Source organism: Xenopus laevis, chromosome 9_10L (assembly GCF_017654675.1).
Source record: "Xenopus laevis strain J_2021 chromosome 9_10L, Xenopus_laevis_v10.1, whole genome shotgun sequence".
Lineage (NCBI taxonomy): Eukaryota > Metazoa > Chordata > Amphibia > Anura > Pipidae > Xenopus > Xenopus laevis.
This window is the reverse complement of record NC_054387.1, coordinates 49,500,310-49,564,352: the sequence shown is the minus strand read 5'-3', so window position 1 is coordinate 49,564,352 and position 64,043 is coordinate 49,500,310. Positions and strand designations below refer to the sequence as shown.

Here is a 64,043-nt window from a genome sequence, read left to right as displayed (position 1 = left end):
CAGTTGGTTGACCCCGGTAACCAGGGTGGCGAACTCATTATCTGACATATAACTCAGGCTGCTGATTTTGAGGTGCCAGGGAGAGAAACATTCCTTTTCCGAAAAATGCCTTTCCCACTGAAACCTGCCCTGTCTTGTTGTGTAAACTGCACCATGGCTTTACAGTTGCCAAATTCTATTCAGACATCCCAGCATAGAAAATTTCAATGGACCTTGTTCCTCGGGGGAATTCCAACCCTATTCACTATATAGTGATTGATTGTGAGCGTATTTCTTTTACTTACACTTACTTATTATATAATAATAACGATTATTATTAGAAGACTGCATACCTCTAAAAGACCAGGCAAACCATTTCCACTGCTTGCAGACATTGTCCCTGGTGCTTTCAGACTGTTTCCTTTGCACAAGTACTCAAACACTGCCCCTTCTTCCTTCTCTCATAACAACTAGCTGCACCAGTTTCATTTATAGTAAAATGAATGTACCGATAAGCACAAGGCTGTAGGTGCATCAAGGCGAGAGAGAAGTTTGCTAATCCCTTTAGTTAATACTTGACCTGTTTTTCTCCTCAAGGCCGAAACTAGTGGTAAGCTGAAGAGGCACGTGCCTAGGGTGCAACAATCAGGGCAGGGGGGGCACTAGGTCTATACCTCAAAAGTCAACTAAATCTAGTCTGGCCCTTGTGCCCCCCTTGCCCGCAAGTCATTTAATGCACTCCCCGTCAGCAAATCATGCGTGCACTCGCTTCTTTATGCATGCATGGGGTGGGGGATGGAGGTGCCTGCGCAGCAATATCAATGTGCCATTGTTTTTGCAGTGGCTAGAAGAGAGGCTATAATTGTTTACCTTCTTAAAATCCCAGGTTGATTTGCAGTCGTGGCGCCAGTTTAATATATGAATTAGAGTATTTTTAATCTAATTGGTGCCACCTTAAAATCTGAGCTAAAGTACTCGCAATCTAATTGGTGCCCCTTAATGTCTTAGCTAGAGAACTTGCAATCTAATTGTTGCCCCTTAATGTCTTAGCTAGAGAACTTACAGTCTAATTCGTGCCGCCTTAAAATCCAAGCTGGAAAACTAGCATTTAATGGGAGTATGCTTACAACCTGTATTAGTGGACATGTGTTCTTATTGGTTCACACACAGCATCTAGCATTTACATTTTGGTGGATGCTTAAAATATCTTCTGTATATATGTAATTGATGGCTGCGCACTTATAATCTAAGGAAGAGAGCTTGCAATGCAATTTAATTCTTGTATGATAAGTTTATATATATCTGAGTTGTCGCACTTGCTTAAAAACAATTCTTCTAGAGTTTATACTACGTGGTATTGAATTTAGAGTCTAAGGGGCAAATTCACTAAAGGACGAAGTGCCTAAAGCCAGTGTAATTCGCTAGCGTAGCACATTTTCGTTAATTCGCTGATTCACTAACGGACACTGGCGTAAATTCGCTAGTGTTACTTCGCACCCTTATGCCTGGCGAATTTGCGCAACGGACGTAACTACGCAAATTCACTGACGCGCGCATTTTTCTGAACGCTACCTTTTACGCCAGACTTCCTTCGCCACCTCAGACCAGGCGAAGTGCAATAGAGTAGATAGGGATTGCTTCAAAAAAAGTTAAACATTTTTCTAAGTCCCAAAAAACGCTGGCGTTTTTTCTATTTTTATGGGTGAAAAAGATCGAAAAAAATTTTGGGGCTCCCCTCCTTCCCCCCTACATTTCCTAACTCATGGCACCTTAACTATACAGTGGGCACATGTGAAGGGCAAAATAAACATTTTATTTGCTGTTTTGAAGGTTTCCCAGGCTTGTGGAGTGATGCTACATATCCCTCCATTGTAACTTCAATTTTGCGCCGTATGCAAATTAAGCATCGCTAGCGTAAGTTCGCTTTGCTTGGCGAATTAACGCTAGTGCAACTTCGCAACCTTACGCTTCCCCTGAGTGCAACTTCGGATTTTAGTGAATTTACGTAGCGCTGGCGAAAATACACCTGGCAAAGTGCGGCGAAGCGGATGCTGGCGCAACTACAAATCTTAGTGAATTTGCCCCTAAGTAGTGTAATATGTAGTAGTGCATGTAATTTGAGACAAAGAGCTGGCTATTTAATCAGTGCATGTGTACAGTTAAGGGGAGGGAGGCGAGAAATGTAACTGGTTTATACGAATGTTGTTTTCCATCTATTAAACCAAATAAATGTTTATACATGGAAAAATAGGTGAATGTGACCGATACATTTATTCACCTTATTCCTCTGTGTCTTATGTTATTGTTTTAGGTTGCAGTGCTCTGCCTGTCCACACGGTTGTACCACAGCTCTTCTAGAATACTGTTGATAACATCCATAGCAGACACACTGAAGTGTTACTGTATAGGACTCAGCCCACAGGTACAGGAGTTTCTGTAATTGTCTCCTTTATAAATAAGGAACTGTGACCGCATTCTCAGCAAAACACTTCTTAATTAATAATAATTCTTCTCCTGTTTATTTTCTCTTTAACATACAGAAAATTGAGCATGGCTTATTGTGTGCAAAAAACGCTCACTATACATTATATGATATCTGTATTCACAAGAATGGCTGGAAGCTGCCATACTGCTTTCCCTTACAATGAATGTTTTTGTTCATTTCTCGGAGACCAATGTTTGGTTTGGCTCCTATTTATCTGATAAACTTAGACAAATATGGAACCATTAGGTAACAGTCACCCTGCTAAAATTCCAGGGGTACCCAGCGCACAAATAAGCACTCACCCCAAATCTCACCCTAACTGACCTTCAGGCTGGGTCCCCTTAGCTCATAACAAGGTTACAGACATATAGAAACATTGGGGTAACAGTCACTCTGCTATAGTTCCAGGGGTACCCAGGGCACAAATAAGCACTCACCCCAAATCTCACCCTAACTGACCTTCAGACTGGGCCCCTTAGCTCATAACAAGGTTACAGATGTATAGAAACATTGGGGTAACAGTCACCCTGCTATAGTTCCAGGGGTAACCAGGGCACAAATAAACACTCACCCCAAATCTCACCCTAAATGGCCTTCAGGCTGGGCCCCCTTATCTCATAACAAGGTTACAGATATATAGAAACATTGGGGTAACAGACACCCTGCTATAGTTCCAGGGATACCCAGGGAACATGCCTTTTGCTAGAATTTAGCTTTAAATTATCTGCTATGGGATATATTTCTGACATTGCAGAAGATTTCAAAAAGTTGAATTCCTCCAAGTGACTTTGCAATTCCAGGTGATTAAAGGATAAATCTTTAGGGTGACATGCCTGTTGTGAAGTGAGAAGCCAGCATGTCATCTCTGGAGGCAGAACTACAGTGCTGGAAGGAGGGAAATTTGTCAAATGCAGAAGATCTAATTTATTTCCTAACCGTCTCCCTTTCAAGGGTTACATTTTGGGCTCCAGCATTGAATGGGCCCCATATAACTAAGGCTGTGTAACGATGCTGCCAGTCCTTACAGTCAGTCCTGATCTGAAGTGTCAGTGTTTTATCAATTAATGCACATACCAACATTATATGTTATTGTAATTCAACTGTTATTGGGGTAATCACTATACATTTTGGGACCCACTCCTGCCACTCGTTAGGTGCATTGGTGCACCCTGAATACATTCATCCTATGGAAGCCAGTCTCCATAATAGTTATTATTTTGACAAAATCTCCCTGGTTTTCGCATTGACCTAAGACCATTGATCTAAGATCTCAACTCTGTTGTAAGCAGAGCCGGGCCAAGCTAGTATGGCACCCTAGGCAAGGGTTCCAATCAGCGCCCCCTCCTAGCATTTCCCACCTTACCATTATGTTTTTTTAATATAAGAAAATGCATTATTGAATGAAACTTTTAATTTATATAAATATGTAGGGGCAAATTCATCATGGGTCGAATATTGAGGGTTAATTAACCCTCGATATTCGACTGGGAATTAAAATCCTTTGACTTCGAATATCGAAGTCGAAGGATTTTAGCGCAAATCGTTTAGATCGAACGATCGAAGGAATAATCCTTCGATCGAACTATTAAATCCTTCGAATCGCACGATTCGAAGGATTTTAATCCAACGATCGAAGGATTATCCTTTGACCAAAAAAATTTAGGAAAGCCTATGGGGAAGGTCCCCATAGGCTAACATTGAGTTCGGTAGGTTTTAGATGGCGAACTAGGGGGTCGAAGTTTTTTCTTAAAGAGACAGTACTTCGACAATCGAATAGTCGAACGATTTTTAGTTCGATTCCTTCGATTCGAAGTCGAAGGTCGAAGTAGCCCAAAAAACAATTCGAAGTTTTTTTACTTCGAATCTTTCACTCGAAGTTAATGAATTGGCCCCATAACGTTTACAAAAATAAGGTACACCAAAAAAGAAACATTTTTTAACCTGGTAAACAAACAAACAAAGTGCAAATGAAGGGTTCACTTAACTCCAATACTGGAATGCTTTTACATTTAACACAACTCCTATGAGAAAAGTGCAATATATGTCTGAGCTGAAACCTCCTCAGCAATGAGGTAGCCCTTCCACTACTAACATGCCCACTTTTGAGGTACAGTAGCTTACTTAATATGAATATGAGGCTGCAAAATTTTCAGCCAATCCTTTTGCCACTATTTATACATTAAACTGTGCAAATATGAAAAGTGGCTGTGGCAAAAAGACCAAAAATATTAAACTTACAATTGTAAACACATTTAACTTTCAAGTAATAAATACAATAAAATAATAAATATTGGGGTGGGCGTGGCATGGCAGCCTAAGAGAGCAGACGTGTGCAGATAGAGCTCCACTGGTAACTCATTCTGATATTACCCTGATATCCTCGACTGGGCCAATTGTCGCCTGGGATATTGTTGGCATTGCCATCCTGTACCACCGGAGCTGATGGGAGGCAAAAGCGGTCCACGCAACAAGACCGAAATCGCACAAAAACTCAGTGCGTACGCGAGAGAGCAGAAGCAAGATGGCGGTGAGGAGCCGGCGCGGCCTACCACACCTAAAGAGCAATCACAAGCCTCGCAGCAGCCTGCACCAGATTTGCCGCTTACTCAGGTACTCACGGCGATAGCGGAATGCCAGGCAACCCTGATGGCCACGTTTACCAACAAAATAGACGAGTTGCGCACAGAGTTCTCCATACTGCGTCAAGACACTCAAAACATCAGAGAACGCACGGCGGAGGCAGAATCCCGCATCAGCATTCTGGAAGACTCCTGTGCCCCACTGCGGGAGGAAGTTTCACAACTTCGTACCCAAATTAAACAAGCAGTCGCACACATGTAGGACTTGGAGAACCGGCACAGGCGCAACAATGTGAGAGTGGTGGGCCTACCGGAAGGAGTCGAGGGCCAAGATCCTGAGGCATTCTTTACGGAATGGCTGAAACAGCACTTGGGTGAGTCCACCTTCTCCTCCTTTCTGGTGGTTGAAAGAGCCCATAGGGTCCCAAGGAAGCCGGCACCACCGGGGGCCCCCCCGCGCCCTTTCCTGGCCAAATTATTGAATTATAAGGACCGTGATGCAGCCCTAGCGGCGGCGAGGCGCATTGGTGATATACAATACCAAGGCAAAAAAATCTCACTCTACCCAGACTTTTCTACTGGAATACAGAAAAAGAGGGCAACTTTTGTTGGCGCTAAGAAGCGACTCAGAGATAATAACGTTCCATATGCAATGCTTTACCCTGCCAAGCTACGGATACAGGCAGATGGGAAAAACCTCTTTTTCACTGAGCCACAAGAAATAAACGACTGGATGGATGGGAAAGGCCTGAAATAGGGGTGCCACCCTCATGATCGTATTGCTGCGGTATGTTACGCTTTTGGCTTGCTCGGAGTGGGGTCTCTTGTCTCTTTTGTTCCCCACACAGTAACCACTCAGATGCCTTTTCTCGTATGGCTTTGGTCTTATTCAGCCCAGGAGGATATCCCGGAAGGAGCCAGGACATGTCTGTTCCCATAGGGAAGGTTTGGCCTGCCTATAGGATATATTGAAGGGAATATATATTGTTAAAGTTAAGGGTAGTATCTCTATTTTGATGATACCGGGAGGGATTGGGTTACTTTTGGGGTGTTTCGTTAGATTGTTTTACTATGTTTTTTTATTGAATGTAATTGCCATATGTACTCTTACTGCCATAGCTTCCACTGACAGGTGTCTGACAAGGAGGATTGTAATTTCACTGGTGACTGAGACTTGGTTGCACTTCTGTCCTCCCGAACTTCCCAATAGGTTCCCTGGTGTTGACTGCTCCCCCACTTTAACATGGAAGGGCGACTTAAGCTAACTTCATGGAACGTGAGGGGTCTCAGTGACAGAATAAAGAGGACAGTTATACTCAAATATCTTAAATATCACAACACTGACGTAGCCCTGTTGCAAGAGACCCACCTCACTGGTAGCAAAATTATGTCCCTTAGGAAGCCATGGGTAGCTCATCACTATCATGCTCACTACTCCTCCTATTCGTCTGGCGTAGCTATTCTGATACGAAAGGGAATCCCGTTTACGTTTGAGGCAGTGCAGTCAGACCGAAAGGGTCGCTATCTTGTTCTGCATTGTATCTTAGCACACTGTCCAATTACTATAGTCTGTATTTATAACCCACCCCCATTTGACATAGGATTACTCAATCAAATTGCAGCCAAGATACAGAGCCCTGACCCCAGACCTATCATTCTCGCGGGCGACTTTAACGCAGTGCCTGACACACGGCTTGATTGCCACCCCCCTGAAAGGAGACGGGCCTCTGGGCTACAGGCGTGGTCTGAGGCTCTGGGTCTGACCTCTGGAGGTGGAAGCACCCTAGAGACACACAATACTCTTGTTATACCCCGGCTAAATCAGCTATGTCTCGGATTGATCTTATTTACTCCACTGCTGATCTTCTGGGCAGGGTCGTGGGAGCAGATTTTCTCCCCCGACCCTGCTCAGACCACTCACCCATACAGATTACACTTCAGCTGGGCCGACCCCCCTCACAGAGTCAGTGGAGATTGGGAGGGCGCTGGGTTGCAACTCCAGCCCTACAGGCAGAATTTCCCATACATCATGCTGAATTTTGGCTTCATAACACAACTGAATGTAACTCGAACATAACGTGGGATGCATACAAAGCATACACTAGAGGTGCATACATTTCGATGATCAAGACATACCGGACTAGGTATAGGCATAATATAGGGGTGGCAGAGACGGATCTTGCTCAAGCGGAACAAGCTCATGCGAATAGCCCCACACCAGCTACACAAGCTCGCTTAGACACGACTCAACGTAACCTTAGACTTCTACTATGCTTCTACTTCTATGCCACTAAGAGATATTTCACTAACAGAGCACATCAGATGTATGAACACGGAGATACCAACGCACGACACATAGCTTTCCTGACTAAAGAGCTGCGAAATTAGACAATACCTACACCTAGTTACTCTCCCCGCTTTAGACGCTGACCAACCTATAGATCTTAATGCTGACTTTACTCTAGAGGAAATAGAGGATGTCATCACCTCATTTCCGAATATGAAAGCCCCTGGCCCTGACGGGTTGCCCGCAGAATGGTACAAAACCCATATTAAACTGTTAGCCCCAAAACTATTGGACCTGCTCCACTCTGCCTCACGCTCACAAAGTCTCCCACCCTCATTCTACCAGGCGACGATAACGCTGATTCTTAAACAGGATAAGGACCCATCACAGTCTAGCTCCTATAGACCCATATCACTTCTTAACATGGATGCGAAAATACTCACCAAATTGCTGGCTAACCGCCTTCAGCGGGTAATCAATCACCTTATACACCCAGACCAGGCGGGATTCATCCCCAATAGATCCACCTATACTAATGTTAGACGCCTGTACCACAATCTATCCATCACACATGACAACTCCAACATGAGGGCGATAGCCTCTCTGGACACAGAAAAGGCTTTCGATACTGTGGAATGGGCATATCTTTTCGAGGTGTTATCTAAATTTGGCTTGGGTGCTAACTTTATTTCCTGGGTTAAAATTATTTATGACTCTCCCCAGGCCTCGGTGCTGGCTAATGGGCTACTATCCAAACCCTTTCGTCTAGCTCGGGGTACTAGACAGGGGTGCCCCCTTTCCCCCTTATTGTTCGCAATGGCAGTTGAACCCCTTGCTGCCATGATAAGGGATGACCCCCGGGTACAGGGGCTCCGAGTGGGCAATAGAGAAGAGAAGATATCCCTTTATGCGGATGACACTTTGATTTACCTAGCGGATACCAATCACTCCCTTGATAATGTCTTACAATTGGTGAAGCAATTTGGGGAGTACTCCGGTTTACGTGTTAACTGGAATAAGTCCAGCATCTTTCCTATAGACCCTAACCCGTGCCCCAGAATAGACCTGCCACTGAAATGGGTTACGGAAATGAAGTATCTTGGCATAACGGTCTCCCTTGACAAATCTAGCTATACTAGGTTAAACTTGCAGCCTATTTTAGCGACTCTCAAAGCCAGAATCCCTACGTGGGCGATGTTGCCCCTGTCCTTGGTGGGCCGTGTGAATCTCATTAAAATGTTATGTCTGCCTAAATTGCTTTATGTGTTAGCTAATGCTCCAACCTATGTACCTCTCTGCTGGTTCAATGACATTGACAAGCTGCTTCAGAAACTACTGTGGCCCAATTCTAAACCGAGACTGGCAAGGGCAATTATGCAGGCATCATGGAACCAAGGTGGTTTGGCACTACCTAATTTTAGGAACTATAATCTAGCGGCACAACTATCCAATTTGCATCAATGGTGGCACCCCAATCTGGACAATCGCGCGTTGACCCTTGAGAGGCACATCATGGGCTCCGAAGATGGACTACAAACTCTTCCCTTTGCCGGCCCCAGGCCAGGTCATGACTTACCTGATACGACCCTATCCACTTTCAAATGCTGGCAGATTGTGTCAAAGAAGGCATATCTAAACACCGATCAATGGTCCCCAGCAATGCCATTATGGCACAACAAACTACTGGGTCAATTTCTCCAGATCCCTGATCCGAGCATTTGGGCGAATAAAGGAGTTACAGAACTTCGCCATATTCTTATTGGGAATGCACTTAAAACATTTGAACGGCTCAAAAGTGACTTTGACTTGCCAAATCACTATTTATTTAGATATCTGCAGCTTAAGCATGCCTTTTCGTCACAATTCCCTGGCAACACGGTGCACCTTAGAGAGCCTCGAATAGAGAAACTTCTCAAGCTGGAGGGGCTCCGTCACCTGACCTCTAATCTCTATGGAGGTCTGATGGACTTAATGCCGGATCCACTGGCTAGAGTTAAATCTCAATGGGCTCAGGACCTGGGAGAATTTCCACAGGAGGCTTGGTCGGATATTCTCAGTCAAGTGAGAGACATTTCAATACCTGCCAGGGACCGGCTTATTCAAATAAAGTTTCTTAACCGCATTTACTACACGCCTGTGAGATTGGCGAGAATCTTTCCAAATTCAACGGACACCTGCTTCAGAGGCTGTTCGGAGGAGGGCACTTACTTTCACATGTTTTGGCAATGCTCTCATATACAGAAGTACTGGAAAGATGTTTGGGACTTTTTGCATATCCACTTGGGCCTTCCACATGTTGCCACGCCGACGCTAAGTCTTTTGGGTCTTACAGAGGACCTGCCATTAAACACCAGGAACAGACTTTTACTCCTCCAACTCTTATTTTTTGCCAAGAAACTCATTCTCCTCCACTGGAAGGACACTCAGGCCCCCCGGATCGGGGAGTGGAAGCAGCTTGTCAATTCTAATTTGCCACATATAAAGGCAGTATATATCTCTAGAAATTGCCCGACTAAATTTGATCTGATTTGGGGCACATGGATGGCGTTAGATAATTTGGTTCATACTTGAGCTAGATAATGGTGATTAGTAGGTCCGAGGCTGGACTGATGTTCTAACTGTGATGTTTGAGGCTCTGGCGTGGGTTCTGAAAGTGCTGAAAGCAATGTCACCTTGCACTTGTTTCTCCTATCTCCTCTATATTACTGACGGACATCGACCATGAGTAATCCTACCTAGGTAATCAGTGGAAGCGTAATTATGGCAATTTAGTTTATGTATTTTCCTTTTATGTGTGTAATTAAACTTTATTTTCTTGTTTGTTGGAAATAAATAAACAGAACTTGAAAAAAAAATAATAAATATTGTAAAACATTTAGAAGTAGTAGTAAATTAAAATGCAATGATCTATAACATCATCAAAGTCTATTTTCTTTGCAATGTCTTGCTCAATTGAAAGGATGCTTAGGTTTGAAAGCCTCCATTGTTGAACGTAAATCATTTTTAATACTTTTTAGCTTGCTAAAACTTCTTTCGCATGAGGCTACAGTTACAGGCAAAGTCAGAAATATGCGAAGTGCAGTATCAATGTTTGGAAAGCAGTCTGCGAGTGAATAGTCCTGAATCATCTGACACAGGTCTAGAGGACTTTGTATCTGGCAATATGGCTTCCACTTGATGTTTAAAGCTCTCCATCTCTGAGCACAATTCAGGAGCATCCAAATCCTTGCTGTACTTTAAAGCAAGATCAGAGGCAGCTTTTTGTAATTGTGGCAATTCTAATGTGACAAGGGCAGGGTAAGAAAGACACTCAAAATCCACTGAGGTGTCCAGTAGTATTTTTGATTTCCATGTCAAGTCAGATATAAGAACATCAAAAGTTTGGTTAAGGCTGATTCTAAAGTTATCTTAAACTACGAGGATTGCTGCTTCATCAGCTGATTCATATGAAGCTCTGGCTTTCCCTTTTCTTTTCGACTTTTGAAAAATGTCGCTGGAATATCAAGTTTTTCTTGAAGGTATATTTCATCAGCACTGATGCCTCGCATTTTTTGGAATGTTCTTCTTAGACCATCAATCATTTTTGAAGCTTGCGAGGCTTGGTTAACTGTATGAACATGGCCTAAAATCTTATTCCATACAAATAAAGTGCAGAGAAAATGATTATCAACTTGTAAAAGAAGAGATTGTGCTGTAGACACAGAATCAGAGTTTGAAGAGTTTTCTCTATCTGACAATGCCTCACACACACTTCCCGGCCATATTTGCTGCATTATCATAGCCTTGGCCTCTTGCATCCTTGATATCAATGCCATCGGCTTGTAACTTATTTAACATTTCTGAAGCTAAGCCACTCCCAGTTTTCTCTTTGGTGTGGATGAAGTCTATAAAGCTTTCTTCAACGGTCACCTTCCCTTCAACAACACTGACATAACGTATGATTTCACTCATTTGCTCTTGATGGGATACATGTAGGGGCAGATTTATCAAGGGTCGAATTTCGAAGTAGAAAAAGCTTCGAATTCGACCATTGAGTTGAATCCTTCGAATCGTTTCATTCATCGGTCGAACGATTTTTTTTTTGCCCGCAAATAGCCAACAAGGCTAACATAGCACTTCGGCAGGTTTAATTTGGCGAAGTGTTGAAATGTAAGTTTTTTTAAAGAGACAGTACTTCGATCATCGAATGGTAGAATATTCAAACTATTTTACTTCAAATCAAATTCGAAGTCATAGTATCCTATTCGATGGTCGAAGTATCCAAAAAATTACTTCGAATTTCAAATTTTATTAATTCGGAAATTCCCTCTAATTCACTTTGACCCTTGATAAATGTGCCCCCTGGTGTACAGTCAAAGATCACGGAGTAATACTTAGCTTCTTTTATTTTGCCAAAAATCTTAGATCGTACTCTCTTCCCGAGGATACTGATAAACTCATTTTGAATCTTATGTGAGAAGTAATTAGTAGAACGTTTTTGGTGCGTTTCAATCTTTTCTTTAAGTGATATGTTATGGTGGCTTATTACTTCTACAATATCTAGAAATATGCCAGCATGTGGGCTACCAATAACATCCGTTGAGCCTCTTAATGCCAAGTTGTTCCTTGCACAGAATAAGATGGCATCTAAAATGCACTTTAAAACATTACGCCACTTCTGCTTTTCAGTCATGATCATTTTTTCTGGTTCACTATCAATGAACTTTCCTTCTTTCATTCTTTTTTCCATGAGTTTCCACTCTGAATAGTTGTTGCGATGCTCTGCAGAATTTTCGTGAGCTGGAATGCGTGGGTTCAAATTCTTCCAGTCAGTAAATCCTTTTTTTGGGTTGATCAGTGAAAAGGTGTGTTTGCCAAACAAAATAGATGGAAAACAAAACCATGCATTTGATGTTTTGGAGATCTACCAAACAGTACCTCAAAAGTGGATAACTGGTGCGGACCCCTGGGGGTGTGCCTCATGGATGATAATGCAAGTGGCAGTGCTTGTACCCAGGTCAGGTGTGTCTGTTCACATAGTTTGCCTAACTTAGCTTTCAATGTGCCATTGGCTCTTTCAACCTTGGCTGAAGATTGTGGGTGGTAAGGGGTGTGTAGATGTTGTTGTATCTGTAACTTCTTTAACACTTCTACAAATATTTCCCCTCTAAAGTGGCTCCCTCTATCTGACTCAATTGTTTCAGGCAGTCCATAGCGGCAGACAATCCCTGTTATCAGTTTCTTAGCTGTGATTGATGCTGTGGCTTTCGTTACTGGCCATGCTTCAATCCACCCTGAAAACATGTCTACATGGACCAACACATATTCATACGTATTACATTTGGCTAACTGGATATAATCTATCTGTAACCTCTGGAATGGGTACAGTAGTTTTACCAAATGTTTTTGAGGTGGTTTTTCTTCCTTACCTGAGTTATATTTGGCACAGATAACACATTTCTTCCAAAATTCTATAGCGTGTTGCGCAAATCCAGGAGCAAACCAAAGCTTGTTTACCATAGCTATCATTCCCCCTTTGGAAACATGGGATGGGAGGCGCGTGGTATCTGCTAACAAAGGAAATAAAATGGGAGGAGCACACAATAGACCATCCCCATGTTTCCAAACACCATTTTTCATCTTACACCCTTTGGCTTTCCATTTGGCATGTATTTGTGTGCCAGCCTGTTGTTGAAGCGCATTAAGAACATCCATATTGACTGGTGCTGGTGGGCAGTCAGTGGTCCTTACAGTTAATCTTACCTTCTGCCAATTCACAGGCCTTTATAAGGGCAAGTAATTCAGCACTTTGAGCAGAGTGTTCTTTAGGGTTAATAGACTCTGAGTGTAAGACCTCTGAGTTAGTGACAACAGCAAACTCTGCACCAAACCCCCCTTCTGGATGTTGTAACCTGGAACCATCTACAAACAGGTTAAGATCAGCATTTGGTATAGGTTCATATAGTACTAAGTTTGGAGGTGTGTAGAATTGATTTATTACCTGTGCGCAGTCATGTTCCAGGCTACTTTCACTATCCCCCTGGTGCTCTGTAGGCAACAGTGTTGCTGGGTTCAATACATTGCACCTGAGGAGAGTGGGACCAGCAGACTTCATATTTTGTAAGCCTGGCTGCTTACAGTTGAGTGTGCTTGATTATATAATAATCTATGTGATCCAGAGAAGGTAAACCCAGCATTTTCGGTAAAGTGTTCCCCTTTGGAACTAGGCTTGGAAATGCTCACGCTCCCCCCCTTTATCCAAAAGAATCTAAGTTGTGGATTAGGAGTGGCTAGAATTTACAGACAGGGTAACCCCTCTTTTGATCTCTCCAAATATTCCAGAACAGACAAATCCCATAAGAAGTGCCAAAGTCAATAGCAATGCATACAACCACGGGCTACACTTTATATCCAATGTTAGACAGTACTTATCAATATCATTTGACAATGAGAAGTTAGTCATATAGCTTTTAATGACAGGAATATTGAGTAAGAGTGAGATACGGTTGAGTGAAAAGATAAAGTTGTACAGGACGTACAAGGGTTAGAGGGATGAGATAAGTAAGAACATACAAGGATTAATGAGAGATTCAGGGAGAGGGGCGTGATAAGAACATACAAGGGTTAACCAGAGATTTAGAGGTTTAGAACCAACTTTCATAGGTTATTTTAGCAACTTAGATAGTGTTAGGGACATGCAATTTACACGGTCTAAACAATATCCAGCATTTATAAAGTCATATAGCAAACAGACAACTTATACGTTCAAAAAGACATGTACAAACAAACTTACAATTGACCTATCCAAGGTTCTGGACGTGTGCTACTCTTGCCGATACAGCCAAAGAAGGCATGAAATTGATAGTGAGAGCTTTATAAGAGACAAAGCATGTCTCACCTGTTCTGGCGCCTTTAGGTCTCAGTATCCATTTCACCTCCTCCTGGTTTGGCTGCTCCGCAATTTCCTCACTCCCGGGTTATTTCGGCACCAAGCTGTTAAGGAGAAACTGTTGGATAGGCCAAGTTTGATTGAAGATACGTTTATTCACGTGAAGAGAGTATATACACACTGCTGTGACAAAGCAGTGTAACAGCGGTACTCTAAAAATTCAGCACACAGGCACACACATATATATGGTTAACAAAGGCTCAAAAGTCATGTAGGCTTCGTTATCTAAAAATGCACACAAAGGGTGGAGGGGTCCACACAGCAAATGAAAAAGCAGCTTCTCTGTTACATTACACAATATGCTAAGGCAGCAAGTACACTGGGCCCCTCTATAAGCAAAGTTCGGCATGACTCATCCATAATGGTCTTTTATCAGAAAAACAACTTAAGCATCTTGCAAAACTCCATAATATCAAACGGTATGAACAAAATGGAGTAGAGAAACAAAATGGATCGTGTTTCTCTTCCACACCCCAAGGCAGCCCCCCATCTGTACCAGCAGCAGCCATCATGGCCCCAAGGCACCCCTCCATCTGTACCAGCAGCCAACCCAGACATGGCCCCCCAAGGCAGCTCCCCATCTGTACCTGTGCCAGCAGCCCAGACATGGCCCTTAAGGCAACCCCCCATCTGTACCTGTGCCAGCAGCCCAGACATGGCCCTTAAGGCAGCCCCCCATCTGGACCTGTGCCAGCAGCAAGAACAAGAAACTTCAAGTTCAATTACAGCCAGCAGCAGGGCCCCAGCCAGCAGTACAGAGTCAGACAGCATGCAGTCTTCAGATCTTCAGTCAGCAGGTCCTGTCTGCGCAACCGAACCGTTCCTTTTTACTGAGTGACGTGAAGTCATGTGCCGCGGCCCAATGCACACTAGTACGCCAACGCATCACAGTTGTTTGGAAGGCAGGTGGGCTCCACCAAGTGACTCCTGCTTGCTTTAATACTAGGGAGGAATGGATTAAACAAGCCCCAGGGGGTTGGGGGCATGCAATTTTTTTTTTTTACAATCATGCATTTATACTAAAGGCCATCATGGAAACTAAATTTTAATAATGAAAAATAAAAATTTCCCCCTGAGAAGTGCGCGCCCCCCCCTCCCCGTTATTGCGCTCTAGGCGGCTCCCTACCCCTTGTTCCAGCCCTGGCCCCTGATTTAGTGCTTAGTTTCCAAACAGCAATTTGTTTCCCATTATCCATACCCTCACTACTGTAAATGTTAAAATTATCTTTTCCTTGGCTGCCAACCCTCACGTTTTCTCCCTCTTTCAAGTTAATTGGCGTGTGCCAATCTGTAAGCTTGGAAAGGGTTGGCAGAGAAGCCAACCACAGCATGTGATTGTTTGCAGCACAAAAACTTGGCACATCCATCTGCCTTTTATTAGTACAGGAGGGAGTGGGGCTGAACTGGGGAGTGTACAGTGGTGGGTACTGTTTCCGCAGGGACCTTATGATGCATACATCCCTTCCCTTGTCTTTTAACAACTCCTCAAAGTTGTATTGTTTTATTACCCTTTATTATCAACTGTGCACACACAAAGAGCATCAACACACCTGGTGCTGACCTGAAATCATGTGATTGAAATGAAATATGAAATACTTGTAACCTACATCTGCAATGATATCATAAGTTACTATTTCTTTATTGGTGGAATAATATATTTAATAGTAATAGCTGTTTGTGTTTTATTAGGAATGAATATGGATAATACATTTCTACCCCAGGCATAGCATAAAGTCAAGCACACTGGTATTTTCTATTACCTTAGACACATGCCAGGGTAATGGACTTAATTATATACATAGCATAGACAGGGAATACAGTTTTCCCAACTGAAAGAAAATGTAATTCCAAGCAAAATGAATCTTCTCCATGGTTTAAACATTATTCGTGAATATCATTTCTATTGAAACCAGTGTCTGTCTCTTTCTATTCTCATTTTTGAAGTAATGTAGCAGACGCTACAGAAGAAGATTTCTTTCGGTCAAAACTTATTAGTACAGAGAAAAAGGAAATCATTTTTAAAAATTAGAAGTATATGGTTAAAATGGAATTTGTTGTCTTTTTTGTCTTTTGTTTTATCTTTTTTTTGTTGTAATTTGGAGCTTTGTAGATAACAGATTTCCAGATAAGAGTCTCCTACACATGTACCTTCTATTCTCTTTTTGTTTACTTCATTTTATTCAACTGTTGTCTTATTCACGTGCTTTTTTTTTATTTCTCTCCTTTTTCTGCCATCCTTGTTTCATCCTTTTTCTACTAGTTTTTTCCCCCTCTTACTTTATATGCTCTACATGAATCCTTATCCATGTTCCATATCATGATTTTCTGTTGTCTCGTTATATACCTCGTCTACTTCTGCATTGTATAATCTTATTCCTCAATTTCCACCCTACCATCTTGCTCTCCTTTTCCTGTTTTTTCTCTACTTCTTCTACTCTAATCTCACACTTTCTAGTGTTATTTTCCCCTTTTTCCCAAGTTATTCTATTCCTCCTTGGTCTCCCCTCCTTGTTTCTACCTTTTCCATTCTCATTTTTTCTTAGTTTCCAGCCTCTGTTCTCTAATGTCAATCCTCTTTTGCTCTTTTCATTTCTTTTCTAGCCTCACTTACATTGTTTTTATAAGCTTCAAGCTTTTGCCTCTTCTTTTGGTTCTCCTTCTTACTCACATCCCAGTCCACATTCTGTTCTACTCCCTATTTGTCTTGAATTCTTCTCCATCATTGTCTCCACTTTTATTTGTATTATCTTTCTGTTGTCCTGCTCTACATTCCCCTTCTCCACCTCTTCCTCTTCTGCTCCCCATGACCTCAGACAGTGGCCTTGTATTTAACGGAACAGTAACACCAAAAATGCCCTGTCCAGTACAATGGTGTTTTATTGGGCTTGTTTATATAAACTATAGTGATGTTTCTGAAGCAAACACAACAGTTATGCATGAGACATACAGTGGTGTGGAAAACTATTTGCCCCCTTCCTGATTTCTTATTCTTTTGCATGTTTTTCACACAAAATGTTTCTGATCATCAAACACATTTAACTATTAATCAAAGATTAGTCAAAGATAACACAAGTAAACACAAAATGCAGTTTTTAAATGAGGGTTTTTATTATTTAGGGAGAAAAGAAATCCAAACCTGTGTGAAAAAGTAATTGCCCCCTGAACCTAATAACTGGTTGGGCCACCCTTAGCAGCAATAACTGCAATCAAGCGTTTGCGATAACTTGCAGCGAGTCTTTTACAGTGCTCTGGAGGAATTTTGGCCCACTCATCTTTGCAGAATTGTTGTAATTCAGCTTTATTTGAGGGTTTTCTAGCATGAACCGCCTTTTTAAGGTCATGCCACAACATCTCAATAGGATTCAGGTCAGGACTTTGACTAGGCCACTCCAAAGTCTTCATTTTGTTTTTCTTCAGCCATTCAGAGGTGGATTTGCTGGTGTGTTTTGGGTCATTGTCCTGCTGCAGCACACAAGATCGCTTCAGCTTGAGTTGACGAACAGATGGCCGGACATTCTCCTTCAGGATTTTTTGGTAGACAGTAGAATTCATGGTTCCATCTATCACAGCAAGTCTTCCAGGTCCTGAAGCAGCAAAACAACCCCAGACCATCACACTACCACCACCATATTTTACTGTTGGTATGATGTTCTTTTTCTGAAATGCTGTGTTACTTTTACGCCAGATGTAACGGGACGCGCACCTTCCAAAAAGTTCAACTTTTGTCTCGTTGGTCCACAAGGTATTTTCCCAAAAGTCTTGGCAATCATTGAGATGTTTTTTAGCAAAATTGAGACGAGCCTTAATGTTCTTTTTGCTTAAAAGTGGTTTGCGCCTTGGAAATCTGCCATGCAGGTCATTTTTGCCCAGTCTCTTTCTTATGGTGGAGTCGTGAACACTGACCTTAATTGAGGCAAGTGAGGCCTGCAGTTCTTTAGATGTTGTCCTGGGGTCTTTTGTGGCCTCTCGGATGAGTTTTCTCTGCGCTCTTGGGGTAATTTTGGTCGGCCGGCCACTCCTGGGAAGGTTCACCACCAGGGATGGGCGAATTTGACCCGTTTCACTTCTTGTTCCATGTTTTTGCCATTTGTGGATAATGGCTCTCACTGTGGTTCGCTGGAGTCCCAAAGCTTTAGAAATGGCTTTATAACCTTTGAAATTGAACTCAGGTGTGATAAACCACAGTTAAGTTATTTTTTAACAAGGGGGGCAATCACTTTTTCACACAGGCCCATGTAGATTTGGAGTTTTTTTTCTCCCTTAATAACGTAAACCTTCATTTAAAAACTGCATTTTGTGTTCAATTATGTTATCTTTGACTAATAGTTAACGGTTTTTGATGAGCAGAAACATTTAAGTGTGACAAACATGCAAAAGAATAAACAAAGGCTAATGGCATGCTTATGTTTGCAGCTTTCTCTTAGGAAAATTCTGCCAATGAAAATTACTTTCCCTGCTGAAGGCCCTTCACATTTAGTAGGTTTAGAGGCATGATGCCTGTGTTAACTGGTTCTGCTAGTAGGGCAGCCATTAGCGATGGGCGAATTTCTCCCATTTCGCTTCGCCATAAAAATTGCGAATTTCCCGCGAAACGGTGAAAAATTTGTGAAAATATTTTCGCCGGCGTCAAAATGTTTTTGACGCCAGTGACAATTCTGACGCCAGCAATAATTCAGACGCTGGCAACAATTCTGACGTCCGTTAAAGTTAATGGGCGCCTAGAATTGTCGCCGGCCTCAGAATTTAATAATGTTCACGCTTGGTGTGTTTTATTTTTAAACCGCTTTATTAAAAGTTATATTTTAAAAAATGGTGTTGGATCAAAAGTGCAATAATTAATTATTTAAATTAGCTTTGGCGGTCTGAACTGGGTTGCTGGGAGTTGTGGTACAGGCATTCAGGCTATCTGGAGCCCTGACCCTCACTCCAATTGTTCTTTATAGTTTGATACATTGTATTCAACCTTGCAGGTCAGCCAAGCATAGTATACTGTTACAACGTGGACAACTTTCCACAATATCCTGTTATTCACTTGAGTTTATTCTCTTTCTGAGGCATTCAACGTCAGAAAAACGAATTGTGGCAGGCTTTTTATCCAACCCTTCTAATTTTAACAATTGGTGGGAGAAAGCTGAACAATTATTTAATGATGAAAGTGGAGGACCTGCTAAAGAGAGGATCAAATTAAACCCTGCTGCTCATTTAAATAACACAGGGTTTTGTGACAAATGGTGTAGTATCTTAACAAAGTGTTCTTTGGAGTTAATGGAATTAATTAAATCAGAAGAAGAAGGGCACAAACAGGGGCAGGTTAAGGGACAGACAGAGATGGGGTTACCGACTAAACAGGTAACAAGCAGTGACTCACTACAGATATTAAGGGGCCCATTTACTTAGCTCGAGTGAAGGAATAGAATAAAAAAAACTTCGGATTTCGAATGGTTTTTTTGGCTACTTCGACCATCAAATTGGCTACTCAGACCTACGACTCGAACGATTCGAACTAAAAATCGTTCGACTATTCGACCATTCGATAGTCGAAGTACTGTCTCTTTAAAAAAAACTTAGACCCCCTACTTTGCCAACAAAACCTACCGAAGTGCAATGTTAGCCTATGGGGAAGGTCCCCATAGGCTTTCTAATGTTTTTTTGGTCGAAGGAAAATCGTTCGATCGATGGATTAAAATCCTTCGAATCGAACTATTTGAGGTAAATCCTTTGACTTTGATATTCGAAGTCGAAGGATTTACATTCGGCAGTCGAATATCGAGGGTTAATTAACCCTCGATATTCAAACCTATGTAAATCTGCCCCCTAATCTGTCACAATGTGTTTTAAATGAACAACAAACTTGGTCACACTTTTTTCATTAAAATAGTCAGAGAAATTCGGACTTTGATAAATAAGGCCCTTAGAGTTTAATTTCTTCTTTAATTTTTTTTTTTTTTGAAACATTACATTTTCTTGTAAAAAGGCCTCATTTATTGTTTTTTCCATATTGTAAAACAAGATCAAAATTACCATTTAGTATAGTAGAAAATATTTTTTTTTAAATACTCATTTTTTTTTTACTCTTGCCTTAATTTCAGTTTGTATAAAATCATCAAAACTACAATATTGTAATTTAAAAAAATAATCTATTTAGAATATGTCCTTAGTGGTATCAAAAGTTTAACTGTTTAAATTTTTTTTAAAATGTAAAATAACATTTTCCTATATTTTTCTACTTTTGCTCTGTTTATTGATTTCAGCAGCTTGTATAAAAACATCAGAAGTAAACTTTTAAAATTAAAAAAAAACAAGAATTTATTCACAGAATATGACAAAAGTATAAAAACAAAAATCACATACAAAAATCTTAATTTGCTAAAACACAAATGTAAGTATTTTGCTATAACAAGATTGTGTTAAACAGTATTAAAAAAAAGGTATAATATACAATATATACATCTTGGGCTTCTTCCTTGCAAGAAGAGGCATAATTATTACCCATAATCAATGCCAGAAATCGTTTTCTTAACCTTCTTATTTAATGCAGAAGCTGGAGATTATTCGGTTATCCACAGTCTAGCTGGTTTAAAATATATTTTTGACTGTAATAATTTTGCAGATCCAAAAGCATACACACACTTTTCTATTTCTAAGGCACATGTATACATTTGCTTGTAGAGAGCTCTGATTTCATTGTGAGGACATCTGCTTTTGGTATTCCATGGCTATGACCAAGACGTGAGACCCCTGCTGCTTTGTTCTCTGGGCAAAGATTTCCAAGTGGTTGAGTTATTATAAGGTGGTTTATAAAGCTTTCTGCTAGGGCAGAACACAAGTTACAATAGATACCAGATGATAGAATGATGATGACCTCCTAATGATGATGACCTCCTAATGATGGTGACCTCCTAATGCTGGCTCCGGTGCTGTCACTTTTTGATCTTCTCAGACTTTCTCTAACATTGTTTGCATACTTTCATTCATGTGTGTTTGTCCTGTCCTCCTCCGCTTCTGCAAACATAAGACTTAACAGTTTAGCAACTTGATGAGCAATACTTTGTACTTCAGCCAATGTTAAAGGGCATGTAAAGGCAAAAAAATAAAATCCTATTTTTACTTTCTTTAATGAAAAAGAAACCTATCTCCAATATACTTTAATTAAAAAATGTGTATCATTTTTTTATAAGAAACCTGAGTGTACTTCATTTACTGCTGTGGATAGGAATTGTCAGAAGGTCCCTAACTGCTCTGCAAGGAAACAGTCATACTTATGAACAGCAGTGGGAGCCCCCACCTTACTTCCCAGCCATGCAGAACTAAAGCAGCTTTGTTTGTTTCCCTGTAGAGCAGTCGGCGACTGTGTAGAGATTTGTATTGGATTTTATTTTTGCCTTTACATCCCCTTTTCTATTTCCAACTCCAACTGCAGGGACAAAGATCATGGAGTCAGATTTAAACAGATAAACTGGGATTCTCTCTGGAAGATTATTCTGCTGCAGCCACTGATTCTGCAGTTGGAGAAAGTTTGTATTAAACAATATAAAAACTATAAAATCCACATTAGATTACATGACAGTGCAGTCTGCCTATTCTGATTATGAATCAGTCTTGCTGTATCGGCTTCTGGCAGATATTATTTGACTTGTGCTGTTTTGATAATTTATGAGGATCCCTTGTTAGACCACAGGGCAGTTTTCCACTTTGCCTCAGTCCACGTCCAATGATGTTACTGACGTGTAACCAATTGGTCAGATGTTCCAACCAGGTATGTTTTTTAGCACAACACAACTTTTTCAATGTTGCCCCAATTTTTTTGAAAAGTGTCGCTGGCATCAAATTCAAAATGAGCATTCATTTCTCAGAAAACAATAACATCTCTCAGGAGCTTACTTCTGAAAAAAACTCAAAACATCTAAAATTTGATCGAATGTTAACGACCCGAAAACTCGAATCGACTTCGAACGCAATTCGAATCGAGTTTTTCTCAGAAAAAAAAAACGAATGTCAGAAAGGCTATTAACATCTTTCAGTGGGTCAACAGTAGTGATGGGCGAATTTGCGCCGTTCCGCTTCGCTGAAAAATTCACGAATTTCGCGCGAAATTCGAGAAACGGCGAAAACTGCGTGAATTTTCGCGGGCGTTTCGCGAATTTAGTCGCTGGCGGTGAATCCCGCAAATTCGCCACGAATTCGCGCCTGGCGAATAAATTCGCCCATCACTAGTCAACAGACCGTGGTTTTAAACTCGAAATTGTGAGTTCTGAGTTCGAAAATTCAAATTTACCATTCCAACCTCAGCAAATCTGCCCTGTATTGCACGGCTAAACATTTTTTTGAAAATTCAGCCAGGCACTTGGATTTGGCTTGCTGAAAAGGCAGAATCGGTATAATCGAATATAAAGATCGACATTTGACATTAATAATAGCTCACCATATAGATGTAAAGGGCAATGACAGTGGCAGCCGCCACTATGATCAGAGGCAAATACCATATCCTGGGTGAGTCTGTAGAGAAAAAAAAAGTAATGTAATTGAGTGAAACTGTGCCGTTTCTTATTTATAAACAAAATTGGCTAATGTAGACAACTATAGCATGTCACTATAACAACAGACTGCTTCCCAAAATACTTTTTTACCATATGATTTTTAACCGCCATAATATATCCTAATATATTCTTCTGAGCATGTACATTTTTTTCCTATAAAGGCTCCCATAGGCCACCCCTTGAAGCTGCTGTCCTAGGCCCAGGCTCTATAAGGCATATATAGAAAACTGGGGCTTGAGGACATGCACAGTGTCGGACATGCACTGTCCCGTGTGCTCCCTTCCTTGTGTTCCACGCCAGCGCGCATGTGCAGACGGTGCTGGTGCGCATTAGCAGACGGCGCGGTTCTCCTTTTTTTTTTTTTAAATACCACGATTGGGGGTCTGGCCCGGCGGGGGCCCATGAAGGGTCGGACCCACCGGGTTTTTTCCTGGTTTCCCGCCGGGCCAGTCCGACCCTGCTGGACATGCATGTGGGGTTGTATCTTTTTTTTCCAGGGTATTTTATGTAAATGGAAATTTTTAAAGCAATCCTGGGCTTCCTTCCCAGAATTCCTACTTTTTTTTTTAATAGCTCCAGTCTTCACAGTGATGTTGGTGGAGGGTGATGCAGAAGATAATGGGGGTGTGTGTTTTGAGGAGAGTTGATGATGCCAGTGAGCAGGGCAAGTGCCTAGGCTTGATGCAATACAAGCAGGAGCGTAACTACAGAGGAAGTAGAACTTGCGGCTGCAGGGGGGGCCCAGGAGGCCATAACTCGTATAGAAGTTAAATAACTGTTGGTAAAACAGGTCAACCTCTAGACATTTTGGGGGCCTGATAGTAATAATTTGCTGTGGGGCCCAGAAATATCTAGTTAAGCCACTGAATACGAGTGTCAATTTTTCAACCAGAGGAAGCTGTGTAATAACCCCAAACCTTGCTAGCAGCCCCAATTTCACCCTCCTTACTTTCCACTAAGACCCACTTATCTTCCAATTGGTGTGTGCTTCTAGTTAAATAGGGACAGCTGAGTAAATTAGTTATAATTTTTAAATACAATAAAGGATAAAATGGCTCATTTAATGCATTTGATATCTGCAAAGCCCTGGTTGGGGATGAAAAAAGGGGCACAGTGCTGTTGGAATTAGGACATGGGCAAAAATCACCCATGGGTGATTCTCTTTAAGTCTCTCTGTAAACCATCTATACCCCTCTGCCATGTGAGACAATAATGATCACTCACCCTGGTACATTTCTGGTGGTTTGACCGAATCATTGGAATACGATGCTGTCAATAAAAACAAGTAATTAGCAAAGTGTTTATTCAGCTTGCCAGTACCTTTTAGACCAGGCAATTCTTAATTTACTCCCATCATGCTCAGTCATGCATGTAACTTAATCCAGAAGATAAAAGATAGTGATTGGGAGGCAGAACATGAGATAAAACTGCAACGCGCAATTGATTACAGTCAATGTTTTTGAACTTGATAAAGGGCTTGTGAAGCCCAAAACATGTAGGGGCAGATTTATTACTGCATGTGGTATAAAAACACGTTTTTTCTTAGAGCGACTTCCGCGTGAATTTACCTACAAAGTAATTAAGTAAAATTACGGTGGAAAATCTGTAAAGCATACCTTGATAAATTCTAAATTTATTTCACACAGCTTTTTACTCGTTTTTTTCCACTAATATCGTTTTACACAACATAATAAATATGCCCTGTAGTGTGATAAATTCCACGTTGCAGTTTATCTCTGCATTGTCCTGTCTCCAAATCACTATCTTATATTTTATGGATTAGCTTCAGTGACTCATTTTCACTTTCCTTTATTTATTTTGATTTGTATATTCATAACATTTTATAAAGAGGTATCTCTCTTTCTGTCTGTTCTCCCCACATTCTACCTGCTGTTTTATTGTCATGGAAGCCCTTTTAAATCAGAAAACATTTTACCCAGACCAGCACTCTGCAACAACCAATCAGATGCCTGCTTTTATTACTGAAAATGAAGTACTGTTGCTGATAAAAAGCAATCAGCTGATTGGCTGCTATCGGTTACAGGCCTGTGGGGGTCACAGGTCTTACTTTATTGAATCCTCGTGATTTATAACCATACGTATTCACATGACTGATTTTAAAATCATAATTTCTAGAAAACTGTGCTATTGAAATGATAGAATCACTCACTTTGGGTTCCAGATTCCGGAGTATGTTCCGAAGGTGTCTGCTCTTGAGCTGCAACAAAATTAAATGGAAATAGTGGTTTAATTCTCTTTATGCATCTTACTTAGGAATTTCTAGGCCTATGGTATACAGGGCTTTCCTGTGCCTGCTGATGCCAAGTTATACACCCCATGCCTGGATAGCTGCGAAATAATGTTGGCGCTTTATAAATACATGTTAATAATAATAGAAGAGCTCTGAATGAGTAATAAGGGCCATGCTTTTGTGCCCCTTAGAGCTCTTGAACTTCTGTCTGGGGTCTATATAAATGACTGGCTGTTTCTAGGAATATTTAGATGTTAGTGTTCCTCACCCGCCCCAATACTGCTACAGAACAATCTTCCCACTCACCTTTCCCTTCCAGTTGAAGGTTACATTTTTCATACCCATTGCCAGCAACCACAGTCATACAGTAGCATCCGCTGTTCTGCCGTCTGTACAGTCTTAACTCTGATGTCCTATTGGCATGGTGAAACGTTAACAAGCCCAATTCATTCTTCAAACTTTTGTTACTTCTGGTTACTTCCAAACGTGTGAGTGATGCATCACATTCCGTGGAACTTTCCTTGCATTCCATCACTTTTATATGTTCCAAATCACGGATATTATTACAGGTCACAGTGACATCTTCACCTTTTTGTTCTGAACTCAGCTTACAGTTACAGTGTACCAGCCCTAATGGGGGGGGATACAAAGACACAAACTCAATTTTAAAAATACACTTTTCTCTTCTAAAGTGCTGTGGACTATGTGTGCACTCTACTAAAGCATATCAAGTACAGTGTATATGAATATAACATTGGAAACATACCGCCATAAGCATGGGATATACGCAGGGCAATGACAATCCACAGGATAGAAAAGGAAGCCATCTTGAACAAGGGTGAGCTATTCCTTTAACTGGATGGCAATCTGCAAAATTAGAGTTAAGTCAATCATTAAATAGGTTTCTTTGCCTCTGTAAATATAGTTGTTGCCTCCTTCCTTTTAGGGCAGAGACACACTGGCAGATTCGGGGAGATTAGTCGCCCGGCGTCAAATTTTCTCTTCTTCGGGGCGACTAATCTTTCTGAAATAGAATGTAAATCGCCAGCGGGATGGCACTCGGAGCGCTTCGTTTTCTAAAGTTGCCTCACGAGGAAACTTCGGGCGACTTCAGAAAACAAAGCACTCCAAGTGCCATCCCACCTGCGATTTTCATTATAGCCAATTGAAGGTAGTTCCGAAGAAGAGGAGATTTGTCGCCGGGCGACTAATCTCCCCGAATCTGCCAGTGTGTCTCTGTCCTTAAAACAAACGCAGATAAACTCTATATGTAGTTTGGTGTTCATTAAAATGCATGTTGTGTGTTGGCTCAGAAACCAGTGCAGTCTGCATCATGCATCTAAATTAACTGCTAATTACGCACGCAGCATGTAGAGTCCATAGGTCTATTTCTGAAAGGGACAATGTTACAACCATAACCAAAAAATATTCTTTAATCACATAAAGGGACAGCACAATGTATAACTGTATACCAGTGCCCTGCATGAGACCCATTGCGTAAGGAATCCGTTTTATTTGCGAAATAAAAAAAACTGTAAACCCAGAATAGAAAAATAAAATTAGCATTTTAATGGCAGTTAGCACAATACAAATAAACACCTTGTTAATCAATGTTCATTGTTGTGGAGCACCAAATCACAAAAGCCGGGCATTTCCTCCTGAGACAATACTGATTTGCAGGTAATATCAGGTGTATTATCCATTATACCATGCATTATAGAATCATATCCATTACATACTGCCCTTTTATTAAAGTATTAGGTGTATATCAAATGTTCCTGGCACTTGCTGAAGTACAGGATTGTATTCCCACCCTCTGTTCAGGCAATATCATCAGAAGTCTCTGGAATTTGGTTTGGATTATTGTGTTACCTTATAGGGCAGGTAAAGTGTAACTATTTGTATTATTTCCTCTGATGTTTTAATCATTCATTTCATATACAGATAGATATATTAACCCATATATATATTACATATCATAAATATTTTTTTAACAGATTGTGTGTTTTGTTTCTAGGTCGTTTGTGAAAACTAACAGCAGAGAACAGGTTTGGACTGAGATTCAAAATAGGCCCTGCTGTTTCAGGTACACAGAGGCCCAAACATCTCCCCACCACACTGTATGCTGCAGGGAGAGGAATAGGGAGATGGTAAGTGTATAAATGGTTACACTGTACCTTTAAAGGAACAGTAACACCAAAAAACGAAAGTGTTTTACAATCATGAAAACACAATGTACTGTTGCCCTGCACTGGTACAACTGGTGTGTTTGCTTCAGAAACACTACTATATTTTATATACAAGCGGTTGTGTAGCCATGGGGGCAGCCATTCAAAGCTGAAAAAGGAGAAAAGGCACAGGTTACTTCGCAGATAGGAGATAAGGTCTGTATACTAAAGATCTTATCTGTTATCTACTGTGTATCCTGTGCTTGAATGGCTGCCCCCATAGCTAAACAACAGCTTGTTTATATTAACTATAGTAGAGTTTCTGAAGCAAACAGTGCAGAGCGACAGTAAATTACATTGTCATTCCAATAAAACACTTTCATTTTGTGTTGTTATTTTAACTTCTGAATCTGGCCTAAGGGGTTATATAGCTGCATACTGCTGATAAATGAGACCTAGATGCTGTGCTTACAGACTAGTGTCCAGACTTTTCACAAGGACATTTGTTTAGAGCTGGGAATACAGAGCAAGGATTTGAACCTTCATCTTTTGAACTGGGATTTTAATGTTAAGGCAAATACCCCTTAAAGGAGAAGGAAAGGTTAAAACTAAGTAAGCTTTAACAGAAAGGTCCATCTAAATATACCAGTAAACCCCCAAAGTAATTTTGCTCTGAGTCCCTTGTCAAAAGAAACACAGCATTTCTTACCTTCTATTGTGTACTCATGGGCTTCTGTATCAGACTTCCTGCCCTCAGCTTAAACCTCATTGCCCTGGGCAAGAGCATGCTCAGTTTGCTCCTCTTCCCCCTCCCTTCTCTACTGTAATCTGAGCCCAGAGCAGGGAGAGACTCAGGCAGGAAGTGATATCACACCATGTTAATACTGCAGCTCCTATCCTAAACAAACAGAGAGTTTCTAGAGCTTTTTACTCCGGTATGGTAAAACATTGTACAGAATAAATATAGCATTCTAGCTTGCACTATTGCAACTAATCTATTGGCAATAAAATGCCTCCGTAGCTTTCCTTCTCCTTTAAAGTTTTCAAAAATTAGTTTGGGGGCCCTGGTATTCATGTATTAACCAGGGTGGGGAACGCATTATTTGACATATAACCCAAGCTGCCAAGTTATTTTCTGCAAAATGCCTTTTCCACTGAAACCTGCTCAGTCATGTTGTGTAAACTGTATCATGGTTAGGGATGTAGCGAACGTCGGAAAAAAAGTTCGCGAACATATTCGCGAACTTGCGCAAAAATGCGAGCGGTTCGCGAACGGTTCGCGAACCCCATAGACTTCAATGGGAAGGCGAACTTTAACATCTAGAAAAGACATTTCTGGCCAGAAAAATGATTTTAAAGTTGTTTAAAGGGTGCAACGACCTGGACAGTGGCATGCCAGAGGGGGATCAAGGGCAAAAATGTATCTGAAAAATCTGCCTGTGTGTGCTTGGAAGAGATAGTGTAGGGGGAGAGCTGTTAGTGATTTCAGGGACAGATGATAGTAAGCTTGCTGGCTAGTAATCTGCTTGATACTGCTCTGTATTGGAGGGACAGAAGTCTGCAGGGATTTGAGGGACATTTTAGCTTAGGTAGCTTTGCTGGCTAGTAATCTACTGTTCTCTTTAAACAACTGCCATACGTTGACCTTGTAGGCATTGTTTGCCCAGTTTTTTTGGACGCAGCCACTGAAGCACAGTTGCCAGAAAAAATATGCCATATAAATGCTGAAAATAGTAATTTTTCGCCATACGTTGACCTTGTAGACATTGTTTGCCCAGTTTTTTTGGACGCAGCCACTGAAGCACAGTTGCCAGAAAAATTATGCCATATAAATGCTGAAAATATAAATTTTTTTGGTTGCAGCCACTGAAGCACAGAGGCCAGAAAAATTATGCCATATAAATGCAGAAAATATGCATTTTTTTGGTCGCAGCCACTGAAGCACAGTTGCCAGAAAAAATATGCCATATAAATGCTGAAAATAGTCATTTTTTGCCATATACGTTGAGTCAACGTATGGCAAAAAATTACTATTTTCAGCATTTATATGGCATATTTTTTCTGGCCTCTGTGCTTCAGTGGCTGCGGCCAAAAAAACTGGGCAAACAATGCCTACAAGGTCAACGTCGTTGACCTTGTAGGCATTGTTTGCCCAGTTTTTTTGGCCGCAGCCACTGAAGCACAGAGGCCAGAAAAAATATGCCATATAAATGCTGAAAATAGTAATTTTTTTGGTCGCAGCCACTGAAGCACAGTTGCCAGAAAAATTATGCCATATAAATGCTGAAAATATAAATTTTTTTGGTTGCAGCCACTGAAGCACAGAGGCCAGAAAAATTATGCCATATAAATGCTGAAAATATAAATTTTTTTGGTTGCAGCCACTGAAGCACAGAGGCCAGAAAAATTATGCCATATAAATGCAGAAAATATGCATTTTTTTGGTCGCAGCCACTGAAGCACAGTTGCCAGAAAAATTATGCCATATAAATGCAGAAAATATGCATTTTTTTGGACGCAGCCACTGAAGCACAGTTGCCAGAAAAAATATGCCATATAAATGCTGAAAATAGTCATTTTTTGCCATACGTTGACCTTGTAGACATTGTTTGCCCAGTTTTTTTGGTTGCAGCCACTGAAGCACAGAGGCCAGAAAAAATTAAACCAGTAGGGTTTGCACCCTAGTTTGTAACGGTGGCGGAGGGAGGAGGAGGACGCTAAAGGACAGCTGTGTGTGGAGTCATGAGGCTTGAAGAGAAGGACAGCTGCATAGAAGTCAGAACAAGTCTTCCGGCGTGCAGTAACCCTCCGAGATCCACCCCTCATTCATTTTAATAAAGGTCAGGTAATCGACACTTTTGTGACCTAGGCGAGTTCTCTTCTCAGTTACAATCCCTCCTGCTGCACTGAAGGTCCTTTCTGAGAGCACACTTGAGGCTGGGCAAGACAAGAGGTTCATGGCAAATTGTGACAGCTCTGGCCACAGATCAAGCCTGCGCACCCAGTAGTCCAGGGGTTCATCGCTCCTCAGAGTGTCGATATCTGCAGTTAATGCCAGGTAGTCCGCTACCTGCCGGTCGAGGCGTTCTTTGAGGGTGGATCCAGAAGGGTTGTGGCGCTGCCTTGGACAGAAAAACATTTGCATGTCTGACGTTACAGACTGGCCAAAGGGCTTTGTCCTTGCAGGTGTGCTCGTGGCAGGATTACTGGCACCTCTGCCCCTGGAATGTTGATGAGTTCCTGAAGTGACATCACCCTTAAAAGCATTGTACAACATGTTTTGCAGGCTGGTTTGTAAATGCCGCATCTTTTCGGACTTGTGGTATGTTGGTAACATTTCTGACACTTTATGCTTGTACCGAGGGTCTAGTAGCGTTGCGACCCAGTACAGGTCCTTCTCCTTAAGCCTCTTGATACGGGGGTCCTTCAACAGGCATGACAGCATGAAAGACCCCATTCTCACAAGGTTGGATGCAGAGCTATCCATCTCCGCTTCCTCATTATCAAGGACTGCATCATCCACGGTCTCCTCCCCCCAGCCACGTACAAGACCAGGGGTCCCCAAAAGGTCACCACTAGCCCCCTGGGAAGCCTGCTCCTGTTGGTCCTCCTCCTCCTCCTCCACAAAGCCACCTTCCTCCTCTGACTCCACTTCTGGCACCTCTCCCTGCGTTGCAGCAGGTGCCTGGGTTCGTTCTGGTGATTCCGACCAGAAATCGTGCGCTTCCAGCTCCTCGTCACGCTGGTCTACAGCCTCATCTGTCACTCGTCGCACGGCACGCTCCAGGAAGAAAGCGAAGGGTATTAGGTCGCTGATGGTGCCTTCGGTGCGACTGACCATATTTGTCACCTCTTCAAAAGGTCGCATGAGCCTGCAGGCATCGCGCATAAGCACCCAGTAACGGGGGAAAAAAATCCCCAGCTGTGCAGATCCAGTCCTACCACCCAGTTCAAAAAGGTACTCGTTGACGGCCCTTTGTTGTTGCAGCAGACGTTCCAACATAAGGAGCGTTGAATTCCAGCGAGTCTGGCTGTCAGAAATCAAACGCCTGACTGGCATGTTGTAGCGCTGCTGAATGTCAGCAAGGCGTGCCATGGCTGTGTAGGAACGTCTGAAATGGGCCGACACCTTTCTGGACTGGGTGAGAACGTCCTGGAATCCTGGGTACTTGGAGACAAAACGTTGGACTATTAAATTTAACACATGTGCCATGCAGGGCACATGTGTTAAATTGCCTAGTCTCAACGCTGCCAACAGATTGCTTCCATTGTCACACACCACTTTTCCGATCTGCAGTTGGTGTGGGGTCAGCCACCGATCGGCCTGTGACTGCAGAGATGACAGGAGTACAGATCCGGTATGGTTTTTGCTTTCCAGGCACGTCATCCCCAAGACAGCGTGACAACGGCGTACCTGGCACGTCGAATAGCCTAGGGGGAGCTGGGGGTGCACAGGTGTGGAGGAGGAGAAGGAGGACCCAGCAGCAGAGTAAGAAGAAGAAGAAGACGAGGTAGAGAGCGATGGAGGAGTAGAGGTGGTGGCAGAACCGCGTGCAATCCGTGGCGGTGACACCAACTCCACTGTTGTTGTTGAGCTACCCATTCCCTGCTTCCCAGCCATTACCAAGTTCACCCAGTGGGCAGTGTAGGTGACATACCTGCCCTGACCATGCTTGGAGGACCATGCGTCAGTAGTCATATGGACCTTTGGCCCAACACTAAGTGACAGAGATGCGGTAACTTGGCTCTGCACATGTTGGTACAGGTGTGGTATTCCCTTTTTAGAAAAAAAATTGCGGCTGGGTACCTTCCACTGCGGTGTCCCAATTGCTACAAATTTGCGGAAGGCCTCAGAGTCCACCAGCTGGTATGGTAAAAGCTGGCGGGCTAAGAGTGCAGACAAGCCAGCTGTCAGACGCCGGGCAAGGGGGTGACAGTCAGACATTGGCTTCTTACGCTCAAACATGGCCTTCACAGAAACTTGGCTGGTGGCAGATGACTGGGAATGGGAACAGGTGGTCAAGGTGGAAGGCGGAGTGGAGGGTGGTTCAGACGGGTCAAGGAGAGCAGAGGTAGAGCAGTAAGATGCTGGACCAGAAGGAGTGTGGCTTTTAGTTTGCCTGTTGCCTTTGAGGTGTTGCTCCCAAAGTGCTTTGTGCTTGCCGCTCATGTGCCTTCGCATAGAAGTTGTACCTATGTGGCTGTTGGGCTTACCAAGGCTCAGTTTCTGACTGCACTCATTGCAAATTACAATGCTTTTGTCAGAGGCACACACATTAAAAAAATCCCACACTGCTGACTTTTTGGAAGTGTGCGATCTGGCGGTAACAGTAGAAGTTGGCGGAGTTGGCGGTATTGGCGGCAATGGCGGGTGCGTTGGCCGGCTGAACACAGGTGCCGATACATGTTGTTGCCCTGCTGATCCCTGCGGGCTGTCCTCCCTGCTTCTTCTAAGTCTTATTCTCCTACTGCCTCTCTGACTCTCCGTCTCTCCATCTGAACTACCCTCCTCTTGCTCTCTTCTACTAGGCACCCACAAAACATCAATCTCCTCATCATCATTCTCCTCAGATGCATCAATTTCTTCTGACACATCACAGAAGGAAGCAGCAGCGGGGACCTCCTCCTCATCACTCATTATGTCCATCTCTATCGTGTTCTCTGCCAGAATTAAATCTGGTGTAAGGTCCTCATCTCCTTCATCTTCTTCTGGCAATAATGGTTGCGCATTACTCAGTTCAAGAAACTCATTGGAAAATAACTCCTCTGACCCCAGTGAAGAAGGGGCACCGGTGGTGGAGGAAGTGTTACGTGGGGTGGCCATAGCAGTGGAGGATGAGGAGGATGTTGTGGTAAAGTTAGAAACGGTAGAGGATGGGGTGTGCTGTGTAAGCCAGTCAACTACCTCTTCAGCATTTTGGGAGTTCAGGGTCATTGGCTTTTTAAAACTGGGAAATTTGCTAGGGCCACAGGATTGCATAGCAGCACGGCCCCTAGCACGGCCTCTGCGTGGCGGCCTGCCTTTGCCTGGCATTATTTTTAAAAAAACAACAACAACAACAAAAACTCAGTTGGTTTTTCTGGAAACGATAATACACACAGCTAGATGGCGGGTTGAAGAAAACACTGTGCAAATAATGCCTACAAAGTCAACGTATACACTACTACAGCGGTGGATACGGATTACGTAAAATATATGAATGCTGCTTGAAAAAAAGTAACTCAAGTGGTTTTTCTAGAGACGATAATATTATCAATATTTAGACAAAATGTGAACAAGCTCACACAGCTCGATGGCGGGTTGAAGAAAACAGTGTGCAAATAATGCCTACAAGGTCAACGTATACACTACTACAGCGGTGGATACGGATTACGTAAAATATATGAATGCTGCTTGAAAAAAAGTAACTCAAGTGGTTTTTCTAGAGACGATAATATTATCAATATTTAGACAAAATGTGAACAAGCTCACACAGCTCGATGGCGGGTTGAAGAAAACAGTGTGCAAATAATGCCTACAAGGTCAACGTATACACTACTACAGCGGTGGATACGGATTACGTAAAATATATGAATGCTGCTTGAAAAAAAGTAACTCAAGTGGTTTTTCTAGAGACGATAATATTATCAATATTTAGACAAAATGTGAACAAGCTCACACAGCTCGATGGCGGGTTGAAGAAAACACTGTGCAAATAATGCCTACAAGGCCAACGTATACACTACTACAGCGGTGGATACGGATTACGTAAAATATATGAATGCTGCTTGAAAAAAGTGACTCCGGTGTTTTTTCTGGAGACGGTAATATTATGGATATTTAGACAGAATGGGAACAAGGTCACACAGCTCGATGGCGGGTTGAAGAAAACAGTGTGCAAATAATGCCTACAAGGCCAACGTATACACTACTACAGCGGTGGATACGGATTACGTAAAATATATGAATGCTGCTTGAAAAAAGTGACTCCGGTGTTTTTTCTGGAGACGGTAATATTATGGATATTTAGACAGAATGGGAACAAGGTCACACAGCTCGATGGCGGGTTGAAGAAAACAGTGTGCAAATAATGCCTACAAGGCCAACGTATACACTACTACAGCGGTGGATACGGATTACGTAAAATATATTATGGCTGCTTGAAAAAAGTGACTCCGGTGTTTTTTCTGGAGACGGTAATATTATGGATATTTAGACAGAATGTGAACAAGGTCACACAGCTCGATGGCGGGTTGAAGAAAACAGTGTGCAAATAATGCCTACAAGGCCAACGTATACACTACTACAGCGGTGGATACGGATTACGTAAAATATATTATGGCTGCTTGAAAAAAGTGACTCCGGTGTTTTTTCTGGAGACGGTAATATTATGGATATTTAGACAGAATGTGAACAAGGTCACACAGCTCGATGGCGGGTTGAAGAAAACAGTGTGCAAATAATGCCTACAGGGCAAATAATGCCTAAAAGGTCAACTTATACACTACTACAGCGGTAGTAAAATAAAAAAAAGTAAAATAAAAAAAAAATGAATATTAAAAAAAAAAAATTAAAGTTGGTGCTGCTGAACTACTAGGAGCAGCAGATTAGCACACCAGTCCCACTCCCCAACACTGCTAGACTAATAGCACTGGGCTCTTATAGTAGTAGTAGTAGTAGTAGTAGTAAAACAACAAAAAAATAAATAAAAGCAGTCCTTACAAGGACTACTGTTATTGCAGCAGTCAGCAGATGAGATCAGAAGCAGGACAGCTGCCCACTGCAGCTACATACAGAGCACTGCAGTAGAAGGTAGATTACTAGCCAGCAAAGCTACCTAAGCTTAAATGTCCCTCAAACCCCTGCAGACTTCTGTCCCTCCAATAACAGAGCAGTATCAAAACGATTACTAGCCAGCAAACTTTCAACTGTCCCTGAAATCACTAACAGGCAGCAGCTCTCTCCCTACACTATCTCTTCAGCACACACAGGCAGAGTGAAAAAACGCTGCAGGGCTTCGGTTTTTATAGGGAAGGGGAGTGGTCCAGGGGAGAGCTTCCTGATTGGCTGCCATGTACCTGCTGGTCTGGGGTGAGAGGGCAAAAAAAAGCGCCAACAATGGCGAACCCAAAATGGCGAACGTCGCGCGACGTTCGCGAACTTCCGGCGAGCGCGAACACCCGATGTTCGCGCGAACAAGTTCGCCGGCGAACAGTTCGCGACATCTCTAATCATGGTGTTGCAACTGCCACATTTTGTTCTGCCGCCTCAAGGACATTCCAGCATAGAAAGTTTTAGTGGACCTTGTGCCTCGGTGAATTTCAACCCCGTATCAATATAGTCTACTATATTCATCTTTATCTAATAAGGCATGTTTTTTCAGACCGTGAGTGAATTGCTTTACATTTTAATTACATATAGACATAATATAATTCTAAAGATTGTTATTAGAAGACTGCTTTGCTGTCATTGTCCCTGGTGCTTTCAGACTGTTTCCTTTGCACAAGTACTCAAACACTGCCCCTCCTCCATTCTATCACCGAACTAGTTGCACCAGTTTCATTTCCAGTAAAAGGAATATACTGATAAGAACAAGGTGTATCAGAGAGCAAAGTTTGCTTATAAATAATTGACCTGTTTTTCTACTTTCCCTGGCTTTCTGCCTGATCACCGGACAATAAAATGATTTTTATTTTATGCAAATCTACAGCTCAGTGCAACTTATTTTAGTTTGAGAGTAAAAATACATTTATATTAACCCCCCCAAGACTCTGTGCTTATATGTGGCTAATTGTTTATTAATTATATGAAAATATTGTATTCCTAGGATAACTTTTAATCAGGATGTTTTTATCAAGGCAGACGGTTACAATAAATTTATTTATATTTTCTTTATTACTCTACATCAGTTGTCCCAAACCTTTTTTACCTGCCACATTCAAATGTGAAAGGAGTTGGGGAGCAATACAAGCTCCCCTGGGGGTGCCAGATAAGGGCTGTGTTTGGTTATTTAGTAGCTCCTATGTGGGCTAGAAGCCTACAGGAGGTTCTATTTGGCAGTACACCTGTTTTTTATGCAACCAAAACTTGCCTCCAATCCTGGATTTCAAAAAGAAGCACCTGCTTTGAGGCCACTGAGAGCAACATGCAAGGAATTGGTGAGCAACATGTCACTGCTTTACATCAACAAATCCGCATTAGTTGAGCACTTCTGCATTCCCCAGACTGACGGAAGCAGTGTAAATAGTTTGCCGTTAAACGGATGCCACACATTATGCGGTGTGCAATGTGTTTTCTTTTTCCATGCACAGGTACATTCAACTAAGGTATTCTGTAAACTGAATGCACTCTCTTGCTAATTCCTTATGCTGGGACAGGTACTTGCACACCCTGTAGATGTAAAGTAGCTTTCATATAAAACCTGCAGAATAAGCACAATCCAAAGCTTTCAATGAAAACCCAGTACACACCTGACTTTGTTTTCATTGTGGTGATGCTGGTAACCAGTCCCATCCAAACCCACCATGACGCTAAGTATTTAGTACTGTACCTTAGTGTGTGACTCATGAATCTTCAGCGTCTCAAAGCCAAATGTGCCTGACAAGCAGAAGTATGCAACCTTTATACCCAGACCTACTTTCATTTTCACTTTTGGTGCACAGGGGAGCTCTGCTACTCAGTAAAGGAAATATTTTCTGTATGCATTGAAACCGACCAATAAAAATAGTGGACCTCCTAGAGCCTACAAGGGAATCTTGTGTCTGGGCCTCACTGTCCACAAAGAGGTGAAACATTGTTTAAAGTGTGGCTCGCAGTTGTATATAATAAAGGTGGTCCAGGATTGAGGGCAGCTTGCTTTTGGGCACTCTGCAAACTTGGCCCAACAACCTTAAAACATACCTCCCCACATTTTGGAAGTAAAAAGAGGGATATACATTTTTTTCGCACGTAGCGCAGCACATTTGTTGACCACGCCCCTTTCTGTGACCACACCCCCTAATTACCTTGTTCATTTTACAAACAAGGGAAAGTTGTGCTCACCACCAGTTTTCAAAATCACTAGGCGGGGGTGCAATGAGGCTGTGACCACAAAATACATATAGACACATACAAGATTCCTCTGCACTCAACCCATTATCAATATATTTAAGACAGCGACACTTTGTGCACACTGCTACTGAAAAATGCCTTACCCTTTAAACAAAACAGGGATTGTTTGTCCATATATTGCAATATATTTAAGCTGGCCAACTACGTCAAAGTCATCCCACATCTGGCCAGTCCCATGCTCAACTTTCATCTGACTCATTAAGAATTCTATGGTTTAATTATACATTTTATAAAAGGGACGAATACGTTTTACCTGCAACTTGCTAGCTGCTTTCAAAGTAAAACTCCCAAACTTGGCTGCCCCTTTACTAGACACCAGTGGGATCACCCAACTACAGCTGGAGGGGGTGGGAGCCACAACATGGAGCCGGTCACCGCTCCCGCACAACTATAACAAACAAGGGAAAGTTGTGCTCACCACCAGTTTTCAAAATCACTAGGCGGGGGTGCAATGAGGGTGTGACCACAAAAAACATATAGACAAATACAAGATTCCTCTGCACTCAACCCATTATCAATATATTTAAGACAGCGACACTTTGTGCACACTGCCCTTGTTTGTTATAGTTGTGCGGGAGCGGTGACCGGCTCCATGTTGTGGCTCCCACCCCCTCCAGCTGTAGTCGGGTGATCCCACTGGTGTCTAGTAAAGGGGCAGCCAAGTTTGGGAGTTTTACTTTGAAAGCAGCTAGCAAGTTGCAGGTAAAACGTATTCGTCCCTTTTATAAAATGTATAATTAAACCATAGAATTCTTAATGAATCAGATGAAAGTTGAGCATGGGACTGGCCAGATGTGGGATGACTTTGACGTAGTTGGCCAGCTTAAATATATTGCAATATATGGACAAACAATCCCTGTTTTGTTTAAAGGGTAAGGCATTTTTCAGTAGCAGTGTGCACAAAGTGTCGCTGTCTTAAATATATTTATAATGGGTTGAGTGCAGAGGAATCTTGTATTTGTCTACTTGTTCATTTTACAAAATTTGGCAGGTTATGAAAGTTTGAAAATAATTCTCCTTATCTAAACTGTTTTTTTTTGTGCCTCAAAATTGTTACAAAGTATCTTATTTGTACCTGTTAGATGTTCTGGGCTCTCTGCTAAAAGCCAATTAAGGGCTCTTACAGACGAGCGTTTTTACCTGCGCTCCCCTGCGTTCCGTTTTTCTGCATTCAGCCGCAGGGGAGCGCAGGGATAGACGCATTACATTTTTTCCAATGGGGCTGTACTCACACAGGCGCGTGTAGGCGCCGAACGCAGGAAAAATGCAGCATGTTGCGTCTCAACCTGCGTTCGGCGCCTACACGCGCTTGTGTGAGTACAGCCCCATTGGAAAAAATGTAATGCGTCTATTCCTGCGCTCCCCTGTGGCTGAACGCAGAAAAACGGAACGCAGGGGAGCGCAGGTAAAAACGCTCGTCTGTAAGAGCCCTAAGTGAGAAACTTTGTTTCTTCTTCTGGCTGTTCAGTGCAGAGAAAATAGAGACTTTCCAGTACAAATGAGGGACTGCAGGTTGAGCTGTCAAAAGAGAGACTGTCCCTCCGAAAAAGTGACAGTTGGGAGGTATGCTTAAAATTCAAGCTCATTATTTGCAATTTAATTGGTGCATGCTTAGAACTTAAAAAGAAATTACATTTGAAGCAACATATGTGGTTCTTCACAATAACATCCACAGTAGAGCATCTACATTTTGGTGCATGCTAAAATGTCTTATGCAGAGAGCTTTCAATCTAATTTTTATGCAATGGGCTTACAATCTAATCAGAGCATGTGCACTTGCTTAAAATCTAATTCTTCCATTCCTTATACTGGTGGCATTGACTTTACATTCTAAGTAGTGCTTGCATATAATGAGACAGAGAGCTTGCAATCAAATTGGTGCTTGTGTACAGTTAGAGGGATGGAGGTAAGAATTTGAATTGGTTTACACAAATGTTGTTTCCCATCTATTTTACTATATAAATGTTTATAAGTGGAAAAATAATGTGTATGTGACTCAATTGTGCACCTTATTCCTCTGTGCCTTTTTTTATTGTTTTAGGTTGCAGTGCTCTGCATGTCCAAAAGGTGGAGCCACAGCACTTTTAAAATATTATCCATAACAGCTGGAATTCATTGTAGACACACTGAAGTGGTACTGTACAGAACACACATGAGTTTCCATGACAATTACTTATCTGCTGTGATCTTCTGACTTAGTTGTGTAACTATCTCCTTAATAAATGAGTAAATGTGGCAGCATTCTCAGCAAAACTTTTCTTAATTACAAGTAGTTCACCTTCTGTTTATTTCTCTTTAATATATTATAAATGATGCATGGTTTATTGTGTGCAAAGCACTTTCCTTATATGTTGTATAATATCTGTATTCACACTTTGGGCTGGAAGCTGCCATATTGCTTTCCTTATAGCAGCTATTTCTGGACATTTTTGGTTCACTTCTTACAGATCCAATGTTTGGTCTAGCTTTTCTTTCAGAGATATACAGAACCATTCGGGTGACCGTCACCCTGCTATAGTTCCAGGGGTACCCAGGACACAAATAAGCACTCACCCCAAATCTCACCCTAACTGGCCTTCAGGCTGGACCCCCTTAGCTCATAACAAGGTTACAGATATATAGAAACATTGGGGTAACAGTCACTCTGCTATAGCTCCAGGGGTACCCAGGACACAAATAAACACTCACCCCAAATCTCACCCTAACTGACCTTCAGGCTGGGGCCCCTTAGCTCATAACAAGGTTACAGATATATAGAAACATTGGAGTAACAGTCACCCTGCTATAGTTCCAGGGGTACCCAGGGCACAAATAATACCCCAAATCTCACCCTAACTGACCTTCAGGCTGGGCCCCCTTAGCTCATAACAAGGTTAACAGGGAACATGCCTTTTGCTAGAATTTGGCTTTACAGAAGCTGCAATGGGATGTATTTCTGACATTACAGTAGATGTCAAACAGCTGAATGACTCCCAGCGACTATGCAATTGTCTGTGATTAAAGGAAGTGTTGTGTGGGGGGACGTCTGTTGTTCAGTGAAGTGAGAAGCCAGCAAATGTTAGTGGTTTTAGTTCACAAACCTTGGCCATTGCTCTTAGTCTTCAACTTAGTCTTTTGTAACTGTCTCCTTTATAATTGAGTAAATGTGGCAGCATTCTGGGTGGCAGTAAAGGTGGCAGGCTGGGCCTCCTTAGCTCATAACAAGGTTACAGATATATAGAAACATTGGGGTAACAAGTCACCCTGCTATAGTTCCAGGGGTACCCAGGGCACAAATAAGCACTCCCCCCAAATCTCACCCTAACTGACCTTCAGGCTGGGCCCCCTTAGCTCATAACAAGGTTACAGATATATAGAAATATTGTGGTAACAGTCACCCTGCTATAGTTCCAGGGGTACTCAGGGCACAAATAATCACTCACCCTAAATCTCATCTTAACTGGCCTTCAGGCTGGCCCCTTAAGCTCATAACAAGTTTAACAGGGAACATGCCTTTTGCTAGAATTTGGCTTTACAGAAGCTGCTATGGTATGTATTTCTGACATTACAGTAGATGTCAAATAGTTGAATGACTCCCAGTGACTTTGCAATTGCCTGTGATTAAAGGATAAATCTACCAGTGTTGTGTGGGGGGACATGCCTGTTGTTAAGTGAAGTGAGAAGCCAGAATGTCACCCTGGAGGCAGAACTACGGTGCTTGGGGGGGGGGGGGGTAGACACATGCAGAATAACTCCCTTAATTTTTAACAGTGTCCTTTTCAAATGTTAGTGGTTTTAGTTCACAAACTTTGGCCATTGTTCTAAGTGTTCAACTCAGTTCTAAGAAAACTTTAATTATATATTTCTAACATAAAAGTGCCATGCATATATCATGCACATCCTGTGTAGACAGTGCTTAGTGATGGCTAACTGAAACTTATGTATTAAAATAAGGAAACCCCTTATTGTAAAATATGAGGATATTTGAAGCTACCTCCATGAACTGTATAAAAGCATTTTGCCTTTGACCTCAAGCCTGTATATGATCATTTAACTCCTCTGTGACTTATAATATCCTTATAGTTCAAAATACATTATTTGCTGCATAAACTTAGTAATGTCATCAGTTTGTGCAAGTTGTCACGTGACTTGCTGAACCCTTTATACCCTGTTGTAAAATATGAGAAAATTAGAAGTCACATCGGGTTTTTATGACCAAGCATTAAGCCTGCAGCCTTGTGCCTTTATATGGTCACAGAACCCCTCAGTCACTTCTAATATCCTTATAATACACAAAAGCCATGAATATCTTGTAAATTATATCCTTATAAACAGTGAGTTCTGATGTCATCAGTTATAAACAGTGAGTTCTGATGTAATTTCTGTCACATGACTCACAGAAATTTGTGTATTATAATAAATAAAGTACCCCCAGTTGTAAAATATGAGGATATTAGAAGTTATTAGAAGTTACCTCTGAGTTCCATGACCTGTATAAAAACACTCGGCCGAATTATATGGTCATGAAACTCCTCGGTAACTTATAATATCCTTATAATTTACAAGAAGGGGTACTTTATTCACTATATAATTTAGAGTAGGGCATACATTAGCCTTGTGCCTTTATATGGTCACATGATATCCTAATCGTATACAACCGGGGGTGGTACATTATTCCCTATATAAAGTACAATTATTAAAAATGGGGTGTTTATGCCCCTGTTGTATCCTTCATTAGTAAACATGATGGTTGTGGCATTATATACCCCCTTTCAGAGCAATTCATGCATGGTGACTGCTCTATGCCCTGGCATTACCGAACACCTGATGTGGTTTTCCTCCTACCAATCAGAACTTTGTTTTAAAAAATCTACATCCATTAGGCCAATAACAGCTCATGTATAATTGATTGTTGTTCTTTGCTATTGGACTTTTATATCAGAAGCACGCTGTGTCTATGGCCAGAGAAGCAATTTAACTTATTTAGACTTCAGAGGTTACAGCAAATAATATAATAAAACACAGAGAAGATTTATACAAAACTGCTTTATTCTAAACTCAGTGTATTGTCACAATGTAATAATTATATAGAGCCCCCCAATCCATGGAGGTGCCCCTGATATATAGCTCTTTGTACATTCCAAATGTCATATATTCACATACAACTGCTGCACATTAGTCAATAATGGGCAGGCCTTTCCCCTGAGTACATATGGACAGCCAATAGAAATAAATGCTTGCAGTTAAAGGAGACATTTTGGACAACATTCTTATTCAGATATATTATTCACCCTTCCTCAAAATATGTAATGATGAAAAAAATGTCCTAAACACCTCCTAAAAAAATGTCATTATATCAGAGCTGCACAGAGACGTGCTCTCTAGGGATGGGCGAATTTGACCCGTTTCGTTTAGCCAAAAATTCGCCATCGTGGAATTGTCGTCGATGCCCTTTAAAGTCTATGGGCGTCAAAAAAATTTTGACCCGCGGCTTTTTTTTTGACACTCAGCGCCATACAAGTCTATGGGCCTCATTTTTGCGGCCAAACAAGGCGAAAAATTTTGCCCATCCCTATTCTGTGTCTAAGCGGAAATGAGAAGTGGGAGTGTCTGTTTATTCTATTGCAGGAAATGGTCATAGCACTGACTGACAGGCTGAACTCTGCTGTATCAGCAAAACAATACTATTGACACATTAATACACTGCAGTTTCGGGTGAAACAACAAATCTACACTAAAAACACCACATTATTATATTTGCCCTGTAAGCGCTCATTCCTTTTGCAAAATTTAAACAATACTATTGGCACATAAATAATACACTGTAGTTTCGGGTTAAAAGACACAAAATAACACTAGAAACTCCACATTATTTCCTACGCAAAAGATATAACGCTTAAAGGCTCATATTAAAGTGTATAGAGGTTGTGTCTGACAATAACAAATGGCCCCTTAGAGGTTGTAAATGAAGAGTGTAGATGCTTGAATAATATAAAGCAGTAGGAAGGGTTTTCAGAGTTTCCAGCTCACAAATGTCACCTTCCTTTATTATAAAAATAGAGCAAGTCAAGCCCCATCCCCACTAGTTTCTTGTTTTTTTTGCTTTCGGCTGTCATTGGCAGTGGATGGGGAAACTGGTGGAACTATCTAGGCCCTCTCTCCTAGGCCAAGCAGGCAAGAAAATTGCAGTGAAAATTAATTCCTAATGATATTCTCCATCCAGAACCATCAAGCATTAAGCCAGATAATAGCTTGAGTGCCCAGCCATCCAATCCTAATAAGCCAGCCCTAACAGTCAACAATAATTTCCTTTATAAGGTCAGGAGTAGACAAGACCATAGTAGTCCCTAAACAATTAGTTATAGTCACCCATATGATACTAGTCTTAATATCAAATTATATATGGGTTAATCATATCTTGATACCAAATATAAAGTAGACACTGTACCAGCCAGGTGTCCATATAACATGAATGTGTGCAGTGTCAAATATCTATATATTATAGATATAGTTATATTGATTTAGAGAGTTCCTCGATTGGACAAAAGTCAACTTGTTCGCAGTGAAGTTTGGTGCCTTAGTTTGTGATGCACATTATCAAAGCAAGGTTGGACTCCTAGGGCCCATGAACCCTTATGGTTGAACATGAGATTATTGATTTGCTTTTGATATCTAAATATAACTGCTGCTCGTCTTCTGACTACTCCATGTCTGTTCTGCAAAGACAAGGCCAATACAACAGGCAAGCAACTACTTAACTATTGCCTTGTTAAAGGAAAACTATACCCCCCAAACAATGTAGGTCTCTATAAAAAGATATTGCATAAAACAGCTCATATGTATCGTGTATATAAACCATTTTCATAATAATACACTTTTCTAGTAGTATGTGCCATTGGGTAATCATAAATAGAAAGTTTCCATTTTAAAAAATAAGGGCCGCCCCCTGGGATCGTAAGATTCACTGTACTCACAAACATACCAACAAACCATACATGTTAGGTCACATGAGCAAATTAACAGAGTTGTGTCTTTTGCTTCCACACTTCTTCCTGTTACAGTTACAGTTGAAGTATTTCTGGTCAGGTGATCTCTGAGGCAGCACACAGACCATCACGAAATGGTGGCTCAAGGCAAGAGATGTAAAAGGGCAATATTTACTTAAATATATATTCCAGTTTGGTAAGATTCTTTAATATGCCACTTAATATGATATGAACTATCTGTTGCTTAAGTGTTCATTTTGGGGGTATAGTTTTCCTTTAAGACTTAAAGGAGAACTAAAGATCAGCAAAGAATTAGGCTACAAATGCTATGCTAGATATTCTGTAACAACAACCATTATGGAATTCCCCATGTAGCTTTTTCTTTTCTACTGACAGCACATACTTTGGGCTGCCTTCAGTTTATTGATCGATTTACAATATACAGAATATACATATTATCAGTTTTAGGATACAAGGCCTGACTTTCTGTGTTAATGATTTATCATGAACCCGAAGCTCATCCTCTTGCTGGCATTCAACACATATAGATACATATATTAAAACTGCTCTGCCTTTGCAGCCTCCTGTTGGATCATGGTTGGTGATGGCAGCCGTATTGTTGTCACAAACTGCACCCTAAATCCAGAACCCAAGCTAAGCTCCCTGGTCTCGGCTCCCACTTCTGCTTATAGCCGCCGCCTTTAATTGGGGAGAGGAAATCTCTTTAGCCAAATGGAGCTTCCCTTCTTCACTTAGGTTTTGAGGACTTCCAGGCCTCTTGGGACAATTTTTAAGGAAATGCCCCTTATCCCCACAATATATGCAGAGACCCAGGGATCGCCTATGGGCCCTTTCATCAGGGGACAAGCGTGTAGCCCCCAATTGCATGGGTTCCCCCTGAGGATTAGGAAACAAGGGAGTTGGTGATTCTTCATTACATATAATAGGGAAATCTGTATCCCCCTCGTCTCTCTCTCTGCCTCCTATCAACTTGGATGGCTAACCTCAAGAGGTCATCCAAAGTGGATGAAGGAGGGTAATTAACCAGGCTGTTTTTGACAGAGCTAGAAAGACCCACCCAGAACTGACTACAAAGAGCTGTATCATTCCACCCGTCTCAACTAACCAGCGGCGGAATTCTGTACAATACTCCTCAATAACTCTTTTCCCTTGACAGAGTTTAGGAATAGTGGAATCGACAGAGCTAGCACGATCCGGGTCATCATATAACATGGCCATTGTAGCAAAAAATGCTTCTAGGGAAAGACGGGCAGGGTCAGAGGGGGGTAATCTTAGTTGTGAGAGAAAAAACTGAGGTATAACTTAAATGCCTCTTGAAAAACAAAAAATGTACTCCTATCCCCACTAAATCAGGGAAGGGGATTTTTGAGTCATGGGAAAAACCTCTATTAGCCGGAGTAGATGATGGAACAGACCCTTCAGGAATCGCAGAAGAGGATTGCTGAGCTGCATCCAACCTCTCAAAGAGAGACCGCAGACCTTGAATAATATAGTTCTGTTTTCCGTCTTGTTCATCTAGGCGCTGGAGGAGGGTCAAGTAGAGCAGTTCAGTGGTTTGCGGAATAGCGGGAGTCTCTTCCATTTTCTTCCGTCTCATGGGCCCCTTGTACTGTCACGAACGGCACCCTAAATTCAGAACCCAAGCTAAGCTCCCTGGTCTTGGCTCTCACTTCTGCTTGTAATCTCGCCTTTCACCTCGGGAGGAGTCCTCGGCTAATTGGATGCCGCCAGGTCTTATTTGACGGAGGAGCAAAGCTAACAATTCTGGGGGCACGATCGTCTCACCAGGATAGAGAAGAACACCACCGGGAACAGGCAGGCCGGGCTAGCACAAGGAGAGAATAGTCAGACAGACCAGAATCAGAAATGGAGAGCGTAGAATGGTCAACGGACAGGCAAATGGTCAGGATTGAAGAGATCAGAGTAGTCAGGCAAGGCAAGGGTCAAATACACAGAAGATCAATAGGATTCACGAAGAATATACTGTACACCAGGAACAAGCTAATTGAACCTAACAACAGGCAATGTGTTTCACTACAAAGCCCCTTTAAATAGTTTGAATTTCGCGCCCCTGCGCGATGACATCGTCACGCCGGCGCATAACAATGGGAGCGAGCGGCCGTGTGCACCATAGAGAAACCGGCACTGAAGAGGAAAGTCAATTTGTCAGCGGGACCTTTTTATAGCAATTTTTGATAGCGTTTATTTCTGCCTAACGAAACTTTGTTAGTACCCTTACGCTTAGGTCAATTTAAATAGCACAGGTACAAATAGGCCATATAGACGTCTTTATCAGAGATTTTGGTGCAAATGCTTTGAGTAAAGTAATAATTTATCAGAAGTCTGAGAGTCAGTTAGAATTGAGGTCCACACATGAAAAGATGTTGGGGCAATTTGGTTGAAAACTAATATTTTCTGAGTTGTACAGTTCCCCCGGCATGTGATTTGCACAATGTATTACCATCCTAATTCTAACTCTGGAGTGAGACTACAATACTCACCAGTTATTCTGCTGGGCATCTTTTTTTGACTGTTCTCCGACTGTGCGTAAAGCAAAACTTTCACTATACATGTAGGGTTATATATTCATCCCTACTAATGCTCTACACACACCTAGCTATCTTCAAGGGTATGTAAATATAGTCAGCTATCTATGCATAATAGCAGCTGTAAATAGGAAAAATATGGCATAGTATAGCATGGCAAGATTAATATAATAGGTCAAGATGGTTGGCAGAAGGATTGGGGCAAGATAGCAGAAGTAGAGCAAAATGGTGGGAGATTAAGCTTGTAAAATAGGACAAGGTAGTGGCTGTAAAACAAAATACTACAAAAAACAATATTTATAGGCCATCACTGTATTGGGAGTTTTTTTTGGGGGGGAGACAAATAAATAAAAAATCACTGACATCTTCCACCATGAAAAAAAGAAATGTAAAATAGTGGGTTGAGCAGCAAATAGGGCCTATGCCAGAGTCATTAGCAGCTCTTACCTGTCACATTCACCACAATGAAGCATTCAGTTGATTTTACATTATCCTGGGGTGTCTTTATATGTAAGACCAAAGTCAGGCCTGTGGGCCAAATGTGGCCCGTTTTCAAATTTACACCGGCCCTCAGCCTCCATCATGAAATTAATAATAATGCGCCCGCCTGCACAGTGCGATCAGGAATCACGTAGCCGCAGCAGTAATATTTGGGTACATTAGTGAAATGATCTGCCACTTGGACTATACCGCTGCCTGTGTGCTGAAGGTGTTAGCAATAGTCACGTACTGGCACATAGTGACGTGCCGCTCTCACATACTTCTTTAGGGCTGAAGGTGTCAATAGACGTATTGTGTGCCAGTAGAGTAAACTAAAGAAGTATGTGAAGTGGCGCGTCACTATGTGCCAGTACGTGTCTATTGCTAACACCTTCAGCACACAGGCAGCAGTATAGACCAAGTGGCAGATCACTTCACTAATGTGCCCAAATATTACTACTACAGATATGTAATTCCTTGTTTAAATTAGTTAATGATGTTAATGGTTCAAAGATTGTCAGGCTGAATGGTCGGCCCCCACACATTTTCACCTCATCAAATCTGGCCCTTGCTGCAAAAAGTTTGGACACCCCTGATGTAAGGCGTAGCCTCGGTATCCACTGATGTCACTAATGGTGAAAAAAGATTCATATGTATTTTGATCAAACCTCAGTGTGATGATTCCATTCCGAAGGATTGGTTCTGTTTTTCCCAATGTCATGTTTATTGTGGTAAATCCTTTTTCCCAGCTCCCGTTGTATGTCTCTTGTATGTTTTTGGGATTTTCAACATTGGTGCAGTTGATGGAAACCTTTGTGCATGTACAGTGGATTTTTGCACCTGTAATTATTGAAAATACATATGTATTCTTGTTCGCAGTGTGTTATCTATCTTATATCCCCACCCCACTGCCTGCAATGCCAGTTCCAGCTCCACCTATTCATCTTTTAAATTTAGAACTCGTGTGAGGGAGAGGGAGCGGAACCCTAGGTGTTGGCAGTATGGTGGCTAATGGACCATGACTTATGCAACTCATCAGATTTCTAAATGAATGACCCCCTGCATGTGATTTGCACAATGTATTACCATCCTAATTCTAACTCTGGAGTGAGACTACAATATTCACCAGTTTTTCTGCTTGTACTGGACTGACGTTTTTCTTTCTCTCGAGGCACCTCAGTCTTTTCTGACTGTTCGTAAAGCAAAACTCTCACTATACATGTAGGGTTATATATTCATCCCTACAATGCCCTGTACACACACCTAGCTATCTTTAATGGCATCTAAATATGGTCAACTATCTAGGAAACCCCACATGGTGGGCCCTGCATAATAGTAGCTGTAAATAGGAAAAGTATGGCATAGTATAGCATTAATATAGTTGGTCAAGGTGGTTGGCAAAAGGACTCGATAGAGCAAGTGGGGTAAGATGGCAGAAGTAGTGCAAAATGGTATGAGTTTAAGTCAGAATCATTGAAAATATACTATATATATATATATATATATATATATATATATATATATATATATATATATATATATATATATATATATATATATATATATATATATCATCTCCGTAGTGGACAGCACTCCATAATCAATCAGACTGAGTAAAGCATTAGATCTTTAAAAGGTTTATTGGTGGACCAACGTTTCAATTCCGCACAGGAATCTTCGTCAGGGTCCACCAATGAACCTTTTAAAGATCTAATGCTTTACTCAGTCTGATTGATTATGGAGTGCTGTCCACTACGGAGATGTTTGTAAAAGTTTTACGGCCTGGCACCCAGCATTTGGATTACCCTTTTGGTTGTGCGTTCCTACTTCAACTATATATATATATATATATATATTATTGTTCACAGTGTGTTATTTATCTTATATCATCACCCCACTACCTGCAATGTCTGTTCCAGCTCCACCTACCTTTAAAGAACTCGTGTGGGGTAGTGGGAGCGGAACCCTTGTTGGCAGTATGGGGCTAATGGACCATGGCTTATGTAACTCATCAGATTTCTAAATGAATGACTAGGTAGTATATGGTATTATTTAGAGCTTGGAGGAAACAGTGATGGTAGACATTAAATGCAGGGCCAGTGGGGACATATATAAGTGGGTCAGCAAATGTTAAGCCATAAGCGGTTCCCAAATAGGCAGCAATATCTGAACACTTAGCCCTTCCTACTCTTCAGTTGGGATGGCGATATCTGGATACCATCATTAAAATATTTGTCTGCTCTGGTCGCTGGGGAGGCAAACCACTAAGTTGTATGGGGCCCTAAGTTTCCTGGTGGTAGTGCTGGTTGATGGTCCACCTGTAGCTGAGTGCTTTCAGTTGACTCTGCCCAGTTTTAAAGGGGCATTGTACGAGTTATGGATTGAAAAGAGTCTATATAACTTCCACTTTGCTCATGATTTGGCAACTAATACTGGTCATTCAAATGACAGTCCACTGATGTGACAAGGTACCAACGTGATTTGGGCCTCCCAAGTGTTAGGCTTAATATAGCTGATGTGATGATTTTACCTGCTGGGATCTATGATATAATCAGTTATAGGCCTGGGAAATTAAAGACCATAAACCTGGACAAATGGCATTTTCTGTCATCTGAATGAGTGTCAGGGAAGGAACATTTTTTACTTACAAATCAAACATCAAACATTTGAAAAAGACAAATTAACCCCTTCCCACAAAGCTTTGCACATATCAAAAAACCCAGTCTCCTTAGTTTTTATAATAAAAATATCCCGACAAATAGCATTGGTGACACTTTCAATTGACAGTTGCAACTGACTCAGGGGCATTCTGCACCTCATTTGCCATAAGTGATACCTCGTAACTGCCAGAATTATATACAGTGTGAGTCTGTTTATGTTTCCTGCTTTATGGTTCTTAATGACACCATATGAAAGTTCAGAAAAGTTCAGTCTCTGAACATATTTAGAGCTAAAGCTCTTGCCACACTGTCTCTCTAGAGAGGAGGAAACTGGACATTCCAGTAGGAAATGCTGCTGCGTCTCTTCCACCCCACAACCCCAGGGACACTCCCTATCAACCACATTTAAATATTTCAGATTGCCTCTGACAAATAGTCTGCCCTGCAGAGATAAACATGTGATGTCCCAAAACTTTCTTGGCAATCTCTTATTAGTAAGAGGACAGTCTGCAACACTTATTGGAGAAACAAAATACAGATCTAAAACTCTCCAATAAATTACTTTGCTATGCACCGATCTTAAATCCTCTGCACTAATGCTCCACTTCTTCAGGATCTTTACAGTCTGCTGCAGATAGGTGGGTAAAAAGCCTCCTCTTATCCAGACCTCTTTCACTCTGCCACCGAGTAGCCAATCTCTAATAAAAGGCGATGCCCAGGCTCTAACGCTGATTTCCCACAGAGACTCTCCCCTGCACCACCCCTCCAAACTTCAGAAAGAAGCTGCAGAAGAAAACCATGGGACAACCCTCCCCTTTTCTTCTGCAGGAACGTGATCCCCCTTTTTACCAGGTTCAAATTTGGCCACGGGGGGCTGTCATCTTGTAACTTTGTTAAACACCTTTGCGAGACCAAGACTACGCACATGCTCAGTGTGGTCTTGGCTTCAGTTGGGAGGTTAAGTCAAATAATATCTGTAATAGAAGCTGATACAGCAAGACTGATTATATGCAGACTGTGCTGGGTCCGCGGATACAAATCTCTACGCAGTCACCGGCTGCTCTACAGGGAAACAAACAAAGCTGCTTGAGTTCTGGGAAGTAAGGTGGGGGGGTTCCCCCTGCCGTTTGAAAGTAGGATTGTTTCCCAGCAGAGCAGTTAGGGACCATCTATGGCAGATATTATATGACTTGTGTTGTTTTGATAATTTATGATGACCATACTGAGCATGTACATGGTCTTGGTCTTGCAAAGATGTTTAACAAAGTTACAAGATGATGACCCCCTTTAATTAGGCTTTTGGTGCAGTAAGTTCATGTTTACAGTATGTTCAGTATACAAAATACAGCATTTCTAGCATTAGTCTAGACTTTAGTTCCCCTTTAAACTATTGCAGAAAAAATAAAATGCCATTTGCACTTTAAACAGTGATCAACATAGAAACTAATGCGCCGCTTCCCTAATGCTACTGAGAATAACAGATTATTTCTGCATATGCTGATCTGTGTTTTTGTTAACTCTGCACTGACCTATAAATTGCTGTGTTGAAAACCTGGCCTATAGTACAATAGTAGATAACAAGTAATTACTCCCCATAATTCTCAGTAATGAGCTCATAAGTCAGCTATCTTGCCAACATTAGTGCATAGTATCTCACCTCTGCTCATAAATCTTCAAAGTGTCAAAGCAAAATGCATCCAGCCTGCATGCACCCACAGTTTTTAATCCTTTCTTATGGTTACACTTTCCTTTTATGTAGTTTCACAGACTTGCATTCTGTTCTGTGGGAAGTCTCATTTGTGAAGGGCCTTATTAGAAATGTAATACATACCTCCCAACTGACAGCTCAACCCGCCGCCGTACTGGGTTTGTTACTGAAATGTCCTGATTTTCTCTTTGATCTACTGCTGAACAGCCAGAAAAAGATACAATGTTTCTAACTTAATTGGCTTTTGGCAGAGAGCCCAGAATAGATACTTATATACTTTTGTAACAATTTAAGATAAACAGGTCTCTGGGGAGACTGATCTGCGGCTTAAAGGGCAATTCACCTTCATTAGCAAAACTGTAATAACACATAAAAACCATATAAATGTGTTCAAACTTTCATAACCTGCAAAATTCTGTAAATGTACATGGTATCAGTCCAAATTATAGTCCTAGGTTTGGTTGTGTTCACAATCCCCTGCCGGCTCTCACTTGTATCCCTCAAGTCCACAAAATAATACCTAAAAAATGTAACATTAAAATTGTTAATATATTTAAAAATGTAACATTAAAATTGTTAATATATTTAAAAATGTAACATTAAAATTGTTAATATATTTAAAAATGTAACATTTATTTTTAAATATATTAAAGGCAATATTACACTATTTCGCTGCCGCATCTACTTCACAGTTCTAAAGGATACGCGCTGGGACAACAAAGATTTTTTACGCCTATTTGAACCATATGTTTGTGAGTATCCACCTATAAGGCCCACGAGGCAAGAAGCAACCCCTCTTCCCTAAAAGGCTATATATAATTGTGGTGGTGGATAAGAAGGGGTTACACATAGCACGGTGAAGCTACAATAAAACCTGTGCACAGAAATAAGGGGGTCATTTGCAAAACGTTACTGCCCTATATTTGTTTGTTTTGCCCGGTGCCTGTGGCGCTGGCTTCTTTTTTAAATGTACATGGTAATTAGGTCATGTGAAAAAATGAGCGTGGTCACACAAAAAATTTCGCTTAGTGCGGCAAATCTTTTTGTCCCTCTTTCTACTTACATAATGTTGGGAATCTGTATGGAAACTACTCAGCAGAAGCTGCAGGTAGGAATAAGGTGGAAAAATCATGTTACAGGGCAACCCTTTTGAAATAAAAAATAACCAAAGTGGTATAAAGGTGATATTTTTATTGGCTAACTAAGATAATCATAGCAAGCTTTCAGAACATTTTAGTTCCTGATCAAGCTGATTACAATTAAGTTGTGTTATATATATGTATATATGTATATATATATATGTGTATATATATATATATATATATATATATATATATATATATATATATATATATATATATATATATATATATATAACATTTAGCTCATAGGTCAAATGATCAACAAAAAGAAATATCAATCTATGTGTAAGATGTCAAAGTAATTTACGAGGGGATCTGCAAGAGACAAGCAGATAAGGTACAAGATAATGTGGGTCAAAGAGTCTGAGTATAAATTAGGGCTGAATTATTGGAGTACAGAATCAAAGGAATTCCACATGATCCAGACATGTTGTTATTTCTGACCAGGTGCAGGCCTAAGAAAGGACTAAGAAAGGCCTGCACCAGGTCAGAACTGAAGATATTAATGCAAATAGGTATAATTACAGTATAGCTGGGTTTTAGATAATTAAGCAAGTACAAAAACAAAGGAGAACGTTCCATTTTATGTAAAGTTACATGCTAGACTAATACTAATTGCATGCTTAGACTAATACTGCAAATAGCAAAAAATTGTTAATTTACCTAATACTTTCTGTCTCCAAAAGGGCAGTTAATGAGGTAATGGGCATTGTAATAAAAGTCTGCAGCCTTGTGCACATACATGTTGGATTGGTCCATAAGCTGACCAGGAAAACTCCCAGTGGGCCCAGGAGATAGTGTGCCCTTCTGCTTAACCCCTGTACAGGTATGGGACCTGGGGTTTCTATAATTTGGATCTCCATACTTTGTCTACTAAACAATCATTTGCACAATAAATAACATAAATCTTGCAATAACATGATTTCTATAGTCCCCGTATCTTAAAGCTTGGCCTCCCTTGCCTGTTGGAGTATATCCTCTTTCGTGACAAAAATCATTCATAGCACAAATTCTCATAATCCTCTATTTGGCATTCTAGGTCTGCTCTATATATAGCCTGTGCAAGTACAGTGTGTTGTAATATTTTACAGTGTTGCAACTACTGGGGGTGCAATCAATGGAGGAACCTTAAAGGGATACTGTCATGGGAAAAAAAAATTTTTCCAAAATGAATCAGTTAATAGTGCTGCTCCAGCAGAATGCTGCACTGAAATCCATTTCTCAAAAGAGCAAACTGATTTTTTTATATTCAATTTTGAAATCTGACATGGGGCTAGACAGTCAATTTCCCAGCTGCCCCAAGTCATGTGACTTGTTCTCTGATAAACTTCAGTCACTCTTTACTGCTGTACTGCAAGTTGGAGTGATATCACCCCCCTCCCTTTCCCCCCCCCAGCAGCCAAACAAAAGAACAATGGGAAGGTAACCAGATAACAGCTGCCTGGTAGATCTAAGAACTAGGCAGATGCTTCCTTCCTGGTAGGTGGTAGCTTACCATGGCTCCGTCCTCCATACACAGTTTCTAAATCTCTGACTACTAATATCTTTATAATTTACAATAGGGGATATATTTTCCCTTATAATACATGAGTGATACTCAGAGTTCCCTGTATAACTCAGCTTGCAGCCTTGTGCCTTTATATGGTCACAGAACCCCTCAGTCACTTCTAATATCCTTACAATTTACAGTAGGGGGTACATTTTCCCTTGTAATACATGGGTGATACTCAGAGTTCCCTGTATAACTCAGCCTGCAGCCTTGTGCCTTTATATGGTCACAGAACCCCTCAGTGACTTCTAATATCCTTATAATTTACAGTAGGGGGTACATTTTCCCTTGTAATACATGGGTGACAGGGCCGGACTGGGAGTGAAAAGTAGCCCGGGCAAAAAAAATCAAAGCAGCCCACATGTAAAGACGCAATGGTCTGACTTGTACACATCCACTCATATATTGGGGTAAAACTGAAAAAATGCATGCACATTAAGAGCTGCCTTAGGGGTTGTTCACCTTCAATTTAATTTTAAGTATTATGTAGAGAGGGACATTCTGAGACCATTTGCAATTGTTTTTCATTTTTTATTAATTGTGGTTTTTGACTTATTACTTTTTATTCAGCAGCTCTCCAGTTTGTAATTAAAGCCGTCTGGTTCCTAGGGACAGAGTGACAGAGAGAAACAGAGAGAGGGACAGAGGGACAGAATGACAGAGAGTGCAGAGAGAGGGGGAAGAGAGAGGGACAGAGTGACAGAGAGAGACAGATTGACAGGTAGAGGGGAAGAGAGAGGGACAGAGTGACAGAGAGAGACAGAGTGACAGAGAGAGGGACAGAGTGACAGAGAGAGAGACAGAGTGACAGGGAGAGGGGAAGAGAGAGGGACAGAGTGACAGAGAGAGAGACAGAGTGACAGGGAGAGGGGAAGAGAGAGGGACAGAGTGACAGAGAGAGACAGAGTGACAGAGAGAGGGGAAGAGAGAGGGACAGAGGGACAGAGAGAGACAGAGTGACAGAGAGAGGGGAAGAGAGAGGGACAGAGTGACAGAGAGAGACAGAGTGACAGGGAGAGGGGAAGAGAGAGGGACAGAGTGACAGAGAGAGACAGAGTGACAGGGAGAGGGGAAGAGAGAGGGACAGAGTGACAGAGAGAGACAGAGTGACAGGGAGAGGGGAAGAGAGAGGGACAGAGTGACAGAGAGAGAGACAGAGTGACAGGGAGAGGGGAAGAGAGAGGGACAGAGTGACAGAGAGAGACAGAGTGATAGAGAGAGGGGAAGAGAGAGGGACAGAGGGACAGAGAGAGACAGAGTGACAGAGAGAGGGGAAGAGAGAGGGACAGAGTGACAGAGAGAGACAGAGTGACAGGGAGAGGGGAAGAGAGAGGGACAGAGTGACAGGGAGAGGGGAAGAGAGAGGGACAGAGTGACAGAGAGAGAGAGAGTGACAGACAGTGCAGAAGGAGACAGAGAGAGAGTCAGAGTGCAGAGAGAGTGACAGAGAGAGAGTCAGAGTGCAGAGAGAGAGTGACAGACAGTGCAGATGAGACAGAGAGAGAGACAGAGAGGGACAGGGACAGAGAGTGACAAAGACTCACAGAAACGAAGTGCAGAGAGAGATCCAGTCTTCAGCGATGTTCACGATCTTAAGGGGGGCCAGCTAATCCTGAAAGAGCAGCACAGCCGGCCCCCTTTAAATCTAAATCTTGCTGGGCCTGGGACTGTAGCCTCCTGATAGCGCACGGGCCTGCATAGAGCACGGCAGCACCAGAACAGAGGAGTGGGAGGGGCAGAGCAACAGCGGGAGAGAGGATGCAGGAGCGGTCCTAGAGCCCGCCTGATGCAATGAAAGGCAGTGGCATACGGAACGCATTTTAGGACATCCTGCAGCGAAATACTTCTCCTTCATGCGATGTCCTATGTCTTTGGAATGGCGCATCGGTTGCTTTTACCGTCAGTCATCGTTGAAATCTGCAATCGCACCTCCGTCCTCTACCCTCCCTTCTCAACCTTCAGTCTTACCAACTCCGCCATCAGCCCTCCATCCTTCACCCTCAATCCTCCATCCTCCACCCTCAATCCTCTGCCTTCCGCCCTCAGTCCTCTTCCTTTTAGTCCTCGTCCCTCCGCCCTCCCTGCTCAGTACTCCCCCGCAGATCTCTCTTTTCAGCCGACAGTCTTATTCATAACTTTATGAAGTGGTGAGCGAGGGTGGAGGGCTGAGGGGGAAGACTGAGGGCGCAGTTCGTATGACGGCTGAGAATGAAGGGTAGAGGACGCAGGTGCGATTGCAGATTTGGACGATGACTGACGGTAAAAGCAACAGATGCACCATTCCGAAAACATAGGACATCGCATGAAGGAGATGTATTTCGCAGCAGGATGTCCTAAAATGCGTTCCGTAGTGGCACTTTCTAATAAGGTGTAGAGATCAGGATCGGCCCACTTAAAGAAAAAATAGAGCAGCCTCTCAGGCAAATGCCCGAACAGACAGATTGTCAGTCCGGGCCTGATGGGTGATATTCAGAGCTCCCTGTATAACTCAGCCTGCAGCCTTGTGCCTTTTGTGAATTCCCCCATAGTGTTGTTTCAAAATATCCAATAATAGTGGATTAAGAACAATTAGTAGGGCTTGAGTTTTGTCTGAATTAATTAGTATGATACTTTTGCAGAATCTGCGAAAGCCACAGAAGTGCTGTTTGTGTGTTTGTAGGCATGATAATGACATTATGTCCATTGTTGTGCTCAGTATCACCCAAAGTTAGGCTTTGGATACCCCCTGGTAGCTTGATCTTTTGTGCCAGGACTTCCCTGCCAAGTACCATTTGTGAGGGAAAACTTGTGAGAGGACAACCCAGATCCACTTAGCCACATAATTCTCTTTATTTAATGAAAGAAGTAATTATAGGGTTCACATGGCTTGCACCACTTGAGTGAGATCAATTATTCTTCTGTTGCCATTGGGAGCTTGACTCTGCCTATAAAGCCGGCCTGATCTGAGTTTGCTAGGGTAGGTAGGACCGACTGTAGTTGTGTAGATTTTAACATTTGTATTTAGTAGTCAGGTCTGTAGCTCTTGACTAGTCAAGTGAGTCCAGTGGCTTTAAGGATTTAAGCATTGTAGAATTTGTGGCCTCTAACATCTCAGAGGGAAAATACGCTGTGTCGTATGCCTCTTGGAAGACAGAGAAGAAGTGTTGTGCTAGCTGGGCCAAAAAAATTCATAATATACATTGGGGAACCCATCAAGACTCCGTGCCTTATGTGAAGGGAGTGCCTTGATTGACTTCCTCCAGCAAGGTTATGGATGCATTTATAAAGCCTTGTTGGTCCTAAGTTCATTGTGGAAGTTGCAGCGAGTCTAAAAGATGCCTATGAAGTCAGAGGAAGGCTGTGGTATGGGGGAGTTGATCTTCAAGTTATAAAGAGATGCACAGTAGTATCCAAACTCATTGGCAATAGCCAACTGGTTATACAGTAAAGAACTGTTTCAAGTGATCTTGGTCTCTCTGTTTCTTAACTTGTCTCATTAAATAATCTAAGGCCAGCACATCTGGTAAGATCTATCAACTTCAACTGGTCTCTAATAGCTTGAATCTGAGTGTCTTTCTGTTCTGTGGGATGTTGTTTGTTAAGATATATCTGAGGCACTAGTTAACTCCAAATATCCTCCAAAGTCAGTGGACTGCAGCTGGCAGACTCTCCCTTTCTCTCTCTCTAATACCCATTCCCAGTCTCAGATGAGGATTTGGTAACCTGTGGGTTGCAGGCTTTGGTTAGACCCATACAGGTCTTTAGAGGATTGGCACTGGCAAATGAGCTTTTTATTCTTAGTCTTAGTGCCACCAGATATGTTGCTTCAGCTTCCTCCTGATACTTATGAGTGTCCTACACCTCCCTTCCCTACTTACCTCTCTGTCCACCATCCAGACATACAAGTGTCTAATTATTCTTCCCATTTGGCAATACTTCAGCTAGTAGTGGAGCTATCCTGGCCAAGTACCACTCACCCTACCCTAGTGCTTAGCATTAAGGCTAATGTCACACAAGTTTATTTCTCCAGTAGCTCGTCTGCTCCTGGCATTAAGTATACTACTGGGAGGCACTATGTCAACCTGTGTGCACACATGGAGCGGATTTCGATGCATACATGGACTTATTTAGAAAGAGAAACAGCCTTGTGTTATAAGTGACCTGTGTGATATGTGATGTATGAAAGCCTAAAAGTCAAACATTCCCCCCAGCCAACCCTCACTCATATCTCACATTCCTAAGTACTAGCTGGAACAAGGTACTTTCCATAGAAAGGTGAAGAAGCATTGGAGTTTAAGCGGCGGTGGGTAGGGATGTGCAAAATATATTGCTAGACATGATATTCACGGAAAAATTCTGTGTTTTGTCATTGGCAAATATTTTCCTAAAGCCACCGCAAAATTATGATGTGTACATTTTTGCCGATGAGAAAAATGCAGTGCAAAAATAAAACTGTAACAAAAAAAAAAGCCTGTTGACGTTTGTGCATTTCGTGTGAAAAAAACCAATTAGTTCAAATTATTTTGTCAAAAAAAAAAAATGCCATTAACATCAATGCGTTTGAGAAATTGGATGACCTTTTGTGAAAATGTCAGTTTTCTGAATTTTTCCCCAAAGAGGATGTTATAGAATGCCGTTATGCAGGTTTAGACGCCATTAGTATTTTTTGGCTTGTTTCCTTGAATGTAGGGAGGGTTTAATAAAAAATAAAGTCCTTATTCTTGCTGACTTTATTGTAAATATACAGGTTTGCTCTGACATTTGAACAGGGTTAGATTACCTGGTGCAACACCTGGCATCACAGCATATGGAGCTGCTCTCAATGACTGATATTATCCCTAATGCTCTACATTTCCTGCCATTGTACAATAGCGCTGACGTTGCACTTGGAACGAGGATACATCATGGGGCTGAGGGTTCTTGGATGAGACCCAGAACTAAGGAAAAGTGAGATAGCGAGTCTTGGTTAAAGGGATTATGGAAAACATGTTTTTTTTCAAAACACATCAATTAATAGTGTCGCTACAGCAGAATTCTGCACTGAAATCGGATTTTTCAAAAGAGCAAAAAAAATCTGACATGGGGCTACTGGGTGTTCCCAGTCATGTGACTTGTGCTCTGATAAAACTCTTTACTGCTACATTGCAAGTTGAAGAGTGTTATCACCCCTCTGCCTTCCACTCCAGCAGTTCATCAACAGAATAATGGGAAGGTAACATGATAACTGTCAGGGGGCCTAGCGGCTCCCAGCGGGAGTAATCCAGACCAAGGAGGAAGCAAGGGGTTAAGTCCGATTTTGCAGTACAAATCAGGATCAGGCACACTCGTAGTAAAGTCCAGGCAAGAGTTCAAGCATTCAGGCGGCAAATAGCAAGATCAGAAACAAACAGGGATCAAAGTCCAGAAAATAAGTCAATAAGCACAAATATAGCACCTAGGTATATACAGCAAATATTACCTATAATTGGGCGAGGATACAGCGTCTTGGGTGCCTTTTTATTTCGAATTCCGGCGCCAGTGTGATGACATCACACCGGCGCCACAGCACCCACGTGCAGCGCATGGGCGCCGCCATCTTAGATTTACCGTGACAATAACAACTCACTGACACAACTTTTCAATTGGTCTTCATTATTTATTTCTTGACTTTTACTTCTGACTCTTTCCAGCTTTCAAAATGGGGATCACTGGCCCCATCTAAAAGCAAATTTGTTGTTATTGCTACTTTTTATTACTCATCTTTCTATTCAGGCCCCTCCTATTCATATTTCAGTCTCTTATTCAAATCAGTGCATGGTAATTTAAATCCTAGCTACCAGATTGCTGAAATTGCAAACTGGAGAGCTGCTGAATAAAAAGCTAAATAACTCAAAAACCACAAATAATAAAAAATAAAAAACAATTGCAGATTGACTCAGAATATCACTTTCTACACCATACTAAAAGTTAACTCAAAGCTTTTTATTCAGCAGCTATCCCGTTTGCAATTTCTGCAATCTAGTTGCTATGGTCCAAATTACCTTAGCAATCATGCATTGATTTGAATAAGAGACTGGAATATGATTAAGAGAGGACCTGAATAAATGTTAAAAAGTAGCAATATTAACAAATGTTTAGCCTTACAGGGCATTTGTTTTAGATGGGGTCAGTGATCCCTATTCGAAAGTTGGAAAGATACAGAAGAAGCAGGCAAATATTTTAAAAACTAAAAGAAATAAATAATAAAGAACAAGTTAAAAGTTTCTTAGAACTGAACATTCTATAACATACTAGAAGTTAACTTAAAGGTGACCACCATTTAAAAGTTTCTAGCAACAGACTATTCAAGGATTAGAGTCAGGCTGCTGGTGAAAATTAATGCAGAAAGATTTGGCTCTGGATATAATTCCAGATTGACCAAATTACAGCACTTTTTTAAGAATCTTGATTCAGGCAAAAACCAGATGTTTAGCTGAACTAAATCCAAACTGTAAGGAACAGGATGTTACGGCTCTGGACAATTAAATGTTTTTCTCAAATATGGTATTTGGGCAAATCCAAAGATAATGGATTCAGTGGCGTGACTATAGAGGAGGCAGACCCAGCAGACCCACATTGGAGCTTCCTTATATTCATGAGATTCAAGAGATGAATGAGATGTTCCCTTTTATTACAGTAAACTCCTTATTAGGTGCTATGGGTTACAAGCAGTGCTACCATCAAGAGAGCATAGGGGGTACTCTTGTAACAGGCCCGACTGTGCTGCACTTTTCGAAATAGCCGGCGCTGAAGCCGTGCCCTGCCCCGAACCGTCCTGAACCGTCGAAGTTCTGAAGAGTTGAAGTCCCGAAGCGGCAAAAAGACCCAAAGCCACGAAAGGAGCTGAAGTTGAAGTCCCGAAGCGACGAAAAGACCCGAATATATGAAAGGAGCTGAAGTTGAAGTCCCAAAGCAGCGGAAAGACCCAAAGCTACGAAAGGAGCCGAAGTTAAAGTCATGAAGCTGCGAAAAGACCCAAAGCTACGAAAAGAGCCGAAGTTAAAGTCCTGAAGCTGCGAAAAGACCCAAAGCTACGAAAGGAGCTGAAGTTAAAGTCATGAAGCTGCGAAAAGACCCAAAGCTACGAAAAGAGCTGAAGTTGAAGCCCTGAAGCCATGAGTTCACACCAATGTGTTTCTTTTTTTATTTTATTAAACCCCTGGCCACCAATGTATTATATTAATGCTCTATAGGCCCCTGCCACCTATGTTTTTTTTTAAATAAAATATTCTCTGGGGCCCCAATGTTTCTTTTTAACTTGTAAGGGGGGCCCTGGCTCCAATGTTTTTTTAAAAAAACTTTTATGTGGGACTTTTTTTTAATTTATGGGGGGCCCTGACCACCAATGATTTTTTGAAAACTTTCATGGGGGTCCCTGGAGCCACAGTTTTTTTAAACTTATATGGGGGCCATCACCATCAATGGCTTTTTATAACTTGTATGGGGGGGGTTACTGTTTTTAGCGCTGATGTCTGTGTGGTCTTTTAACTGTGGTGTGGGGCTGGGCCCCCAGAAAATTTGTTGTACGAGGACCGTGATTTCTAAAGGCACCATGGAAGGGGCATACTTAGCTCATGTTTCTGTAGAATGGAAACCAAAATATCCTTTGAACAGCTGCCAATAAGTGTGTTAGAGCAGCAATTTTCTTGTATAATAGGAAACAGATCTTCTGGCATCCTTGCTATTAGTTGTTAATATGACATTTCTGGTACTGGAAGCTAAGACCATATTCAGGGGAGGATGATTAGAATGCTTTCCATTAAAGATATATTATTCAATAATATATGAATATAATACACAAAAGCCATGAATATCTTGTAAATTATATCCTTATAAACGGTGAGTTCTGATGTCATTAGTTATAAACAGTGAGTAGTGATGTCATTTCTGTCACATGACTCACTGAAACTTGTGTATTATAATAAATAAAGTACCCCCAGTTGCAAAATATAAGGATATTAGAAGTTACCTCGGAGTTCCATGACCTGTATAAAAACACTCGGCCTTCGGCCTCGTGTTTTTATATGGTCATGAAACTCCTCGGTAACTTATAATATCCTTATATTTTACAAGAGGGGGTACTTTATTCACTATATACACTGCTTGATCTCCTTTTTTGTGGCCAAGTCTTCCTAAGCCTCCTTAATTCTTCACCTCAGACTTATTGCCTGCAAGTGCAAAGCGTGGCTGCTTGTGGCTCAGTTTACTAACAGCCAATCACAAAGCCAGTAGAGATGCATTGGATATCATGTGCTGCAGTTTGCAATTACTGAAATGACAGAATTTTAAAAGTCATATTAAAACCGCAGTTCGCTGGACCAGGTATCATAAACCCAGTTCTGGTGGGGGTTTAAAATATTTTATATTTTATTTATTTTTTATATTTTTATGTATTTTTTAAAAATTTGATTTGGCTTTTAATTATTTATTTTAGATTAATGTAAGAATTATAAAATCTCTTTATAGAAGTATTTTCAGCGAGGCAGTGACTCCATATATACATGTATGCTCTAACCTTTTCCAGGAAAGGAAAGTGAAAGTGATTCCTAGTGTATCAGAATATTCTGCTTATTTCCCGTTATTGTTTCTGTTTAATCTGATCTCCGGTGCTTCCATACATCCTCTTTCTAAGAAAAACACCAATTAAAGGGACGTTCATGTAACCCTAATTTGGCTTAAATAGACAAATACTAACTAGAGAGGTAGAGCATGGGCTACACTGGACCCTCTTTTGCTAGATGGAATGAGCATGTGAACAGGGGTGCTCTACCAATGAGGCGAGTTGAGCAGTGCCCCACTAGATACCAGGGGCGGCAAAAATGGCGCTCCTGGTATTTTAAGAGCCGAATTTCCGTTTTTCGAATTATTCTCTCTGCGCTAGCATCCTGGCCCCATCCGCCACCCTCATGGACCCCCATGAGGTCAGCAACACCAAGCTGCCTCAGGTGCACTACAGGCAAACAGGGCCTGGGGAGAGACACCCCCTTCTATTCTCCTTGGTGGAGCTTGAAGCTGCTCTTGATAACTAAAGCACACTATCTCACTCTTTCTAGAGCAGTGATCCCCAACCAGCAGCTTGTGAGCGACCCCTCTCAGTTGCTCTCAGTGGCATCAAAGCAGGTGCTTATTTTTGAATTCCTGGCTTGGACACAAGTTTTGGTTGCATAAAAACCTGATTTACTGCCAACCAGAGCCTCCTGTAGGCTGCCAGTCCACATAGGGGCTACTAACAGCCAATCACAGCCCTTATTTGGCACCCCAGGAACATTTTTCATGTTTGTGTTACTCCCCAACTCTTTTTACATCTGAATGTTGCTCACGGGTGAAAAATGTTGGGGACCCCTGCTATAGAGAGTGCTATGAACAGTGGCTATCCTGCACACTAGCTTCACCTCGTTCACGGGGTCCCTGTCCCCCCTGACTTCTATAAAGGGGTTGTCCCTTTAGGGCCTAACACTTCTGGGGCCTTGTTGGCTCCAGGCTTAATGAAACATCCACCCATATCAACTGCTGCAGGCCAAAGAGGAAGGAAGGACCCCTCACTGCAAAGCACTTAGGGTTGCCACCTGTCTAGTTTTGACCCAGACATGCCTTTTTTTTTGAAGGGCTGTCCAGTTCAAAACTGCCTTCCCGGTTTTCCAAATTAGGAAAACTGGACAGGATTTCCTATG

General features: G+C 41.7%; 1 protein-coding gene across 1 annotated transcript; it reads right to left on the bottom strand.

Moving 5' to 3' along the window:
• Positions 1 to 20,524: 20,524 nt before the first annotated feature.
• On the bottom strand, positions 20,525 to 36,844 carry XB22064859.L (uncharacterized XB22064859 L homeolog). The gene is made up of 7 exons (XM_018235405.2): positions 36,745 to 36,844; positions 25,813 to 25,913; positions 25,353 to 25,676; positions 24,966 to 25,013; positions 24,020 to 24,064; positions 22,681 to 22,754; positions 20,525 to 21,260 (listed from the first exon to the last, which is right to left on the bottom strand). The coding sequence occupies exons 2-7, from the start codon at positions 25,871 to 25,873 to the stop codon at positions 21,195 to 21,197; spliced, it is 618 nt and encodes a 205-aa protein (XP_018090894.1). The 5' UTR covers positions 25,874 to 25,913; positions 36,745 to 36,844; the 3' UTR covers positions 20,525 to 21,194.
• Between the last annotated feature and the right edge of the window lie 27,199 nt (positions 36,845 to 64,043).

Bases quoted from the DNA above. Each gene is read 5' to 3' on its own strand.
- XB22064859.L (XM_018235405.2), bottom strand. From the start codon at position 25,873: ATGGCTTCCTTTTCTATCCTGTGGATTGTCATTGCCCTGCGTATATCC. The intron at 25,677-25,812 runs GTATGTTTCCAA...CCCCCCCATTAG, and splicing joins TATATCCCATGCTTATGGCG to GGCTGGTACACTGTAACTGT. The intron at 22,755-24,019 runs GTGAGTGATCAT...TTTTCTCTACAG, and splicing joins ACCACCAGAAATGTACCAGG to ACTCACCCAGGATATGGTAT.